Source organism: Nansenia antarctica, assembly GCF_963989245.1.
Source record: "Nansenia antarctica genome assembly, chromosome: 8".
In the NCBI taxonomy this organism is placed as follows: Eukaryota; Metazoa; Chordata; class Actinopteri; order Argentiniformes; family Microstomatidae; genus Nansenia; species Nansenia antarctica.
In genome coordinates, this window is record NC_137678.1 from 4,110,935 (window position 1) to 4,183,023 (window position 72,089).

The window sequence follows — 72,089 nt, forward strand, 5'->3', positions numbered from 1 at the left end:
TATTTTTCTCCCAGTTGTATATGGCCGAAATATGTTTATTATGTGGTCGAAATATGTTTATTCTGTGTCATTTGCCTAATTTATGTGCACCCTCATTTAATATGTTTCTCCTCTGTGCGTTTTGCTGCCACGCTTGTCCGCTTGTCTCCTCGTTTCACGAAGGGCGGGGCTCAGCTCCCTCCACACACACGCTCTGACGTGCTAATCTCAAACAAGCCATTCTTCTCTGCTGTAAGTGCAAATAAAGGCCAACAATAATAGTTTTAGTAATGGACGGACGTAGACCCCAAACCTCTGACAAGCAGGCTAACTTCCCACGTTTATTAAACGCACCCAACCCGAATCTGGCAATATGGACGATTTTAGACGCTTTTTAGGGGTGCTTGAGTATCCCTAAATTTCATCTCAGCACGACCTAAAAAATAATAATCATTATTATTATTATTATTATTATTATTTTCTGAAATCATTCTAGCCCAATTACAGTCATGATGTTACACACTCCGGTCCAGTAGCCTACATACACGCACCTCATTGGTCCGCAAGTAGTCTCGCGCTTCGCCCGGAGAATAATTGTTTAGCGAGAGAGAGAGAGAGAGGTCAGCAGATGAAAGTAAGCAAAGTAAGTAACCGTAGCAAATATAATTTCTGAATTTCTGACAGAAAACATTGGTTCAAATTGTTCGTTATTATTGTGACTTAACTAGAAAGTGTCTGATTGTAGTTCCATGGTGACTAGAAAGTGTCTAGTTCCATTGTGTGAATAGTGTTAACGAACTAGCAAGCTAGCTAGCTAGCTCAGAGGTGATTAGTAATAATAGATGGTAGTAGTAATAATACAATATGTGACGCGATCTGGTGGAATGATCAAGGAGGGGGCAAAGTCATTTTTCAGTTTTTTACATATGCTTAAACTACAGATTGTAAGCTTTCAAATGATGTGTCATACATAGACATCGGGAAAAAATGTAAGACAACATGAGTATTTGAAACTTGTTAACCCTGAAAACAAAATCCTGAGGAAACGGCCTTCAAAGATTTTGGACTTTTTCACACCTTAACACAGGCAGGTAATGGGCGGTAACAATAGCTGGTCAACCCCACCCCCAACCACTCCCCCTCTAGCTTGACAGCTATCAGCTGTCAATACTGGTCACTGGGTCAGACAGCTATAGTTATACAGCTATAACATTATTACCTAGCAAGGTATTACCTAAGCTAATTACCCAGCTTATTATTATTTATGGTTGTTGTAACTGTTATTGTTAGTCTTTTAATGATACAAAAAAGTATTCAATCAGAATCAGAATTTATTTTACAGTACACAAGAATAGGTAGGATAAAGATATCACTGTAAATATTGTGTCATACACAGAATATGGGCACACTTCACAAACACTTCACACCAATATTGCACGTCACGTCATGTCGACCAAAGCACATCTAATAAAAATAAAAAATATATGGGCACACAGTGCCAAACACTTCACACCAATATTGCACGTCACGTCAGGTCGACCAAAGCACATCTAATAATAAAAAAAATATATATAAATAACCACGGCAAATGTAAAAGTGTACCAAATCACAGTACTGCAATCAGAATGAACCATGTAAAAAGAGTAAGAGTAAAAAAGTGGCACGTTATTACAGTGATAAATTGCTCCTATCCGAGGCACAGAGTTACAGCTCAAATCTAGACTTTATAAAATAACATCAGGCATGACTAATATTAAGGAGGAAAAAGCAGAACAATAGTGCGGCAAGCTGTGCAAAGTACAATCAGTGTGCAATTCCTGCATTCCTCCTGTGTGTTTCTCCTGCAGCTACAAACGGACAGCCTTTTTCTGAGGTGCTGTGGAGTCTGGTGGGCAGGGGCATGTAGTGTCTTTCGCCTCATCAGTACAGAATTCTCTGATCTTGTAAAAAAGGTACTTCTGTCTGGCCACGTCAAGTCCGGGTGGGACTTGCACAGGAAGATCACCTCTGGGGGGCTTGACATCAGTGTGTTTCAGTAGCTGAAACTCGACTGGTTCTGCCCCGTCGTATTCCCTGGCTATAACCACGCCAGGTTTCCGAGCATCAAAGCTGCAACAGAATGAAGACAATGCATTAAATGATTGCCCACAGTAAATGATAATATGACCGCCATACTATGTTCATAAAATGAAATAGGTAAATACATGACAATGAATTACCTGAAGTGCTGGTAACTCTTAATCTGTGGGAGCTTTCGGAAGTAGCCACCCAGATGCTTTTGCCAGTCGTAGGTTTGAACCAGCACGGTGCCATTCTCGAGGCCTACAAACTGGGGGATGTTGACGTGTTGTGGGGGATGTTCGACTTTAACAATGTCATCCAAAGTGTCCACTCTGGTCTTCCTGAAGCACTGCTTGATAAGGCCAAAGCACCAGTCGGGGCCAAACTTGGTGTGGCCTGCAATCAGGAAGTGGAGGCCCAGTGTCTTGTGAAGGCCATGCATGGTCCGCCATGCACAGTACCACAGCATGAAGTTGTTCTTGTTTTGGCCACTGCAGTTGTCACAGTTCAGGTCCACGTATGTTTCTCCAACTCCATACTTCTCGAAGAAGTGATGCAGGTAATTGATGACTGCGTTGCTACCCTTACTCGATGCCATCCCTTCATCGATGAGGTAGTTCACCTGCTTAGGCATCCCTTCGCAGGAGACACCAAAGAGGCTGCACTTGCGTGGAGTCAGAAAGTACATGGGCCCTGGTTGATGAGGGTCAGTGGGGTAGTGGACCTAAGAAAGAGAGGCAAAAGAGGAAGAGAAGAAAAAGATTAGATGCAGTGAAAAGTAACATCACAGAGGTGTGTGTGTGGGTAAATGAAATTCAATCAACCAAATCAACAGTGTCATAGGATGAAGTTATTCTCACCTGTTGTGCAAAATCTAAACTGTAGTGCATTGTGATTTCCTTGCTTGCTGGTGTGGAGGGGCCAAGAGAGAGCTGCAATTCCTCACAGACCTTCGCACATGCAGCATTCATTTTCTGGTAGAAAGAACGCTCCTTTGCAACACGGTCTAGATGCTGCTCCTGCTTCTTCAGCTTGGCTGATTTCACCACATCCGGCAGATTGGCACTTCGGAACACTTGGTAGTTGTTCCTCTGGCACTCCCAGCACAGATCTGTCCGGGGTTTGGTGCTGGTTATTTCAGGGAGCAATTCCTTCCACAGATTTCGGAAGCCTTGCGTACTAACAACACGTTGCTCTGCAAAAGAAGATTTTATGAGTATGAGATTGGATTGCTCAGTCAATGCTACGTGTTGATTCATGTTCAATGCAATGGCAAAATGTGATGATGTAACAATCATGCTATTATCACATGAATGCCATTCCCATGTGCTTAACATAATTTATTCTATAGTCTCAATGAATGTGCCTTTTTTTAAACAAACCCCCCCATTGTATTGGCAATAGCAACTTCAGGCTCATGAATCTGAATTTGTTAATTGCACATTAGCATGGCTATCACAGTGTATACACAGGGCCTGGCTGTTAACACAGCCATCAGTCAAGTCATTTTAAAAAGTTGTTTTAGCATATTTAACACAATGTAACCTATTTTACATTGTTACATTTCTGTAATCTTGGATTGTAGTCCCACACACACATTTTACATACCAGTTATTTGCAGAGCATCACTGTAGAGACGCCAGACGGAGGTTTTGGTGACATTGGACGGCAGCAGTTTAGCACTGTAGTCCCTGTGTCCAGGGTGTCTGCCAGGTAGAATAATGGCGTGATCTTCAGCGTAGTTTTTGATGAATTTCACGACTCCCTCGATGTCATCTTTTGTGTGTTTTTTCGACATGTCTTTCTCTCGCGTGGCAGAGCACCGTGCTCCTGGTACCATTGGGAAATGGTATGGAGAGTTCGGCTGCTGATCCTGAGCAAAAAAACAACAGAACGTATAAATAATAGACTAATAGCTATAGATAATGTCTGCTAGCTAGCATGGCTAACGCCACGATACATACTAGGTCATTTTAACTACTAACAGTAACAGAACGTATAAATAACAGCACAGTAGAAATAGCTAATGTCTGCTAGCTAGCATGGCTAACGCCACGATACATACTAGGTCATTTTAACTACTAACAGTAACAGAACGTATAAATAACAGCACAGTAGAAATAGGTAATGTCTGCTAGCTAGCATGGCTAACGCCACGATACATACTAGGTCATTTTAACTACTAACAGTAACAGAACGTATACATTTTAAAGAGCTTACCCCAATACGAAGCAGAAGGTGTCACGGCAGACGTTCGTCCCCTGAATGGAGTATGATACCCTGGATAACTTGCGTTTTTTAGGCAGTTTTTTGAGACCTTGAGTCATAACGGAACGATTCATAGACGTCAAGAGAGCACCCATAACCAGCAAGTCTTTGTTCTCTGCATCCAAAGATGCTGTATTCAACCGCGTCTCGTAGATCAGTTCAGAAGACAGTCTTTTGCTGCAAGAGATTCTCGGTCGAGCATTGTCTGTGCGTGTAAGCTTGCATTTGCACTCAAATCGTTTGATTTTGTCCAATTCGGAGTCTTGCTCGGTAAACTCATTTTCAACATTCTCGTCAGACCAATCTTCGGCGAGATCAGCTATCTCAGATCGTGGTTGAAGCGAGTCTTCTTCTTCGCTATCGGAATCCGAGGAGGACAGAGGATCTGAATTGCCTCCGTGCATGTAGTCAGCAATGAACGAGGTCATCAATTCTCCATTGTCGATCCTTGTACCGGCAGCAGAAATTCTGTTGATCTCATCGGCGAGCATTTGCGATTCCATCTTGCATTCAAACACAATACAGCACAATACAGTAAACAGACCAACATTTGGCTTTTTATCCCTCCCCCTCGCCCAGCTATTGGCTACGTCGATTGAGCTCACAGCCATTCACACCGATTGTTGTTGTTAGCTGGGCTCACGTTCCCGCCCCCAAGTTCTCGGGAGCATTCAGGCGAAAAATAAGCTTATTTTGTTGATTAAGTACACGTATTTAACTATCGTAAAACTGCTCGAAAAAATAACGAGTGGGTAGTTCAAAACCTTAACTTGTGTCTGGTGACAAAAAAACGAAATCAGATTTTTTTGGTCAACATTTTTTAACGCAAATTTGAAGCCTTTGCACTTTGCGCCCACATCGCAGTTCGATGACGTTGCGTCACATATGTCTTATTCTGCTAGAATTGGGCTTTATGGTAATAAAATACAATAAAAAAGTGGATTGAAGCATTGGAACAAACCCTCACTCATTGGAAATGTTTTTCCATAGATGGACATAAGATTGTTTTTCAGGTGAGAGTCAAGTCAAAATGACATTATCTGACTGCATTGCCCACAGCAACCCAATATACAATTAGAATGATGTTATAAATTGATATGGATCAATTTATACCTCTTATTAGATTATACATATTCTGGTTGTTATGTTTGCCTTTCGGTGGACAGCAAAAGACGGAGAGAGGAGGATAGAGAGGAAGAGGAGGAGGAGCGAGAGCAGGATGGAGTCAGGAGACCAAAGAGACAGCAAGAACCAGGTGAGAAAGTGGACAGGTAGTCAAGACCACAAGTAGCCTTGAGAACCTATGGTTCTGGTGCAGCACCCTCAGCACCCCCCTTCATTACTTGTAATAGGATGTAATAAACGTTTGACACACATGGCAATACAAAAACATGAATCTTGAATTAGCAAAACATTTTTGCTATTTAAACATGTCAGCATGTCATCACTGACAGATGACAGGTAGATAATGAAAGGTAGTAAAAAAACTGAAAAATTATGTTGCCAGACTTGCAGACTTTTTAACCAGACCCTGTCACATATGTTTGTGTGTGATTGTCAGTGCAAAGAGGGAGAGAGGAGGATGGAGATGACACAGAGAGAGAGAGAGAGAGAGAGAGAGAGAGAGAGAGAGAGAGAGAGAGAGAGAGAGAGAGAGAGAGAGAGAGAGAGAGTGAGAGAGCAAGAGCAGGAAGAACCAGGTGAGAAAGTGGACAGATAGTGAAGTCAAGATTGTTATAGTGTCAAAACAGTAAAACAATTAATAAAAAATAAGTGATGGCTTTGTGGCTCAACAATAAAGTCTATAAATTATCATATTTGTTCTAGTCACATAATTGATATTATGATTTTACAGAGATAACTTGTTCTGTTACTAATCTGTTACACTAATTGTGGGGGGTGAGGAGAAATTAACATTTCACAGCGGGGGGGGGGTGGAGGTGGAGGATCCATGCCACCCTCCCAAGGCAGCAAACCTAGGGGAAACACTGGATCCCACGGTAGTTATTTGGATCAGATTTATCTCCACTTTTGTGGAGCGGCGTTATCAATCCTTGGTTCCAAATATTGGGGAAGATCCCAGAGCTAAGGACAATGTTGAAAAGTTTTAATATAGCCAATTGGAATTTGACGTCTGTGAATTTTAGCATTTCATTTAGGATGCCATCGACACCACAGGCCTTCTTGGTTTCGAGTGAATTTATTTTGTCCTGTACTTCCTTTAGTGTAATTGGAGAGTCTAGCGGGTTCTGGTAGTCTTTTATGGCTGACTCTAAACTTTGTAGTTTATCTTGTATGTGTCTTTGCTGTTTATTTTTCTCTATTGGACCAAAGAGATTGGAGAAGTGATTTACCCATATATCTCCATTTTGGATGGGTAGATCCTCATGTTTTTGTTTATTTAGAGTGTTCCATTTTTCCCAGAATTTGTTTGTTTTTATGGATTCCTCTATAGAGTGTAGCTGGTTTCTAACATGATGGTCCCTTTTTTTCTTTAATGTATTTTTATACAGTTTTAATGTTTCACCATAGTGAAGACGTGTGCTCTGGTTGTCTGGGTCTCTATGTTTCTGGTTTGATAGGTTCCTTAGTTCCTTTCTGAGGTTTTGACACTCGTTGTCGAACCATTTGTCATTGTTGTTATTTCTGGGGGGTTTTCTATTTGAGGCCTTTAGGTCAGATAAGGAGGCTGAAAGGTCAAATATATTATTAAGGTTTTCTACTGCCTTGTTTACACCTTCACTGTTGTATTGAAAGGTTTTTTTCAGGAACTGGTCTAATAGTGATTGAACTTGTTGTTGTCTAATAGCGTTTTGATATGTTTCAACACTACCTTCCTTCCATTTGTAGTATTTTTTAATAGTGTGTAGTTTGGTAGGTTTTACTACTTCATGATTGGGTGTTGAACTGTTCAGGTAGACTGTGGTTTTGCTGTGGTCTGACAGGGGTGTTAATGGGCTGATTGTGAACGCTCTGAGAGACACCAGGCTAAGGTCAGTGATGAAGTAATCTACTGTACTGTTACCCAGAGATGAGCTGTAGGTGTACCTACCATAGGAGTCTCCTCGAAGCCTGTACAGTCCCAGTGAACGACAGAGCTGTAGGAGTTGTGACCCATGTTTGTTTGTTGCCTTGTCGTAGCTGTGTCTGGGGGGGCATATTGGGGAGGGGATGTTACCACCTCCTGGTAGGTGTTTGTCACCCTGTGTGCTGAGAGTGTCAGGTTCTCGTCCTGTCCTGGCGTTGAGGTCTCCACAGACTACAATGTGACCACAGGACTGGAAATGGTTAATTTCCTCCCCTAGGATGGAGAACATGTCATCTTTAAAATATGGGGATTCAATTGGGGGGATGTATGTAGCACACAGGAGGATATTTTTCTCGGTTGAGGTAAGTTCCTTATTTATTTCTAGCCATATGTAGAAAGCTCCTGTTTTGGTGTGATGGAGTGAGAGAGTTCTAATTTGTGCCATATTAGGATACCTCCCGAGTCTCGTCCCTGTCTGATCCCAGGTAGCTTGGTGGATGGTACTACCAGCTCTCTATAGTTGGCGGGACAGCCAGTGGGACCATCTCCTCTATACCATGTCTCCTGTAGGATAAAATTAAAAAAACTCCTGTGTTTGAAATTTCTTTCGTGAAGTCTGGGTTTCTGCTCTTAATGCCAAAGGCAGTCGACCTCAGACCTTGAATGTTCCAGGATGAAATTGTTAAAGATTTGTATTCCATGTTGTTTTTGTTCTAATGGTTTTAGTCCCGGACCATGACTGCGTAGAGCTCACTGAGCATCTGGTGTATGCTCAGGTCGTAGGGTGGGGCTCTGCTAGGTGTAGGTTTTGGGCTTCCTCTGCTCACAGCCTGCGCATATGTGTGGTATGGGGATGGCAGTGGCGGGGTGGGCCTGGCCTGGGGTGCAGCAGGGTGTCTATTTGGTGCAGCCGGGAGACCTCTGGGTGTAGCAGGCTGTCCTCTAGATGTAGCAGGGTGTCCTCTAGATGTAGCAGGGTGTCCTCTAGATGTAGCAGGGTGTCCTCTAGATGCAGCAGGCTGTCCTCTAGATGTAGCAGGGTGTCCTCTAGATGTAGCAGGGTGTCCTCTAGATGTAGCAGGGTGTCCTCTAGATGTAGCAGGGTGTCCACTAGATGTAGCAGGGTGTCCTCTAGATGCAGCAGGGTGTCCTCTAGATGCAGCAGGGTGTCCTCTAGATGTAGCAGGGTGTCCTCTAGATGCACCAGGGTGTTCTCTGGATGCAGCAGGGTGTCCTCTAGATGTAGCAGGGTGTCCTCTAGATGCACCAGGGTGTTCTCTGGATGCAGCAGGGTGTCCTCTAGATGTAGCAGGGTGTCCTCTAGATGCACCAGGGTGTTCTCTGGATGCAGCAGTCTGTCCTCTGGATGCAGCAGGGTGTCCTCCGGATGCAGCAGGGTGTTCTCTGGATGCAGCAGGTCGTCTAGATGATGGTCTGTGTGAGGTGGTGGTCTGATGGTCTCTGTTGCTCCTGTAGGATGTGTTCGGTCTGCGGTCTAGTGTGACGTCCTTCAGGGTCTTTGCAAAAATGGGGACTGTTGCCTTGAAGATGTGCACTTGGTCATATAAACTGTACTCGTCCAGGGTGGGGTGGGCCGCCAAGTATACATTTTGCTTCATTGCACACTCTCTGGATATTTCAGCGTTTATGTTTTTGATGAAGGCTGGGTGGAAGTCCCACCTGGGTAGCAGGGTAGAGATGACTACCTTCCCGTTCCTCTTCTTGGTTGAAAATGGCTTGGGCCTCCATTATGACATCAGAGTTATCAGTTGCCTTTTTTGAACAAGCTAATGTTAAACTAGCACTTAGCTCTTTAGCTCCTCTTGGTTCAGATTTGTATCACGGCCCCACGAGAGTCCCTGGTCACCCCCAAAGGTCCCACCGTCTCAGAACCCGCCTCTGTAGCTAGTCAACCACGAGCAACCAGACGCTCTGCGATCTGATCAAAAAATCCAGGTGATGATGTCACCTGTCTCTCTCCGGTCTCTCTCTCTCTCTGCAGTGCGTATCTCTGGCCTGGAGGAGGAGGTGCGGCAGGTGAGACAGGTTCTGTCCAAGGCGGAGACGGAGAAGCGGCAACTCCAGGAGAAGCTGACTGACCTGGAGAAGGTAAACCACATGGATGATTTTTATTTTCCTTTCCGTTCAGCCTTTAGTCATTTAGCAGATGCCTTCGTCTTGACCAGTGGTTCTCAACCTTTTTTGGGCCAGCACCCCCCTGTCCATTATCCAGGTCTCTTACCGCCCCCCATCAAAAAAAAGTAGGCTTATTTTCTTCCCTGAATATTATCGTTGACTAATATTCTGTCTTATATCATTTAAAAAGCATGTCAATGAATGCCAAATAATAGATTTGATTTAACTGGGCAGTTGGAATATCATTATCATTAGTTTACTAGAGAGCAGAAAAGCGAATGTGAATGTGAATAAAAATGCTGTTTCTGAGTGTTGAACAAACTTAGACAAGATCAGAGAATACAAACAGACTGCTAGGAACACGTCCGGTGCAGAACAAACAGTAGGCTACAAAACTGTACATTACCACTAACATTGTTAGTTTTTTAAGTGTGCTGGTGTTGCATTTCGCCAAATTGCTGTTTTATGATGCTAATATTTATTCTTTTTTTATTGGACTTTGGGGCGGTGGTGTCACAATATGGCGGCAAACGCTAGGGGGCTATTTATTTTAATATTTATTAGTATTCTAAGGTATTATTTTCATAAACTGACCACTTAGTTCGAATTTCTCATATCAAAACATATCAAACCTTAACAAAGTTCCAAAGTTCAGAGCTCTGCGCTCTGGGAGCGCTCAGAGATGGGCGCTCTGACTGAAAACACGGTTTTGTCCGAGCGAACTGACCGTTCGTGCATTTACAAACGTACCCGTAATAACACTGCTGACAGCTGATCAATCGCAAGTAGAGTAGTGGTTTCCTATAGCAACAAAAGACGCTGCAGCTGTTCGGAGTGCTTATGTGTTCGTTTCCAGGACATCACAAGAGGACCAACATATCACAAAAAGCGATCGTATATTTTAGTTTGTGAACGTTAAGACGAACACATCGCAATGCTAACCTCAGAATGGCACTAGGGATAACATCCACAACAACACTTAACAGTAATACATTTATGTAATATACTGTGATGAACCTGCGAGGGGAGGGGACATTCGTAGCTGATTTCTCTAGGTTCGATTATTGGTAAGCGAGAGAGCCCTTTCCGGACTACGATCGCTTTTTTGAGATAGGTTGTTCCTGCTGTGATGTTCTGGTATGGTGGTATGGTATTAGCACTAATTGTAACTAAATTAAATAAGCTGTATTGAAAGGAAGCGAACAAAGTGAATGCGTAAGCGCGGAGGGTAGTGTGTATACGCGGGGAGGGAGTATTTGGCACGACAGGCTTACGTCACCGGCGGGGACATGGACTGTCAAAACTAAAATAAGAAATGTTCTCTCTGGCTTATAGCCAACAATTACAATGAGCCCACAAACTGAAACATATGTCACTCAAGCATAGCCTACAAGGAAAACACTCATAGAAGTTGGGCATTGAAAGTTGGCTTGTGCTAGCATTAGCTATGGTGCATCCATGGTCAACAATACGTTACAGATGGGATGAACCGGGTTTCTTTCTATTGTAGACTAGCATAGTATTGCAATTTCTGCACTGTACATGAACTGTCAAGATCCTTCTACAATGCAGCTTACCCAGACACATTGGAAACTATCAAAAGCTCTGCCTTTGCTAGCTGAGTTTTTAGCTTCATCTTCTTGATGACACTCACTTTTATTTTTTTGGGCGCTGCGCTACGTGTGTCTGCGTCACAGAGCCCGGCCAAGTTCAGAGCACTGCGCTCTGGGAGCGCTCAGAGATGGGTGCTCTGACTGAAAACACGGTTTGTCCGAGCGAAATGACCGTTCGTGCATTTACGAACGTACCCGTAATAACACTGCTGACAGCTGTTTTTCATGAGAAAAATACTTAATGCGCGAACGACCCCCAAGAACACCTCAACGTCCCCCTTTTAAAAATATATGTTCCAGCGCCCCCCGATGTTGTCTGAACGCCCCCGTTGAGAAACGATGGTCTAGACCAGGGGTCGGCAATAGGCGGCCCGCGGGCCATTGCTGGCCCATCACCAATAATATTTGGCCCAGCAGAATATTTGGAGAATCCACTTTCTTTTTTTTTTTTTTTTTTTTTTTTTACAATATCCGACCGACAGTCCCACATATAGCGCCTATAATGTCCGAATAGAGAATCTACCTCCACCTGAATAATGCTTATTGTACTTTTATCCATGTTGAGAGTGAATGACACAGGGACAGACAATCAGGCAGCGGGGTGCACCGAAGCGCACTGACGCTGAACCCCTCATAGTGAATCATAAGTAGGTGGACAACGTGTAGTGCTGAAATAGCCGTGTGTGGTTTGAAAAAAATAACACCAGCTCAGTAAATAATTCAAACGTAATGTTTACGTATATGTGACTGCAACACACATATGAACAGTAACAAAGCAAATTCAGTTTAATATTCTGTAAAACATTGACAACAAAATCGGTGAAAAAAAGAAAAGAAAGAAAAGTAATCCGCTTATGCGAGGGGTGGTGGTGCATAGGCCTATGCTCCTGAAACGACAGAGCAAACACGCTATTAGGGATAATAATTACAATGAGCCATTCATTCAAAATATACAAAATACAATTAGGTTATTAAATACAATAACGACAGGCTTGGTACTCACTTAATGTGAAAAGTGGCATCTCCCATCGGTCAGTATTTGCTTGATATCTGGTTATATGGACGTCACTTTAATCCGCAGGCAGTTCTCAAGTTTTTTTTTGCATCAATCGATTCCTCTCGTGCGTCTTTATCACATTCATTGAGGAAAGGGACGACTCGCATGTATAGAAAGGGAACATTGTGAGCACGGAAGATGTGAGTCTCACAACGGCTTTGCGTTGATGAAACCAGGTAGGATGAACATTATAGTTCGCTGTCCATTCCTCTTTAAATGCCCTGTTTTCACCGTCAACTTTCCTCTTTACACCTTTGGAGAGTGACATGATGTTTCTCTTGCTAGTTAGCAGGTTAAATGTTTAGCTAACTTCACCCGGCACGCAAACAACCAATCCAATAATAATGTGACCTTGTCTGGGAGGAGGGGGGAATCATTCAGAATGAAAGTATGTTAAATAATTATTAGAATAAGCTAGGCTGCGCTACATCGTCAGTCCACACATTTATTATTCAAAACTATGGAAAAGGGTGAAACTACGTTTCAACGTTGTTGAGAATCACAACACAAACTTGCTAGTCAAGCCAAAATACTGCAACGTAATGGATTGGACTGCTACCTAGTTAACTACAACACTACTTTACATTGTTACCTAGTTAACTACAACACTACTTTACATTGTTACCTAGTTAACTACAACACTACTTTACATTGTTACCTAGTTAACTACAACACTACTTTACATTGTTACCTAGTTAACTACAACACTACTTTACATTGTTACCTAGTTAACTAGAACACTACTTTACATTGTTACCTAGTTAACTACAACACTACTTTACATTGTTACCTAGTTAACTACAACACTACTTTACATTGTTACCTAGTTAACTACAACACTACTTTACATTGTTACCTAGTTAACTAGAACACTACTTTACATTGTTACCTAGTTAACTACAACACTACTTTACATTGTTACCTAGTTAACTACAACACTACTTTACATTGTTAGCAGGCTCACAAAACAAGCTGTGTTAGTTGACTAGCGATGTGTACATTTTTCGAAAGAAAAGTCAAAGCATTAGAATGTGTCACATTTTTTAACAATCAATTACTTATGAATGAATTAATGGAATGAATGAATGGTCTTTATTGTCATTGCTACAGTACAGGTACCAAACAACGAAATTTAGGAGGGGTGGCTCCCCTGGTGTTAGGAGAAAAAAAAAAAAAAAAAAAAAAAAAAGTTCGGGCCCGCCATCTAGTGGCTCAAAAAAAATTTGGCCCGAGGCCAAACCTAATTGCCGACCCCTGGTCTAGACGGACTGACTCAGTCATTGTTTACTCAAACGATGCTGAACAACACTTAATCAGCCATGAGGGGTCATTTGACCCCTGTGAGAAAAGGAAAATGTTCTATCTTTGCACTCAATCAAATTTTAGGACCCTCCTTTCATGACTTGTGTGCGTTCTACCACCCAGTATCCTTACATTTTCAAAATCACATCAGGATAAGCTAGTATGAAGCTATTTTGCCGTTTTTCTGTGTAGGAAGCAGGCTAATTTACAAGCGGCCAACTAGTGGTCGTTGTGTGTAAATAGTAGCTTGAGCATTGTAAAGAGGGGGTCATTTGACCACAGTGGCGGCTCTTTTAGTAGATAAAAAGGCACGTCTGTTCTAGTGTTAACCCCCTTTTGTACTCTTCTACCTTACTGTTGCATCTTGTCTCGCCCTCCTTTAAACATCATCTTATCCTCTCGCTCCTCCTTTCCCTCGCGTCGACACGTTTCGTTCCTCTTTTTTTCCCCGCTCGTACCCTCTCTCGTTCTTACCGTCTTTTGTTCCCGTCCTTCTTTCCCCCCCCCCCACCTTTCTTTTTGTTCACCCTCTCTCTTCTCTCTCTCCGTCGCCCCCTGCAGGAGAAGAACAACAAGGAGATCGACATGACCTACAAGCTGAAGGTGCTGCAGCAGGGCGTGGAGCAGGAGGAGGCGGCCCACAAGGCCACCAAGGCCCGGCTCGCTGACAAGAGCAAGATCTCCGAGTCCATCGAGGGCGCGAAGTCGGAGGTCATGAAGGGTATGCTCTGCCCTGCTTCCAACCCCTTTGATTTTTCCTTCTTCCCCTCTGGGTGGCCGTGGCGCAGGAGGTAGAGCTGCCATCTAATGATCGCAAGGTCGGCAGATCGGCGGTTTGAGCCCCGAAGTGTCCTTGGGCAAGACACTGAACCCCAAATTGCTCCTAGTGAGCGGGGGCTGGCGCCTTGCATGGCAGCTTGCCTACCTCGCCATTGGTGTGTGAATGTGTGTGTGAATGGGTGAATGAGAGGCCGTTGTAAAGCGCTTTGGATAAAGGCGCTATATAAGTGTAGTTACCCTTTACCCTCTCTCTCCAGCCCACTTGCCACTGCCCCATCTCTATGAGGACGTTAGTGGTAACTCTGCTCAGTCAGGCCCCCCCCCCCACATGCTTACATAACCTCTTCCACCGTAGGTTGAAGGAGCCGTCTCTTTAGGCTTTTGTTGTTGTTGCTGCTGTTGTCAGATCTTCTATATGTGGATTTAAATCTGTCATGACAATCTGTAAAATTGATAAATGCTACTAATTGACTTTCTAATAGCCAGCTCACCCCTCCCTCTCTCCCTCACCCCTCTCTCCCTCACCGCTCCCTCACCCTTCACCCCTCATCCCTCCCCTCCCTCTCTCCCTCACCCCTCCCCTCCCTCTCTCCCTCACCCCTCATCCCTCTCTCCCTCCCCTCCCTCTCTCCCTCCCCTCCCTCACCCCTCACCCCTCATCCCTCTCTCCCTCCCCTCCCTCACCCCTCATCCCTCTCTCCCTCCCCTCCCTCTCTCCCTCACCCCTCCTCCCTCACCGCTCCCTCACCCCTCACCCCTCATCCCTCTCTCCCTACCCTCCCTCTCTCCCTTACCCCCCTCTCTCCCTCCCCTCCCTCTCTCCCTCACCCCTCATCCCTCTCTCCCTCACCCCTCCTCTCTCCCTCCCTCCCTCCCCTCAGAGGTGGAGCAGAAGTTGCAGGAGGAGCGGGCGTCCAAGGCGCAGGTGGAGAACCGCATGCTGGAGCTGGAGAAACGCAGCAGCATGCTGGACTGCGACTACAAACAGGCCCTGCAGAAGCTGGAGGAACTCCGCCGCCACAAGGAGAGGCTCACTGAAGAGGTGTGTGTGTGTGTGTGTGTGTGTGTGTGTGTGTGTGTGTCTGTCTGTCTGTCTGTGTGTGGGGGTGTGTGTGTGTGTGTGTGTGTGTGTGTGGGGGGGGGGGGGTGTGTGTGGGGGTGTGTGTGTGTCTGTGTGTGTGTGTGTGTGTGTGTGTGGGGGGGTGTGTGTGTGGGGGTGTGTGTGTGTGTGTGTGTCTGTGTCTGTGTGTGTCTGTGTCTGTGTCTGTGTCTGTGTCTGTGTCTGTGTCTGTGTCTGTGTCTGTGTCTGTGTCTGTGTCTGTGTCTGTGTCTGTGAGTGTGCGTGTGTGTTAATACTAACTGGTACAGATGCAGCCACCTAATCTGCCATGATGGAACATTAACAACTACACAAGATTTGACGTTTTCATTTTGGTCCATAAAGAGCAGAGTAGCTATGAACCTTCTCACAGCTTTATGTGAACGATCTCCTCTGATCTCCTCTGATCACATTCATCTGTCTGGTCTGTCCTGAATGTACCAGATCATGGAAGCGCGAGGCAGAGATACAGTTATGGATTTGCCTACGGGCAGCTTTAGACGGCGTAGTCAAAAAAGAACTTAACTGAACTGCCAACTTTCACCTCTGTTGTCTTCATTTTATGAGAGAGCCTTATGTCTAAAAGCCATGGAAGAATCAGTCTGTTTTAACTTGTAAACTGTTTGGTTTTAATGTCCATTGGTAAAAGTGCATAGTCCTCCACAGACAGGTGAAGGAGGGAGGTTCTATAAAAGGTTTTGCTACCTAGCGGAATTTCCATAGCAGAAACAATAACAAGTGTTTGTTAGCGTTACCTTAGTGATCCACCTAACTTAAAAGCTATACAGTGTCATAAAAAGCGAGCCACTCCTACCCATCGATGATACCTCTGCAGAATGACTTTTGGACCATCCCTGTCATTCATTAAACATTTCCCCTTTCTCCAGGTGAAGAACCTGACCCTGAGGATCGAGCAGGAGATCCAGAAGCGAAGTCTGACCCAGAACGACCTGAAGGCCCAGAACCAGCAGCTCAACACCCTGCGGACCTCAGAGAAACAGCTGAAGCAGGAGGCCAACCACCTGTTGGACATGAAACGCAGTCTGGAGAAACAGAATCAGGAACTGCGCAAGTAAGTAGTGGGGTCATGAGTTCTAATCCCACCTGGGAACACCTATGACCTCCCCCGTGGCCTGTTTCACCAGACCCTGTCACATGTTCCCATCTCTGCCTGTACTGGGTAGAAATGAATCAGTTATTCAATTATTCGCTACGATTTGAATTCCAACCTCAGATGTCTGTGTTTCTATGTCTTATGTATTTCAACCCTTTGTGTTGAATGCTTTGTTGGGGATTACAGGACACACACACACACACACACACACACACACACACAGAGTTCTCCAGTCATGACTGATGGAACAGTGAAGAATGAAGGTTTCTCTGTGTTTGTGTGCAGAGAGAGGCAGGACTCTGACGGCCAGATGAAGGAGCTCCAGGACCAGCTGGAGACTGAGCAGTACTTCTCTGTACGTCTGCTCTCCTTACATCATCATGTTTGTCCTTTCAGGGGTTGTGTTTGATTCAGAAATGTGGAATTGTCTTCAATTCAAATCATGAACTGAAGTTCAAGTTTAATCCTTAATTAGTTTGTCAGCCACATGGCTTGCCAACCCACTTTGTTTTTTGGTATACAATTGGACCGAGACACTCTTGAATTCATAATCAGAGCTTTTGGATGCAAGGACATGGTACTGGAATTATAGTTTTAATCAAGACATTGGGTTTTTATTTTGTGTTATACTAAGGTTGTACTAGTTGTACTACCCTCATTAGGCATTTAAAAGTGATATTCTTTTGTCATGAATTGAAATTGAGCGGCAGAACAAATCCCAGAATGAGCCTTTAAATGATAACTTCACTTTAAACACTTTAAACATTGTAATGGCTCATATGAACAAGAACGTAAAGACAGCACAACGTCTATGTGGAGTCTGTGCTTCTGCATTCAGCCAGTAATGTTGTGTTAATGTGCTTTGTGTTACATTATTGAGAGTGTGTAAGTGTGTTGATAGTTGTCCTGGTCGTGGTGTTGCAGACACTGTATAAGACGCAGGTGATAGTTGTCCTGGTCGTGGTGTTGCAGACACTGTATAAGACGCAGGTGATAGTTGTCCTGGTTGTGGTGTTGCAGACGCTGTATAAGACGCAGGTGATAGTTGTCCTGGTTGTGGTGTTGTAGACACTGTATAAGACGCAGGTGATAGTTGTCCTGGTTGTGGTGTTGCAGACACTGTATAAGACGCAGGTGATAGTTGTCCTGGTTGTGGTGTTGTAGACACTGTATAAGACGCAGGTGATAGTTGTCCTGGTTGTGGTGTTGCAGACGCTGTATAAGACGCAGGTGATAGTTGTCCTGGTTGTGGTGTTGTAGACACTGTATAAGACGCAGGTGATAGTTGTCCTGGTTGTGGTGTTGCAGACGCTGTATAAGACGCAGGTGATAGTTGTCCTGGTCGTGGTGTTGCAGACACTGTATAAGACGCAGGTGATAGTTGTCCTGGTCGTGGTGTTGCAGACGCTGTATAAGACGCAGGTGATAGTTGTCCTGGTCGTGGTGTTGCAGACGCTGTATAAGACGCAGGTGATAGTTGTCCTGGTCGTGGTGTTGCAGACGCTGTATAAGACGCAGGTGATAGTTGTCCTGGTCGTGGTGTTGCAGACGCTGTATAAGACGCAGGTGATAGTTGTCCTGGTCGTGGTGTTGCAGACGCTGTATAAGACGCAGGTGATAGTTGTCCTGGTTGTGGTGTTGTAGACACTGTATAAGACGCAGGTGATAGTTGTCCTGGTCGTGGTGTTGCAGACGCTGTATAAGACGCAGGTGATAGTTGTCCTGGTTGTGGTGTTGTAGACACTGTATAAGACACAGGTGATAGTTGTCCTGGTTGTGGTGTTGCAGACGCTGTATAAGACGCAGGTGATAGTTGTCCTGGTTGTGGTGTTGTAGACACTGTATAAGACGCAGGTGATAGTTGTCCTGGTCGTGGTGTTGCAGACGCTGTATAAGACGCAGGTGATAGTTGTCCTGGTTGTGGTGTTGTAGACACTGTATAAGACACAGGTGATAGTTTTCCTGGTTGTGGTGTTGCAGACGCTGTATAAGACGCAGGTGCGCGAGCTGAAGGAGGAGTGTGAGGAGAAGAACAAGCTGTACAAGGACATGCAGCAGTCACTCCAGGAGCTGCAGGAGGAGAGGTGGGTCTGGGGTTGAGTTGTTGTTTGTTTTCTCTTTCTTTACGTCAGCTCGATGTAGCATGCGTACTGCAATGGACATAATGGAATAGTCCCCAAACTGCAAAACTTAAGATATGTATGTTATAGTATATGTGGGAAAACTAGCGTTAGGGTTATGTGCTAGGGTGCTAGGGTTAGGGTTAAGGTTAGACATGCCAGCATATACCAAGTCACCCTAGCACCTAACCCTAACCCTAGTTTTCCCACATGTACCGTAACATGTATATAGCTTAATCCCCCCCAATCCCCCCAACTGATCTGATTGGCCCATGTTGACCCACTTGACCCCCACAGGGACTCCCTGGCGGCCCAGCTGGAGATCACGCTGACCAAGGCGGACTCGGAGCAGCTGGCCCGGTCCATCGCGGAGGAGCAGTACTCTGACCTGGAGAAGGAGAAGATCATGAAGGAGCTGGAGCTGAAGGAGATGATGGCCCGACACAGGCAGGAGCTGGGCGACAAGGACGTCACCATCGGCTCGGTGAGTGGACAGGCGCTAGGGATGGGGGTGAGTGGACAGGGGATAGGGATAGGGGTGAGTGGACAGGGGCTAGGGATAGGGGTGAGTGGACAGGGGATAGGGGTGAGTGGACAGGGGCTAGGGATGGGGGTGAGTGGACAGGCGCTAGGGATGGGGGTGAGTGGACAGGGGATAGGGATAGGGGTGAGTGGACAGGGGATAGGGATAGGGGTGAGTGGACAGGGGCTAGGGATGGGGGTGAGTGGACAGGGGATAGGGATAGGGGTGAGTGGACAGGGGATAGGGATAGGGGTGAGTGGATAGGGGCTAGGGATAGGGGTGAGTGGACAGGCACTAGGGATGGGGGTGAGTGGACAGGGGATAGGGATAGGGGTGAGTGGACAGGGGATAGGGATAGGGGTGAGTGGACAGGGGCTAGGGATAGGGGTGAGTGGACAGGGGATAGGGGTGAGTGGACAGGGGATAGGGATAGGGGTGAGTGGACAGGGGATAGGGGTGAGTGGACAGGGGATAGGGGTGAGTGGACAGGGGCTAGGGATAGGGGTGAGTGGACAGGGGATAGGGATAGGGGTGAGTGGACAGGGGCTAGGGATAGGGGTGAGTGGACAGGGGATAGGGATAGGGGTGAGTGGACAGGGGATAGGGATAGGGGTGAGTGGACAGGGGATAGGGGTGAGTGGACAGGGGATAGGGATAGGGGTGAGTGGACAGGGGATAGGGATAGGGGTGAGTGGACAGGGGATAGGGATAGGGGTGAGTGGACAGGGGCTAGGGATAGGGGTGAGTGGACAGGGGATAGGGGTGAGTGGACAGGGGATAGGGGTGAGTGGACAGGGGATAGGGGTGAGTGGACAGGGGATAGGGATAGGGATAGGGGTGAGTGGACAGGGGATAGGGGTGAGTGGACAGGGGATAGGGGTGAGTGGACAGGGGCTGAGCTGCGTTCACACAGAGTTAGTTTAGATTTGGAGATCTAGAAGGCAAAACCTGATGAACAGAATGGAAAACGACATTTTCACATTTTGTATGTTTCAATGATAAGGCCCTTTATGAGTGTAAAGAGTATTTGGTGGATTATGTTCCTATGTAGTTGGAGGAATCCAACAGAACTCTGACTGGTGACGTGGCCAACCTCGCCAACGAGAAGGAGGAGCTGAACAACAGACTGAAGGACACGCATGAAGGTAAACTGTTCCTTATTTCAATTTATTTCCTTTTTTTGGTTTTAATCGCCCCGGATTTGGATAGCAAGAGAACATCTCCATAACTATGAACTGCAACGATGTGATTGCTCTCACAGTTAACTACAGTTCAATTAGTGACGCATTTCTTTCCAAAGTACTATTGTCATGTGTACTGGGATACAGGGGTACGGACTGGTTTTACTAGATGGACAATTGTGGTATTGAAAAGAAAGGCTTGACTTTACAACTGTACATGAGCAGGGCTGTTTACAACTGTACATGAGCAGGGCTGTCTGGTCTGTTGTGTTCAGAGCTGCAGACATCGAAGGACGACGAGCAGCAGATGAGCCAGATGAAGATCACGTTTGAGAAGCAGCTGCAGTCAGAGAGAACGCTGAAGACCCAGGTACGTCTCTGCTGGGAGGGTTAGACCCAGGTACGTCTCTGCTGGGAGGGTTAGACCCAGGTACGTCTGCTGGGTGTTTTAGACCCAGGTACGTCTGCTGGGTGTTTTAGACCCAGGTACGTCTGCTGGGTGTTTTAGACCCAGGTACGTCTGCTGGGTGTTTTAGACCCAGGTACGTCTGCTGGGAAGGTTAGACCCAGGTACGTCTCTGCTGGGAGGGTTAGACCCAGGTACGTCTGCTGGGAGGGTTAGACCCAGGTACGTCTGCTGGGAGGGTTAGACCCAGGTACGTCTGCTGGGAGGGTTAGACCCAGGTACGTCTGCTGGGAGGGAAGGATAGTTTAGACATGTTTCCCTGATTTAACCTGACTGTGTTGTAATATTAGTTAACTTATTAGTCAAAAGTTTTTTCTACATTACACTCAGTACTCTTAATTATAGGGTCATTACAAGTGTGTGTGTGTGTGTGTGTGTGTGTGTGTGTGTGTGTACGAACGTGTGTTTTAGGCTGTGAACAAGCTGGCAGAGATCATGAACAGGAAAGAGATGCGTGGCGGAGGCAGTCGTCGTGGTAACGACACGGATGTGCGACGGAAGGAGAAAGAGAACAGGAAGTTGCAGCTGGAGCTGCGGTCGGAGAAGGAGAAGCTTAACAGCACCATCATCAAGTACCAGAGGGAGATCAACGACATGCAGGCGGTCAGCACCACCACCTTACACCAACCCTAACCCTAACTCTAACCCTAACCACCACCTTACACTAACCCTAACCACCACCTTACAATCAGGGCTAAACTACACCCAAAACCTCAACCTAACCCTAACCACCACATTACACTAAGGGCTAAACTACAACTGTCAGAACCACCACCTCACACTAACTGTCACAACCACAACCTTACACTAAGGGCTAAACCACAACTGTCACAACCACAACCACCACCTCACACTAACTGTCACAACCACAACCTTACACTAACAGTAACACAACCACGACCACACACTAACCGTCAACCACAACCACTTCAATAACAGCATCGTCAAGTTCCGAGGGAGGTCGACGGTATGCAATGTGGTCATCAACACAACCAACGACACCTGACCCTAACCGTTTCAACAACAGCGGCCGTCGACGTGCCAGCGATCAATAACATGCCGACAAACAACGTCAACAGGGGCCGCAGACGGAAAAACTATGGATGACTAAAAGAATGTCCTTTTCGTCCGTCTTTCTGTCTGCAGCAAATTGCAGACGAGAGTCAGCTGCGCATAGAGCTGCAGATGGCCCTGGACAGCAAGGACAGCGACATCGAACAGCTGCGCGGCCTCCTCAACTCCGTCAGCGTCCACTCCTTAGAGGCGGCGAGCATCAGCAGCGGGCCTGACCTCGACATGGACGACGCCTACGCAGGTAATGTCTGTGGCCGTGGTAGCCTAGAGGTTAGAGAGGTAGCCTTAAGGTTAGAGAGGTAGTCTAGAGGTTAGAGAGGTAGTCTAGAGGTTAAAATTGTGTTGTCCCGGAAAATTTGATAGGCTTTCTAAAACATTTAATAATTGAAGTTTATTCTCAACTTTAAGTAGTTGGCTTGGAACTGTCTGTGGCTGTTCTAAATGTGGCTTTATCAATGTTGGTTGGCAAGCACATGGTTCATTGTTGCAAACAAACATTGATGTGCTAAAACGGTCATATCTCAGCGTAGGAACGTTGGATTTACTCAGGAAGTGGTAGAAGTTTGACTGGCGGTCAATGCAAATGTGTGATCTTCGCTACTTTAATAGATTATGCATATGCCAAGTGATCAGTATTTAGCCTGTATGGTATATATAGTATATGTATGTGTGTATATATATATATATATATATATATTTTTTTTTTTAATATGAAGATGTTATAGCTAGCTAGCTATGATTTATTATCAAAATAATGAACAGCAAGCTAGATCCAAAACTAGGGCCGGTGGAGGAGGGCAAGTGTCACATTGGACAGACTACCAAAACAGAAAAATAAAGTATCTTAACTACAGCAAGTGATAGATGTCAGAAATACATTATCTGGAGATTCAATAAGGTAGTTGTATGCAGGTTAGGGTTATATGACATCTCAGGGTTAGGGTCGTTCAGCCACATAGATGGAGGCAGACTGAAAGGACACACATCAACCTCTATTTCATGATTTTTAAAATATATAACGACGTAGATCATTGATCGGCAACGACACTATATAATTGTTTGCCTGACTGGCCATCTGATTTGGGCTCCTAATTGCTAAAAAGCAATACTGTTTTCTTATTTTAACGTATAAAAGTAGCAAAGACCATACATTTGCATTGACCGCAAGTCAAACCTCTAACAATTCTGCCACCCAAAAGGGGGCGTGATCGTTCTGATGACAGGGAGATGACGTATGACTGCTCTGATGAATTGGAATCACCACCATCACCTATACGTTTTAGGGAACCAAGTTTTTCAGCCCAGTGGTGTTCTAGGCTGGAAATTAGTTCTAGTTTAATACATCTACACTGAGCAATCAAAACACTGGTTAGACAGCGAACTATCTCTAAGCATTTAAGAGCTGATCGCACATCTAGACTAGACTGCACATCTAGACGGCACATCTTTTAAATCAAGTAAGTAGTCAGGTGTCCTCTGGGGGTGGGGGTGGGCCGGTGTGGTGGACGGGCGGGGGCGGAAAGTTTTAACGGTCTAGATATCATCACAAAACATGGTACCTGGAAAATCAAGAGGTGGTATGGAAAATTATTTCAAGGCAAGCGTGGCAACCCTGAGGTAGTCTAGAGGTTAGAGAGGTAGCCTAGAGGTTAGAGAGGCAGGTAGTCTAGAGGTTAGAGAGGCAGGTAGCCTAGAGGTTAGAGAGGCAGGTAGTCTAGAGGTTAGAGAGGCAGGTAGTCTAGAGGTTAGAGAGGCAGGTAGTCTAGAGGTTAGAGAGGCAGGTAGTCTAGAGGTTAGAGAGGCAGGTAGTCTAGAGGTTAGAGAGGCAGGTAGTCTAGAGGTTAGAGAGGCAGGTAGTCTAGAGGTTAGAGAGGCAGGTAGTCTAGAGGTTAGAGAGGCAGGTAGTCTAGAGGTTAGAGAGGCAGGTAGTCTAGAGGTTAGAGAGGCAGGTAGTCTAGAGGTTAGAGAGGCATGTAGTCTAGAGGTTAGAGGTCAGGTAGCCTAGAGGTTAGAGAGGCAGGTAGTCTAGAGGTTAGAGGTCAGGTAGCCTAGAGGTTAGAGAGGCAGGTAGTCTAGAGGTTAGAGAGGCAGGTAGCCTAGAGGTTAGAGAGGCAGGTAGTCTAGAGGTTAGAGAGGCAGGTAGTCTAGAGGTTAGAGAGGCAGGTAGCCTAGAGGTTAGAGAGGCAGGTAGTCTAGAGGTTAGAGGTCAGGTAGCCTAGAGGTTAGAGAGGCAGGTAGTCTAGAGGTTAGAGAGGCAGGTAGTCTAGAGGTTAGAGAGGCAGGTAGCCTAGAGGTTAGAGAGGCAGGTAGTCTAGAGGTTAGAGAGGCAGGTAGCCTAGAGGTTAGAGAGGCAGGTAGTCTAGAGGTTAGAGAGGCAGGTAGTCTAGAGGTTAGAGAGGCAGGTAGTCTAGAGGTTAGAGAGGCAGGTAGTCTAGAGGTTAGAGAGGCAGGTAGTCTAGAGGTTAGAGAGGCAGGTAGTCTAGAGGTTAGAGAGGCAGGTAGTCTAGAGGTTAGAGAGGCAGGTAGTCTAGAGGTTAGAGAGGCAGGTAGTCTAGAGGTTAGAGAGGCAGGGAGTCTAGAGGTTAGAGAGGCAGGTAGTCTAGAGGTTAGAGAGGCAGGTAGCCTAGAGGTTAGAGAGGCAGGTAGTCTAGAGGTTAGAGAGGCAGGTAGTCCCCTATCTGAACATGGCTCTTCCACAGCATTTACGGCTAATCTGTGCGTTTGTCACATCAGTAACAGGAGAACATGGGATTTCCACAGGAATTTAAAGATTGTCAAACCGTTACATAAAAATAACAGATATTTGAGGGCTATTTTCATTAGTGGTGTTGCTAACTCTGGATCATGCTGTCTAACTGTGGCTCATTTGGACAATTGCTATGGTTCATTCATTGATCTTTTCTTTAACCTCTCCCCAGCTCAAAGACAAGACAACCCCCCCCCCCCCATTCAGGTACTGCCCTGCATATTGTCCAATGTTACCCTGCTGTTTAAATGTGTTGCTCCTTTTCCTCCTAGAAACCAGGCTGGAGGGATGGCTGTCACTGCCTGTCAGGAACAACACCAAGAAGTTTGGATGGGAGAGAAAGGTACATAGAACATGTTTGACACAGTTCCATATTCACTAACACTTTGTTTTAGGAGTTCACATTTAACACACAAAATACTTGTAACTGACCGTTAGTTAACGTGCTGAGCCAAACCCCCCGGAGATCTGTGAGAAGATGTTCCTTCTGGAGAGGGTTCCCCCCTCACAACAACAGGTGGTGGTTTAGAAAGATCGCATCACAATGACACCCAGGGTACTGGGTGTCCCATGTACACTTGGAAGGAACCCACTAAATTAGGCCATGTCGACTTTGATTGTGATTAATTAGTATAATACCGTATTTAAGTCGAGTATAAGTCGAGTATAAGTCGCATCAGTCAAAAAATGCGACATTAAGAGGAAAAAAACATATAAGTCGCACTGGACTATAAGTCGCATTTATTTAGAAATATATTTCACAAAATCCAAGACCAAGAACAGACATTTAATCTGGAAAGGCAAGTTTATTAAACTACACAATAGCACAGAGAACAACAGGCTGAATAGAAGTCCGGTATGTTAACATAACAAGCCACATTAACAGTTATTCAGCTACACAATAGCATAAAGAACATACCTGGGAGGCTGAATATGCTAAATGAACATAACAAGCCAGCGAGTCCAACAAGCAAGTTACCAGTAAGCAAGTTCACCAAGCTACCGTTTGCTTAGCTTCAACAAGCTAATGTTTCATTTCTTCAGTGGTATAGGAGCAGCATATAGTTGTCACAAGCCCAGAGCGCCCTCTGTCGGCTGTAGACGGTAATGTTTACTCCTTGGTTCATGTCAGTCAGTATGAAATTATATACAGTATATTGATATATAAGCAGGGGTGCACATAACTGGTGCGCCAGTGCGCATGCGTCGCCAAAATGCATGCTGCGCGGCAGATCAGCTGCATGAGGGCGCTTTTGCGCACAAAAAGAAAAAAGAAAAAAGTTGATCACAAAAAAAACATCCTCTACCATGGTTGAAATTGAGGACAGTGATAATTTACAGCAGTCAAGAGAGCAGTGATGATGACGATTAAGCTTGTAGTATAAATAAATGCTTAGGCTGTAACTTTTTGTTGAAAAGTTGATTTCAGTGTTTACAGAACAGAGCAGTGCTTAAAGAGATCAGTTGATTTCATTGTGTTTAAAGGAGTCTGACAGACTTTCATGCTTAAAGAGCAGTCATTTGATTTTGCATTTGTTTCTTTTGTTTTGCACACAATCATTTGTTCGTTCATCTTTATTTATGAATAAATGTCGTTTTGCTAATATAAGTTATCCATGTATCCCTTTTTCATCCATCCTGTGGGACGGGTCGTGACTCGCGAGCTCGGGGAGCACCAAGCAGCATCCCTAGGTGCTCCTCTGAGCACTGGCCTCAAAAAGTTATGTGCACCCCTGTATATAAGTCGCAGGACCAGCCAAACTATGGAAAAAAGCGCGACTTATAGTCCGGAAAATACGGTATATATATTATTATAACTGATTAATTATTTTATCCATTTCATTTTCTGGAAAAAATGGCTTTAATGAAAATGCTGATTTAAACATCAGCCGTGTTTACCTGAAACCTATAAAGCTGTTTCAGGTCCGCTGCCACAGGCCTGGCGGGAGTTTCACATTTGCGGAAGCTATTTATTTTTTTCACTGTAGTCTGGGTGTCCTCCCCCACAAAAGAGTTAACATTTTAAAGCCCCTACACACATTCCATACAATTCTACACATGATGATAAATGGATGGGATGGAACGATGCATCGCCAGACAGTTTAATATCGCTACAAATTTGAGACGTTTCAAATCGGTGAAATTAAAAAAACAATCGCAATACTCTTTTAACCCTTAAAAATCTGTTAAAAGCACACATTCTCATTACCGTAATTCCTAAACTATATGTGCTATGGAAGAAATTCCGCCTTCTACCCATATAGGGTTTATTACTCAGAGTACGAAGCTCGAGGAGAGCTGCGGCGATTTGAAGAGAGAAGCGGCATTACGAGTGAGCATGTTCTAGTGGTGTTTTACAAGTGGTGCTTTTATACTTTTGGGTGTTTGTGTACATATGTGAAATGTCATGTGTAAAATGTCACAAAGATCATCTAGGGTTACCAAACCACCCAAAAGGCAAAACCCAGAGAGCCAGTATGGGGCGAGCACAGTGCGCTCTGCAGAAGGAGCGCTCCCTGGTCTGTGTCTGCAGCTAGTGAGAAACGTTATACCCTACCTCAGGAATAAAAAGGGATTCTTTAAGAAAATACAGTATTTTGTAGTTTTTGTCTGAGAAATACATTTATTAAAATCTTTTTCAGTCATAATTTGTCTGCAATCTAATTTTGTAAAAGAAATCGTAGCGGGAATTGTATCGAATCGTGAGTTGAGTGTATCGTTACATCGCTACTTGACAGTGTAAATGGCTTCTGTTGATGCGTAACTTGAGATCTGAAAATGTCTGAGAAACATATTTCTGAGTGAATTGTATTTTCTTGTCTTTTTACAGTATGTGGTAGTGAGCAGCAAGAAGATTCTTTTTTATAACAGTGAGCAAGACAAAGAGCTGTCCAACCCCTACATGGTGCTGGATATCGAGTGAGTAACGTGTTCTGTGTGGAAGCCCATTAAAAGTGTCTTCAAAGGACCTTGTAAAGATGTATTTTGATACGTTAACTTGAAGAGCATTACAGCAACAACCTGCAAAGTAGAGAAACAGCCACTCAATTTCAGTTTTGTTTATCTGAATGGAGATTCGGCCAATTCGCTAATTCTCTAGTTCACAAGCACACACACACACACACACACACACACACACACACACACACACACACACACAGCTGGGACAAACTCGTTCTGATTTACATCCATGTTGAACACTTTTGTGCAAAATATTTGTTTGGAATGTGGTTTGCATGGTGTAGCATAAGAAGCGACAGATTTGTTTGGGGACTTAACTGAAGCATTTACATAAAGGAGAACCAATTGAAAGAAGAAGAACCAATTGTGTGTACAGTTTAACTTTTTTAACTTAAGCAAATGGCTGGTGTACAGTGCGGGAAATAAGTATTCAACACATCAACAATTCATTAGAATCAAGTTATTCATTAGAATGTTTGTAATTTAGACCAGTCATTGGTTATTAACTCGGCTTAAGAAATTGCTACATTCCAATCCATAAAAAAAGCTATGTTCAACCCTAACCCACATTTGTAAACACATTTTATTTAAACGTTTTTATCTTCTTGCAGCAAACTGTTCCATGTGCGGCCTGTCACCCAGACAGACGTGTACCGCGCTGACGCCAAAGAGATCCCCAGGATATTCCAGGTCATTCCTGTCACCCTCACCCTCAGTCTGTCTCTCTGCATCTTATTTGTTATTTTTCATTGATAATGCATTATAGCTCATTTGATTAGTGCTAGAATGACAATAGCCTATATATATATAACGTATAGATTTGATTTTGCTCCTAGGAGAATAACTGCAAAACAAACTCTGCTGTTTACAGACTCTGTTTTACACCCAGTTCTATTTACTTTCACCACAACGTGATCTGTGTGGGAGGATTTGTGTGATCAGATCTACCTGGCTGATTTTTAGTTTTATAGGGGAAATCAGCCGATAATCGATCTGGTCCTGGATAGCAGATTAAAAGTTTTGAACAACTGGTCCCAGGTCCAAAATGTATACTTAGGATCCAGTTCATGTCTGGAACAACAGTCAGGGGTCTCGGTTATGTGTCATAATAAATACATTGCCCATATGTACCCGTCCACTGCTCTGTGTCAGGGGAGCAACACAGTAACTGCTCACGTTCATCAGGCCAGCAGACCTGTGAAGAACCACATGTTTCATGAGAGCAGCGCGTTTACCTAGTCGCCCCAGTAGTATTACTGTTCACATGAACCAGGCAAGCATCAGTTATTGTAGCCCGTCTATGGTTGGTGCTACATGCTACATCTCAGCCCACACAGCCACAGAACAGTGATGGTGACCCTCTCCCTCTGCAGATCCTCTAACCCTAACCCTCTAACCCTAACCCTCTAACCCTAACCCTCTCCCTCTCCAGATCCTCTAACCCTAACCCTCTCCCTCTCCAGATCCTCTACGCCAACGAAGGCGAGAGCAAAAAAGAGCCCGAGTTCCCAGTGGAGCCGCTGACCATCGGCGAGAAGTCGGGCTACATCTGCCACAAGGGTCACGAGTTCATTCCCACGCTCTACCACTTCCCCACCAACTGCGAGGCCTGCACCAAGCCCCTCTGGAACATGTTCAAGCCCCCGCCTGCCCTGGAGTGCCGGCGCTGCCATATCAAGTGTCATAAAGACCACATGGACAAGAAGGAGGAGATCATCGCGCCCTGCAGAGGTAAGTGGGGGGTGGTGGGGTTAGTTGGTGGGCAGAACTTTGGTTAGGCCAATGTCAATTACCTGAGCTGCACTTTTAAACAGAGAGCAGGGCAGGGGGGGGGGGGGGGGGGGAGGGGCATCACGAGCAGCTCAGATAAACATTTGGGGGGCGTGGAAACTTGCTGACAACTTCCCGTCCTCAGCGTTTACTTATTAATACCCCAGAATCTCAATCGAGAGATTGATGGGACCTACCCAGTCTCCAAATGATTATGTTCTGGGGAATAGTTTCTGCTGACCAAAGAAGACTTGTAGCCTGAATGTTGCTGGCAGATACCGCAGGCCGCCACTAGGCGAAGTCAAGAGCAGTGAAGGAAGTTTGGAAAGTGAGATCCTTCTGTCGGTAGAAATTACTAACCTGCGCCACTCCTCAAGGATGAAGGAGTATAAACGTTAGTCGACTGTAGCAGTTCGTCTCCTTTGGTTATAGTGAATGCGGTTATACTTAACAACCGCTTACAGTGATCAAAAGCCATTGGACTGAATCCAAGGCTGTATACCTCACTGTTGGGGGCCAATTTGTATTTCTTGCATCTTTGACAAGAGAAAGTAAATATGACTGAGAACAGGTCCAGGCAATGTTTAAGTTTGACTCTGTCTGGCTCCTTTTGCACGTCGCTCTTCTGTCATCTGATCATAATGATCAGAATACATTCCATTCATAAACTTGAACAGGGGTGCAAACTTGTCACCTTTTTGCTAAATTAGCTGTTTTTATCTCAAAATATGTAATCCATGTTAATTGTGTAGATCTGCAAAAAAAGAAATTGAGGGGGGGGGTGTCTAAGGGCCAATCCCGATTCCCTTTTCTACCCCTATGGCTCGTTTTCGATTGTGACTCGATTCGAAGCCAAGGCCTTCGAACAGAGCCACAAGCCATACCCCTTGAAATCTCCCCCTATGAATTGGGACGGCCCTTCACGGCGGCTACGTCATCAGCAGTGGTTTAAATAGACGCGGTACGGGTGACGCGTTATGTTGCCGGCGAATTCTCACATCTCGCAATGCCTTCTTCAGCTGTGTTTATTTCTGTTGCGTGTGCTATAAGCATCTTTTTTCGTTTGTTATCAACACACTGTAGTGCTTAGACGTTCCTTTTTTAGTCTCTTCCGTCAACGATGTCTTTTTTGTGGACATCGCAATAATGACAATGAATGACTCCAACCAAAACACAGAGTATTAACCAGATCTGTCAGCGCACGATGTTCCTCCAAAGATACCCGTGACTCAATCCTCAGCCACCACATACACACGAGTCCATCAGTAGTCATAAAGCGTTGTCCAAAAATCACGTTACCAAGCGTCTTTCTCAGAACAATTCGTCGTCAAGAATCCAAAAATCAATCCATCATAGTCGTGGTCAAAAACGTAGAAAGAGAATCTCTTGGGGACGCGGCCACATTTGCCCGTGAAGGAGAGATGACAAATAGGCGGAAACATTTCTCAGTAGAGTCGAACGGTGATAGATCATCATCCTTTACGCGTATCCTTAACTGTAGTTACATTTCGCGTGTCATATGCCATTAGACATGGAAATATGTCAATGCGCGGCTGTCATGCACAAATCAGCTTGTAACGTTAGACACACAGCACATCGGCATAATAACTTTTTGTTGTTGTTGTGCTTGTTATAAAGAAAAGGTCTATAATGCATTTAAATGAATGATACAACCCATTAATAATATTACCTAATAACAACTGCTCGGATTAGATTGCGAGTTGTTTTGGTATAATAAGTGCCGCAATATAGATAGCGTCATATACCACCAAAGGGGTAGGGGGGGGGGGGGGGGGTATTCGCGCCTATCATGCACATATCAGCCTGTGGATAGATAACTTTAGATAGATAACTTTACATTAAATATGTCTACCATCATCCGCTGTCAAACACCACAATTTATTTTTAAATAAACATGATTGTACATCTCTGTAATCGCGCACCGATGTATTTATATGGGGAAGGCTGTGCTTGACGATTCCATTGGACTGACGCCGGGCAGAGGAACAGGGTGACTGTCACCCTGTGATAAACGCGCAGATATGAGTGCTCCGGTGTACTGCTTTGATAGTCTAATGGAAGTGATCAGGTAGGCTACCAGTCCTCTACTGCTAAACCCGAGCGCGCTGGACTGTGGAACTTTCTATGTTAAGCATAGGCACCTCGGCATAACAGCGATTTTTTTTGTTATGCTTGTTGTAAAGAAAAGGTCTATAATGCATTGAAATGACATTAGTACATCAGACATTAGACATCAGACATGGAAATATGTCAATGCGCGGCTGTCATGCACAAATCAGCTTGTAACGTTAGACACACAGCACATCGGGATAATAACGTTTTGTTGTTGTTGTGCTTGTTATAAAGAAAAGGTCTATAATGCATTTAAATGAATGATACAACCCATTAATAATATTACATAATAACAACTGCTCGGATTAGATTGCGGGTGCCGCTATATGGAAATAGGTAAAAATGCGCATCATGTACAAGTCAGCCGAACGTTTGACAGATAACTTTACATATGTGTACCATCATCCGCTGTCAAACGCCACAGGTAATAATTGATTTATGATTGTACATCTCTGAAATGCTCGACTGTCATGCAGCGTTGCGTTACTGTAACATTAGACACAGCACCGACATAAAAGCGATTTTTTTTTTGGTTATGCTTGTAAATAAAAAGTCTATAATGCATTTGTAATGACATTAAACTAACATAATAACATGGTTATCATACTTTTTCAAATCTTTATTAATAAGTAATTACAGAGAAAGTAAAATGACATTTCCGCATTGAATAGAGCGACATAACATTTCTGTAGATGATTCGCAATGCATCCTGGAATCAAGGGGTAGCGTACCCCTATGGCTTCAAAGCTAGTCTGGTCCTGGAATCGCTCGAAACGAAGTCATAGTTAGCCCTCGAAATGAAGCCATGGCTCAATGAAATATGAATCGGGATAGCCCTACCCCTAAACGTGAACGCGCAAATCAAGCCATAGGGGTGAAAACGAAGGGGTAGGGGTGAATTGGGATTGGCCCTAAGTGTCATCCAAGTCACATGATGCGCGAGCTAACTAATCTCCCTGTCTGCTAAACTCTGCTGCTGTTGAAATAACGTTTAGTTTCAGGGAGCTAGGTACAATTCCAGACAGCATAGAGAACGCAGTCACGGTAAACTGTTTTCGAAGTAATTCGGTCAGGGCTGCCGCTACTTACACATGCGTCATTGTTAGACCACTGTTAGTGCTAGCGATATCTATTTAACACCATTAGTGCTAGCGCTATTCCCCCCCTAAGGTTAGCCGCAAAAAGAAAATGTGTCACCTTTTTGGGCCATCACCAGTTTGCACCCCTGTTGAATGTCTACACCTGCCATTTGATGCGTTCCCTACCCGCCTCCTTTACCCACATTGTAATCAGATAAAATACATTATTCAAGTATGCCTTGTTCTCACACAAGACTTGTATTAGTGACAACATCTCTGGTCACACTGCTTCAGTTCTATTAACACTAGAACAGCCACGGTGGGGTCATGGTGACCCTGTGAGTAAAACATTTTTTATACCTTTGCACTCGATCACATTTCAGGACCGTCCTTTCATTTCCTAGATATGTGTGCTTACATTTTCGAAATCACATCAGGATAAGCTAGTATAAAGCTATTTTCCAGTTTTTCTGTGTAGAAGGCAGGCTAATTTACAAGAAGTGCCCTCTAGTGGTCTTTGTGTGTAAGTAGCAGATTACCATTGTAAAGAGGGAGGCGGCTCTAATAGTAGGTAAAATCGGCACGGCTGTTCGAGTGTTAAGCTAACCTTGGAGTTTCACCTCATCCCATTTCCCCTCACATCATTCCTGTCATGGCGACCTGGTGGTGATCAGACACACTCAGGGCTTGCTACGTTTTAATGCCCACAGATGTCCACATAATTAGGAACAACAGCTTTTAGCTACTGTTAGCCATTGAACGTTTTGTTTGTTTAGAAAGATCTACACGTTTGCTGCTATAAGCAAACGCAGCATATGTATATTTTAACATTTTCAGTGTGGCCAAAGAGGACAGCGACATGCAAAAAAACGACATGCATTCCTTTAAAATTCACCATTCAACCACTTGAAATCGTACAGATTGTCCCTTTGGTCCTTCTCTCTCCCTGCAGTGAACTATGACGTGTCTACTGCCAAGAACCTGCTCCTGCTGGCCCTGACACAAGAAGAGCAGCAGAAGTGGGTCAGCCGGCTGGTCAAGAAGATCCCCAAGAAGCCGCCGGCGCCTGAGCACTTCTCACAGCGCTCCTCACCCCGGGCCTCCATGAAGCTCCAGCCCAGCCAGTCCCAGAGACGGCCCAGCAGACAGCTGCTGCCTCCCAACAAGACCAGGTCAGTTACAGAGACACGTGGAGGACAAGGGCCGGGGCTGAGCTACTCCAAATAACACTTTACCCACAATGCATTTCATCATCATAATAATAAGAATAATAATAATAATAATAATAATATCTTGGATTTATATAGCACCTTTCAAGGAACAAATGTACAGAAAGACAGTCAAAAACAGAACACAATGCCAAAAACTAAACTAGGGGCCAAAGGTGAACAGATGGGTTTTGAGGGCAGATTTGAAGGTGTCCCGGGTGGTGGGGGGGGGGGGGGGGGGGGCGTTGCGGATCACTGTGGGGAGAGAGTTCCAAAGGGTGGGTGCTGCCAGAAGGGTCTGTCCCCAAAGGTTCGTAGGTTGGTGCGGGGGGGTGGAGAGCAGACCCATGTCTGAGGACTGCAGGTACCAGGATGGGGTATATTGGCGGAGAAGGTCAGACAGATACTAGGAGGCGTGAGCATGGAGGGATTTGTAGGTGAGGAGGAGGATTTTGTAAAGGATGCGTGACTTGACCGGGACCAGCGGAGGTGGATGAGGGTGGGGTAATGTACTGCTCTACCCTGGCAGCTGAGTTCTGCACAAACTGGAGCCTGTCCAGGGCTTTGCTGGGTACCCCAAACAGGACTCCGTTGCAATAGTCCAGGCGGGAGGTGACGAAGGCGTGGACGAGGGTTTCGGCTACAGAGTTGGACGATCGGAGTCTGGCAATGTTTTTGAGGTGGAAGAAGGCAGATTTGGTGATGGATCTGATGTGTGACTGGAAGGAGAAGGTGCAGTCAAGGATGACACCTAGGTTGCGGACTTTGGGGGATGGGGAGATGGAGCAGCCGTCGACCTGGAGGAGAAAGTCACCAACCTTCCGGAGCAGCGCCTTGGGTGCCACAACCATGAGCTCTGTTTTCTTACTGTTGAGTTTGAGTAGGTTAGATGACATCCATGTTTTTATTTCAAGCAGGCAGTTGACAACATTGAGGGGGGAGCTGAGAGGATGGTGTTGTGCTGAGATACATTTGCGTGTCATCGGCATTGCAGTGGAAGTTTAGGCCCTGGTGGCGGATGATCTGGCCGAGGGGAAGCATGTAGATAGTGAAGAGGAGGGGTCCAAGCACAGAGACTTGAGGCATGCCTTGGTTGACTGGGGCTGGGGAGGAACTGGAGCCGTTGATGGTGACAAACTGTTTCCTGTAGGAAAGGTAGGACTGGAACCACATCTACTTAACATTTGAATTCATTTCGAGAGAAATGCTTCACTTCACATGAATTGAATTTGAATTGACCTCAACTCTGAAAGTCAGACCTCTTGGGACTGGTGAAAAAAGGTGTAATCTAAATTCAATGTAGTATTTGGTTATTCAGTATTCTGTGGATGGATATAGCATATCATGGTCTTTATTCCTCCATGCTCCATTCCAAATTAGATATTTGAACAATATCCCCATGCTACATGACAAGCTCCTTTTTTTCTCAGGTTATTGTCCATAGCATGGAGAACATGCTCAATGGTATGTCCCACATCGGATAATAGAGCCAGCATGGAGCCTATTCTTCCATGTGTCTAACCTGCTCCATGCTACGGTCAACATCAGAGACTCTCACTTCCTCCATGACACATGCTCCTCCTTTTTCACATTTAATTCCAAATGTGTTCATTAAAGATAAACTATGTCCTGTTCCCGTTAATGTTGAACGTGTCGGGCGTCACATGATTAGGGACCCGAGAAATGATTGTCTACTTGGATTTAACTTGGATTTAACTGGCTGATCTCTCATTCCCTCACCGTCTATTTGCAACCCTGAGAAACCTCTCCTTTAAGAGTGTGCTGCATTCCTCACTGGAGATACATAAAAAGTGTGAAAGACGGCGCGAGTTAGAAGTAGCGCAGCAATTGCGCACACGTGCGTGTGCATCACAAGGTCAATGTCTGTACTGAAAATAATAATAATAATAATAATAATGCTATACGTCTTTCATATCAGCCTCCTCCTGACCCCCCTGGGACCTCTGTCCCTCTGACCTCAGCCCCCCACCATGACATAGGACTCCCAACAGTGGACACAAATCACGACTTTCATGACCCTATTCTGTACCTGTGTGTGAGTGTCTACTGTGCATGTGTATGTGTGTGTGCATGTGCGCGTGTGTTTCACTTTGACTAGTCATTTTTTTATGTAAAAGAGAATGTTCATAATATGGTTTGTATTTACTGTGACGTTTTGCAATAAAACATTCAACACCCAGGGCTGGTTGTGAGGCGTGGTTCTGGATGGCTGTGAGTGCGCCTGTGTTTGTACGGATTTGTGGAAGTAGTCTGTTTCTTGGTTGTCTGTGGAGAGGCAGTCGCATGAGGCGGAACAGGCAATTTTGGTGTTCGAGAAGATCGACCTGAGCACATCTGCTATAGGCTAGGTGCACGATCTCCACTACTTCCTGAAAGACACCTTGCATGAACATATCCTGTCTCACTCTATTGGGTTAATTGATTAATCAGCTGTGCGGTAAACTGTTGGAACACACAGTGCACAGCTGATTAATCAATTAAACCAATAGAGTGAAAAAGGGTATGTTCATGCAAGGTGCCTTTCAGGAAGTAGTGGAGATTGTGCACCTAGCCTATTCTGCTTCAGTCGGTATGACTTAATGGCTAGTTGTCGATAATGAAAGGTGATTTGTAGCTCAGTGATCATGTTCTCTGACTCGTCTCCCAAGTCAGATGTGTGCCTCCCACCAATGACTCCTGGCTAACCTTCTGCTTAACATGCAGGAAATGTGTTATTCGGTTAAGTCGTGACGTCCAAAGTTGGCTGAGACGCTCTCTTCGAAATGCCAGTAATTATATTTATATAGCGCTTTTCCGAGGCTCAAAGACGCTGACAAATGGGGAAAAACGGGAAAGTGCTGCTGTGTCCCTTGTTTTATGAATAGATCCCAGTCTAAAAAACGATTGAACTGTCATTCTACCGCTGTAGTACACTGGTACTCTGGTGCAGGGAATTTCTGGTTTGGACCCGGAAATTGCAAAACGTCACGTTTGACGTCAGACTTAACAACCGAATTGTTAATCCTCCATTTCATTCTGAACCCCATCTAAATGCTGAATTAGCCTTCAAATATGTACCGTCTTGTCTTGGTGTAACTCTAAGAGGTAATGCGTTTAGTTGTCATACACTTTTATTACCCTTATGCAGGGCTTGACATTAAGACTTGTCCACTTGTCCGGGACAAGTATATTTTATGTTCGGACAAGTGGACTTCCTCCTGCAGTTGTCCGACGGACAAGTCAAAACAAAGAGAAAAATAAATAAATAAATGTATTAATAATATCCGCAAAAAAATAATGTCTGATCGAAAAAGTAATAAATGTATTAATGACCTATGTAGCTGCCTTGTCAATGTAGCTGCCATGTCAATGTATGCTGCCTTGTCAATATCTGCTGCCTTGTCAATCTGTGCTGCCTTGTCAATGTAGCTATCATGTCAATGTATGCTGCCTTGTCAATGTAGCTGCCCTGTCAATGTCTGCTGCCATGTCAATGTAGCTGCCTTGTCAATGTAGCTGCCTTGTCAATCTATGCTGCCTTGTCATTGTAGCTGCCTTGTCAATGTAGCTGCCATGTCAATGTAGCTGCCTTGTCAATGTAGCTGCCTTGTCAATGTAGCTGCCTTGTCAATGTCTGCTGCCTTGTCAATGTAGCTGCCTTGTCAATGTATGCTGCCTTGTCAATGTAGCTGCCATGTCAATGTAGCTGCCTTGTCAATGTATGCTGCCTTGTCAATGTCTGCTGCCTTGTCAATGTGGCTGCCTTGTCAATGTCTGCTGCCTTGTCAATGTATGCTGCCTTGTCAATGTATGCTGCCTTGTCAATGTCTGCTGCCATGTCAATGTATGCTGCCATGTCAATGTATGCTGCCTTGTCAATGTAGCTGCCATGTCAATGTAGCTGCCTTGTCAATGTAGCTGCCATGTCAATGTAGCTGCCTTGTCAATGTCTGCTGCCTTGTCAATGTGGCTGCCTTGTCAATGTCTGCTGCCTTGTCAATGTATGCTGCCTTGTCAATGTCTGCTGCCTTGTCAATGTAGCTGCCTTGTCAATGTATGCTGCCTTGTCAATGTAGCTGCCTTGTCAATGTAGCTGCCTTGTCAAACAATCTATGTCCACTGAGTAGGGGAGTGCGGACATGTTGTCATGCCTAGAGAATCTGGCATCATGCCTTTGAATCAAAACATTAATGCTGGCAGGATCACGTTCTCTGGCGTGCACGTAGATCCACAGTAATTGTTGGAATTGTAATGTAAGGTATTACTGGGTTGTAGTGTGTTAGTAGACAGACACACACACGCGCATCGTCATATTTGGACAAGTAACTTGAGCTCTCGGCCAAGTAAAAGATAAGTTCACTTGTCCGAAGGACAAGTACCTGAAAAAGCTTAATGTCAAGCCCTGCCTTATGACTGGTATTCTGACATGTAGGACTGTGTTATGCACTTTGGGACACTTATTTGACACTATGGAGAAACTAACTCTTCCCTCATCTCTGTCTGTTTTTTCCAGTTAACCTTACTGGGGAGGTGTGGTGCAGCTTCAAGGTGGTGGGTGCTTCCTCCTGTCACGCAATCAAAAAGGACTGATGATAAACAATGTTCCACTCAGCATATCCCAAAAAACGAATGCACACATAGGATCCTCCTTCACGCTTCTCCCAGAGGACTTCTCTCTCTATCCCGCTTCTGCCTTTTTAGAGTCGTAGTCTTTTTGTCCTGTGTCGAAATGTGAGTTATGCCAGTCATTCAACACTGCTAGTCCATCGACAGATGACGTGCCAACCAGCTCATGTACCTGTAGTCTGTGCTTATGTGATGCACCCTCTCCCCAGACTCCTTAAGGTGAAGGAGGGTGTCTAGGGTTTGATATTGGGCCTGGAGGCTCCTGAAGTTCCCTCGCCACAGAACACAGAGCTCTCATAATGGCAGGGGGGCGAGGAGGACTGAAGCACTTACCTTTTACACTTACCAGAAGAACCGGACTGGCAAAAGTGGAGAGGATTGAGCTCCTCTGCCATCCTGAATGCTTGTGGCCAAGGTGAATAGTTTTATTTTTGGTATTATACAGTGAATGATTACAATGCATCTGAAGTATCTAGTACAGAACACTACACCCACAAGAGAAGAATAGTACTGTACACTGGTATGTGTCACCAGGGGAAGTTGCTCATATAGGTCTGATAGCTCTTCACTCTGGCAATAACTTGTATTTACTTACCACACAGCATGATGGTTATTAGAGGGAAGTATGTTTACTACAGCCAGCTTGAATGCAAGAGGGGGAACCAATAGAACAGCTTGACTCCTTTATGGTATGAATTTACGTCTGGGCAAACCAATGATAGAACACAAGCATTGAATGACTTAAAACATGTTGAAGTAGATTTGGACCTTTTCATGCGTTTCGTTTTGCCCTTAAACGTATGGCGTAGCCTTCATGTTGAGGTGAAATATCATCTTACCCTGAATTATCCTCATAGGCCAGTCTTCTCCACTGTTCCGTTGGTAGCTAGCCTAACCCTAACCCCAGCGAAAGCTAACAGGAAAGCAGTGGCCTCTCCAATAGATGGGATTCCAAGGAATTTAGCTTTGTCTGAATTACCTGCTATAAATCTCATCAGAAATGTGATATTCAAACAATGTTTAGTAGCCACTATATACTAGACAACCCTGCACATGCTTTTTGACATTTGTTCCAGTTCTCAGCAAATAGATTATAGAGACTGTGCATACTATTGACAATAAAATAGTTACTTCAATAAATCATTTTTAAGCATAACATGCTACTAAACATAGTTTAGTTTCTCTGACAGCATTTTGGCTCAAATCAGACCATGCTAATGTTCGGTACCTTGGAATCCTGTCTATCTGAGAAACCGCTGTTGACTATTAGCTTTTGCTGGGAGTAGCACAGCAGAGAACGCAATACCAGAGATTATTTCACTACTGGTCTGTGAGGATATTCACCCAAACATGAAAATAGGCTGAACCATCCCTTTAAGGTAACTATGTAAGTGCTGTTGCCTTCATGCCTTTGGTAAATCCACCTGTAGTAAGAATGTGTATTTTTAAATATTATTCCTGGTAACAAGAGGGTAAAGTTTACAAATGTTTTTGTTAAAAAGAACGTTTTAAAAATCTGCAAATATCTCCCACAAGCTGAAGCAGTGAACGGTAACATGTAATGCTTTTTGAATGTCATGCTCTGATATTTTTGTAAAGAATTCCTCTTGGGCACGTGGTGTGTATCTAGCTCATATGTTACAGGTGGAGAGTAGTGGTGTGCTTTGTAGTGCCCTCCTTTATCCAAGAAGTTTCTGAAAAGCACGTTTTATACATATATAAATAAATATACACAGTATATATTTTCCATGATGACATACAGTGCACATTGTATTATTTATACTGCCTTGTCCACTTTGTATCTAAAGGCGCTTACATCCAGACCGCATGTTTGATATTGCTACAATAGAGCTCAGTGATAACCCATTAAACATTGAAAAGGTGTTTGGATCATTGTGTGGTGTCTTTTTACATGAGTGAGTTTGTAAACTTGTGGGGCCACTTGCAACGGCACTAGAATGTCAGTGTCTAAATGAAGGTAACTACTTTAGGCTAGTAAGGCATGGTGATTAGTTAAACCGTGTGTTGCTGTCTTTGCCTGATATCTAGTTAGCTTTGAGCTAGGAAAAAAAACATTGTGAATGTTGTAAATGACCCAAGGCCTACAGCTGATCCACCTGTCCGGACCCGATAAACAGCTCTGATCAGGAGTGTTTCATATATTTGTTGGTATGTCAATCCCAATTCATCCAAACCTGCACTACAATCTAGCAGGAGCCTATGCTAACGTGCACCAGTATGCAAAGTGATCGCCTATAGGCTTTAGGATTAGCCTTTTGAAAGAAATAGAAGCCGCACACTCAGGTTCCAGATGCAAAAGAAAATGTTTAATAGGACAATGGTTTCGGCCGTAGTAAATACATACAAACAGTGCAAGAAAGCCATTATATAGTCAGGTAGGCTAATTGAATAGATAGCACCTTGATAGAAGGTTGTTAAGGCCTCCACCACGTCAGGGGAGGGAGACCTTTTCAATACCTATGGAGCCTACCTAAAAGTGAACTATCTTGATTCTGACATCCTTGGACATCTGTTTAGAGGAACCCATGGTTTTTAACACCAGACACAACAGCCACCGCTGTTGGATACTTTAGAAGACTTGGAGTTACTTCAGAATATATAGTTCAACCCTGGAATTATATTCACCTGACTCATTGAAGCCCTAACGAGTAAATCACTTTGGTCTGGGCCTTAAGAGAGAAGGGTCCAGCTGCATCCGCAGGGTGTCGACACCCGGACTATTGAAGACCATATTTGGTTCGAGCGCGTCATCACATAAGTAACCGCGAGAAACCTCGAGATTTTAAAGGACTTTAGAGGACCGCGAGATTTTAAAGGACAATTGCAAATACAGCTCAGGTGAGAATTTCGAAATATGATTAATGAACATATAGTTATACACATAGGTGAAAGTGGGCCGGAACGGTCCGGTGCGGCGTTCCGGCAAGACTTTCTGTGCCGGAACGCCGTTGGGGGAAGAGATGCAGCTGCCTGTTAATCAAAATCCGATTGCTGCAGAGTGCAGAAGCAATCACGATTCACGATCCATAATTTCCAACAAGGAAACACATGGCTGACGTTATGTTTCGTTGCGTCTATTTTAATACCTTTGAAAAGGACATGTTAACCCGCTTTACAGTAGACCCGACGCGACGCGACGTGGTTGGGTGGGCAGCACTGGGCACTGAGACAGTCCGACCGGGATTACAGTCGCGCCGTATGGAAGCATATAGTGGACCTAATTCAAATGTTAATGCAATTTGAGATTGCATTTGTATGTTCCACTTTTGCATGCATTCTTTCAGACAATATTCAAATTCAAATGCAATTCTAATGATTTACATTTTCATTTTCATGTACCCGATGTGCACATTCGCTGTCAATATTAAAATGATAATGCAAAGCCATTTGACATTTAATTTTCAAAGTCATGCGCTGCTTTGTAGCTGACAAAATTCAAAAGTTCATTCTAATGTGAAAATTACTATGCAATCCCAAAATAGCATATTCATTTGCCACTTTTGCCTGCATTATTTGAGTCAATATTCAAATTGTAATGCAATAATGTGATACGCAATTGCATTTACATGTTCTAGTAAACACATCCGCTTTGTAGCTGACAAAATTCACATTTTCATTCTAATGTGAAAATGACTATGCAATCCCAAAATAGCATATTCATTTGCCATTTTGCCTGCGTTATTTGAGTCAATATTCAAATTGTAGTGCAATAATGTGATTAGCAATTGCATTTATATGTTCTAGGAAACACATCCGCTCATTAGAATTGCATTTGAATTTGAATATTGTCTGAAAGAATGCATGCAAAAGTGGAACATGCAAATGCAATCTCAAATTGCATTAACATTTGAATTTAGTCCACTATATGCTTCCGTAAGCAAGCCGTGTTGCCAGATTGGGCTACTTTTGGTCACACTGGACGGGTGGATTCGGCAGCTTTTAGACTGGTTGGGCTGGAAATTGTGAATTCCATCTGGCAACCCTGGTAGCAAAATATATGCATACGTATCTGGTAGCCTACTGGTACTTTCAAATCGCATCGTATTATTATTATTATTATTAATAATAATAATTACAATTTACAATACAAATACAACAATTGGGGGTCCCTCAAAGAAAATTTGGGCGCACTGCGCGCGCACAACATCAACCTCCAAGGCTTGATTCTGACCCAGGAAAAACCCTGGTATGTACTGTATAACATGATAGCCATCTATGCACTGTATATAAGATGATGACCAAGAGTCTTTCTGCTGCTGACCAAGGGGTTGAGTTCACTTGATGAGGCCCAATTTTGTTTTAGACTCTGTAGGCTACTGTATTTGTTTATTAAGACTTAAGATATATTATCTGAATTTCTCTTGTTTTATCAAATGTTCCAATTATTTTCATTTCTTGTGCTGGTTTAGAATTGCAGGAAACTAGCACAAATAATTGTGTGGGAGAGAGGGGCCGCCGCTACCAAAACGTGCACAGTTTTGGGTCGCTCCACCACCAAACACTCTCACTCCAAACTTTTGGTGAAACATGGCAGCCCTAAAGTGTTTCTAATTTCGACACCAACACCACGATGTGTGTGTTCAGGGATGCATGAAGCTGGGGGCAGGAGGAGAACAATATGAAACGATGAAGGTTGGGGTAGTAGCCTATAGTTCCTGTAAGAAACTCAAACCACTTTCACCCCTGGTTATACATATATGTATATGATTAATGAACGTTATAGTTTTCATATACATATTTCATATACGTATGTATTTATTATTTAGGTTGTTGGATGTGTTACGCATTTGGCTGTTTCGCACGTAGTTTTGTTCATAAATCAGGCTTGGCTAACTGGGTAATCCTATGTGGTTTAGCGTTATCAGATATGAGATTAGATTCAAGATTCAAGATTGCTTTATTGTCTGTCACAGAGTGACAGAAATTCTCCTTTGACAGGCTTTGTGCAGTTCATGAATACGGTATCCACATTAAAAACACACATAGGTCACATACAATAAAAACAGACAGATATAGCAGTGTTTATAAAATGTAGTGCCTATTTAAAAAGTCTAGTCATTTAAAAATAATACTAATAGTAAGAAAAACGGTATTATGATTTAAAAGCTAAAATGCTAAAATGTTGTGGTTTAAAAGAAAAACTGTGCTTCCTATTTTAAAATGTTCAGGGCGGTGGTTGCAGTGGGAATGAATGATTTTTTATCTGTGTTTTTCCGGGCCAGTGGAGTTCTATAACGGCGGCCTGATGGAAGTGGCTGAAATGATTGGTGGAGGGGGTGAGAGGGGTCCTGTGTGATTTGTGTGGCTTTCCTGATTAGTGACCGGTTGTAGATTTCAGACAGGGGAGTTTGAGGTGAGCCGATGATTTTACTTGCCTGATTGACTGTACGGGAGAGTTTGGTTTTGTGTTTGACAGTGAGGGAGTTGTACCAGGATGTGTTATTGAAGGTGATAATTCAACTTTATTGTCATTGCTGAGTACAAGTACCAACAACAAAATGCAGTTTGGCATATAACCAGAAGTGCAAATAGTGACAAAACAAAGATAATTATATACAGTTATGAGCTATGTACAGTTAATGTATTTCTATTCTATTTTTATTTATATCCCCCCTATTTATGTCTATTTATGTCTAATTCTTGTTTTTTTAATTATCTGTGGACTGTGTTTCCAATAAGAAAGCCATGGAAATGTATAAATGTGGACCACAGTATGACTTGAGGTAAGCTGGAGAGTGCTAATACAATTTCCATGACAGTTTGCAACCACTGATGCATGTGAGTTTCTTAAATTATTTATTAATCACTTCTTTATAACATTTTGTCTCAACAGTGAGAAGCAGCTGTTTGCCCATTACATGGTCGAAAATTTGAGCAAAGAAGAAAAAAGGAAGCTGAAAGACCATAGAGACAATGTTAAAAGAGCATTGGCGATAAAGTGCAAACAGCAATGATTTATCACTCATAAGATACACACCGGCTAGACCCCTAAGGTCTAGTGGCACTTTTCCTGGAGGCGCTGTGTACAGGTTTTTCGCCCCTGCTTGCCTGCCGCGCGCTGGGCTCCCTGGGCCGGCCTGCGTGCTTGGTCTGTTCTGCCGCTGGGGCACCTGACCCGGCTAGCCTCGTGCAGGGCTATGATAGTCTGAGCCTGGTGGGCTGGGCCGGGTGTGCCGGTGGTGGGGCGGGGCGGGCCGGGCGTGTGGGGTCCCTCGGGGGGGTTGTGGGGGCCGCAGCTTTGCACTGGTGGGCAAACTGGTAAGTAGTCGCTCTACGACTAGAGGGCTGCAGGGGAATTTTCCTGGATGCACAGTGCACAGGTTTTTTACCCTTGCGTCCTTTTGACCAAGCTTTTGGAACCTGGACACTGGACACAACACTGAACACTACACTACACTGGACACTGAACATCTGTCATTATGAATAAATAAACAAACAAATAAAACTTGAATTGATTTGATCCCTTGTACACTTTTTTGGGCATTTGTGTTGCAACACACCTGTACATTCTGCACTCTACCCTGTTAGGCCCTTATTTTACTCTAGACAGAAGGGTCTTAACACTTGTTATTAATTCCATTTGGTATACCTCATAAACTTTCTTGCATTTCTGGTGTTTGCATTTTACATATTCTAAATATATGCTATCTACATGTCGCACTGGATGGGGTTAGTGCTGTTGACTCATCAGAAAGTAAAGACTAATTCACAGAGTGTATGAAGATTTCAGTAAGGGTTTTGTGAAGGAGCCCTAGTGCTGTTGACTCATCAGAAATAGAATGTTTTATTTAGCTCATCAGTGGGCGCTCAGCACCATGGACACCTCCAGCCCAGCACCTTGCACCACGGTTCCTGCCCTGCTCCATGGATTACAACGATGATCGCCTGACCCTTGCCTGACTCCACCAAGTCCTTTGCCTGACCCCTCAAACCTGTTTGACTTAATAAAGTCCCACACCTGGGGTCATTGACATTCATTTATTTATATACAGTTAGGTCTGGGAGTATTTGGACAGTGACACAATTTCCATAATTTTGGCTCTGTATGCCACCACAAAGGATTTGAAATGAAACAATCAAGATGTAATTGAAGTGCATACTTTCAGCTTTAATTCAAGGGGTTGAACAAAAATATTGTATGAAACGTTTAGGAATTGCAACCATTTTTATACACAGTCCCCTATTTTCAGGAGCTCAAAAGTAATTGGACAAATTAACATAATCATAAATAAAATGTTCATTTTTAATACTTTGTCGAGAATCCTTTGCAGGCAATGACTGCCTGAAGTCTGGAACACATGGACATCACCAAATGCTGGGTTTCCTCCTTTGTGATGCTTTGTCAGGCCTTTACTGCAGCAGTCTTCAGTTGTTGTTTGTTCGTGGGTCTTTCTGCCTTTAGTTTTGTCTTCAGCAAGTGAAATGCATGCTTGATTGGGTTGAGATCAGGTGATTGACTGGCCATTGCTCTGGCCAATATTCCACTTCTTTGCCTTAAAAAGGTCCTGGGTTGCTTACACACTATGTTTTGGGTCATTGTCCATCTGTATTGTGAAGCACCATCCAATCAACTTTGCTGAATTTGTCTGAATCTGAGCAGACAGAATATCCCTAAACACTTCAGAATTCATCTGTCTGCTTCTGTCTTCTGTCACATCATCAATAAACACTAGTGACCCAGTGCCATTGGAAGCCATGCATGTCCATGTCATCACACTGCCTCCACGTTTTTTCACAGATGATGTGGTATGCGTCGGATCATGAGCCGTTCCAAGCCTTCTCCATACTTTTTTCTTCCCATCATTCTGGTACAGGTTGATCTTAGTTCCATCGGTGCAAAGAATGCTGTTCCAGAACAGGGCTGGCTTTTTTAGATGTTTTTTGTCAAAGCCTAATCTGGCCTTTCTATTCTTGAGGCTTATAAATGGCTTGCACCTTGTGGTGAACCCTCTGTATTTGCTTGTGTGAAGTCTTTCTTTTATGGTACACATGGATAATGATATGCCTACCTCCTGGAGACTGTTCTTCACTTGGCTGGATGTTGTGATGGGGTTTTTCTTTACCATGTAAAGGATCCTGTGATCATCCACCACTCTTGTCTTCCATGGACGTCCAGACCTTTTTGTGGTGCCGAGCTCACCAGTGCGTTATTTTTTTCTCAGAATGTACCGAACAGTTAATTTGGCCACTATTAATGTTCCCACTATCTCTCTGATGGATTTTTTTTTTTTTACAGCCTAAGGATGGCCTGTTTCACTTGCATTGAGAGCTCTGTTGACTGCATGTTGTGCGTATACAGCAACAGCTTCCAAATGCAAATGCCACACTTGGAATCAACTCAGACCTTTTACCTGCTTAATTGATAAAGAAATAATGAAGGAATAAATAGCCCACACTGGCCCATGAAACAGCTTTTGAGTCATTTGTCCAATTACTTTTGGTTATTATATATAAAAGAGCTATAATTCATAAACCCTTCCTTCAATTTGGATGTGAATACCCTTAACCTAAAGCAGAGAGTCTGCACTTTAAGCCCACTCCTATATTAGACAGTAAATTCTGTTGGAAATCTCATATAAGATACGTTCAAAGTATCAAGGAGTATTGCAGTATTGTGCAGGGCAAAACATATTCTGGAACAGAGGATGTTGTATACTCTATATTGTTGTCTTGTCTTACCCTATTTGAGTTACTGTGTGGAGATATGAATGAATGGTCTTTATTGTCATTGATATAGTACAGGTACCAAACAACGACATTTGGGAGGGGGGGCTCCCCTGGTGCTAGGAAAAAAAACTGAAAACAAGAAGGGAAAAGAGCTGGTTTACATAAATTTACATTTTACATGAATTTACATTTTACATAAATATGGGGAAATGCATTTAAAAGCACTTTAAACCCATTGATTACACTACAGAAAAAAGCTATGAGAATTGCACATAAGGTCGGATATCGTGATCACACAAATAACTTGTTCCTAATGTCAAATGCCTTAAAGCTCATGGACTTATTCAAATTTAAATTGGCACAGTTAATGTATAAAGCAAAGACTCAAGAACTCCCAGGTAACATTAACAAATTATTTATAGAGAGGGATAAGGGATATCATTTGAGAGGTAACCACAATTTTAACAAGGGTTATGCTCACATTATCAGGAGCAGGTGCATATCATTCTACGGAGTTACCATGGAATGGGCTAGAGGAAAATATGAAGGAAAGCAGAAATATTGCTCTATTTGAAAAAAGAAAAATGATTTTTGTTAAATACCAAAATTAGGAAAGGGAAGGTTGTTAATCTTCTGGAAACTAAGGTGTGGTTTTCTGTGTCTTTTTCTTCTGTATTACATTGTGGATACTGATGTTTTTATTTATTTATTTTGTGTTGTTTCAGTATTAAGAATGGAAAAGTATGTTTATTTCTTTATTTTGTGTTGTATCAATATTAAGAATGAAAAAGTATTAGAACGGATGATACTGAAATATATGTATTAATTAATTGGATTATATAATGTAAGCATAATTGTTAAGTATAAACAGGGGTAGGACAGGCTTCTTCCTACTCCTTTTCGAACAATTGATAGGATAGAGCTGTCCTCTCCACCTGTGGGAAAGAGAGAGGAAAGGGAGCAGTGTTTTCTGGCTGGTTGGTAAGTCTTGGTAAGATCAGCTGTTCAGGGTCAGCTGGATGCGTGTAATGCTATTGTTGCTAAGTAACCTCACACAGAATACTCGAGGAGGGGGGGGAGAGCAGAGCATACCACACTAAGGCTGATCACTGCTGGCAGCTTTAATAAGTACCCTGCGTTTATCTGCTGTTTTGATGGGTGCACTGTGTTATTATGGCCTATGGAGATGTAGGGCTGTGTGGCTCGGGGGCCCTCCCCTGTTTTATACCCCTATCAGGCACCTGGTGGGTAATACACAGAGAATTAAAGCTCTGGCCCAAACGTGTCATTACACAGCCCTATGGACGCCTTCCTTCCTCCCCCTTCATACTGTACTATACCTCTCCTCCACACGCCCCTCTCCTTTCTCACCTTGTTTTATTACCAGCATCCCAGCATACACCTCTCTCACCTGCCCCACCCCACCCCACCACCCAACAGATATACCTATCTCTGTTTATTACACACACACACACACGCACACGCACGCACACACTGAGAGAGAGAGATAGAAATCCTACTCTATTTGAGGTATCTCTCTTTATTTTGGTGAAAGGAGAATTTTCAAAGATTCTCAATCATGACTGATGACTCAATCATTTGACTCAATCATGAGCAGAATCAAGAACACACCTAATACCATGTACTGAATTCACAAGGTAGACATGACTGTTGAAGCTGTGCCATGTTGTACAACAGAGCATTTAGTATATCAGCCTTTTAATACAAGATGTGAACATGTTAGAATGCATTTGAGTAAACAATGTGTTATAAAATAACAGCATCCGCACACTCAAACACTGTGCAAAAACATTGTTTTATTGCGAGCTTTCGGTCATTGACCTTCTTCAGGCATAAAGCAGACAAGTGAATGTAGTGGTGTAAAGGGTTCAAACAACATCACTTGATTTAGCCAATGCACAACATCTGTGTCAAACATCCACCTAGTGGCAAGGCATCAAGGGTGAACAATGTGATGTCAGATGTATCAGATGTATCAGAATTCAGAATGTTGGCCTATCATTAGAATGTGTATGGTTTCCAACGGAATGCATCTTTTGAAAGGCAACTGGCAAAAGTAGAACATTCCAAATCATTTCCAATGTTTACTTTGCATGGTGAAGTCGACAAGGATGTTATTTTAGAAAACAATGGCGCAAAATCAACCACTTGGAGACAGATACCTCTTGAAACTGAAATCCCAGACTGATTCAGATACAGCAGGTATTTATGAAACTCAACTACAAAACCAGACAGTTGTTTGTGGTGTATATAAAGGTTCAGATGGTTATTCCTCAGGTTGAAACTGTACAGGTGTATATAAAGGTTCAGATGGTTATTCCTCAGGTTGAAACTGTACAGGTGTGTCTTTTGGTGATGGGGGATATGGTTCTAAATGCTTCAATCGTGAATTCAAAAGATTTTTGTTTTAATGTCAATTGAGCCTCTACTGTATAGATTTCAGTTGAATATAGAGTTGAACCTGTTTCCTGTCTTGTCCAGGACTAAACTCGCGGCCCGCCCAGGAGGTCCAGAGTGAGGCCACCTCCTGGCTGGTCCAGGACTGGTCCTGTCTGCTCTGGGTCCTGGTCGCGTTCTGCCTGGTCGCGTTCTGCCTGGTCCACTTCAGAACCAACAGGAGCCGTAGAGGGGATGAACACAACCAGGTAACTGATGGAGGAGAGGAGAGCAGGACGGAGAGAGAGAGAGAGAGAGGAGGGAGAGAGAGAGGGGGAGGAGGGAGAGAGAGGAGGAAGTTAGAGAGAGAGGAGGGAGAGGAGGGAGATAGAGAGAGAGGAGGGATAGGGAGAGAGAGAGAGAGGAGGGAGATAGAGAGAGAGGAGGGAGAGAGAGGGAGATAGAGAGAGAGGAGGGAGGGGGAGAGAGAGAGAGAGAGAGGAGGGAGAGAGAGAGAGAGTGAGAGGAGGGAGATAGAGAGAGAGGAGGGAGAGAGAGGGGGATAGATAGGGAGAGAGAGGAGGGCGAGAAAGAGGAAGGAGAGAAAGAGAGAGAGAGAGAGAGAGAGAGAGAGAGAGAGAGAGAGAGAGAGAGAGAGAGAGAGAGAGAGAGAGAGGGGTAAGACCCAGCAGAAACAATTCACTGACGACATTCAGAACGTCCAATTGACCTCTGACCCCCCCCCACCCCCCCTCCCCCAGCCTGGCCCCTCCCCCATGCCCTCCGACATGCACAACAGCTACGACGAGAGAGACTTCTCCGATGACTACGATGACTACTCCAACATGCACAACAGCTACGACGAGAGAGACTTCTCCGATGACTACTCTGACAGGTCTCTGTGACATCACCGGTGACATCATCATCAACAGACAGTAGTGTGCGTTTACGCTGGTATATTTTTGAAACACCACCAAACTTGCAGTTGATATGAAATAAAACTGTTTTCTTTGCTCATAATCATCACCTCGTGGGCTTGTCTTCTGCTGTGATCTGTTGGTGCTCTGGGTTGCTAGGCAACGGCAGACAGGATGTCAGAGGTTCTCATCTGGTATAAAACTTCTCATCTTTAAAAAAAGTTAAAGTTCCGGAAGAAACTTGGGGCTGGAAACTTGGGCTGGAGTGTTGGTAGTGTTGAACGTTTACAGACAGACGCACATACACACACATACACACACATACACACATACACACACATACACACATACACACATACACACACACATACACACATACACACACACACATACACACATACACACACACACACATACACACACACACACACACATACACACATACACACATACACACATACACACACACACATACACACACACACACACATACACACATACACACATACACACTTACACACACATACACACACACACACGTTCCTACTCTCCCTGTAAGTTCACACACACACACACACACACACACACACACACACATACACACGCTCCTACTCTCTCTGTTAGTTCCATGCTTGTAACACCACTAGTGGGGGCCTGGGGGAGGCATGGGGCGAGGGGGGGGGGGGGTGGGAGGTAGGAGGGAGGAGGGAGGGGACCCAGGGGTTGGAAGATCTTGCTGACCTGCATTGTACGACAGGATATACAGGCAGAATATACATTGGGGGAAAGTATTCAACGTTTGAAATCAATAATATCTTCATTGCAGCTATTCACATGCAATTTAGGCCAGACATTGGTATTAACTCAATAAAACTGACCAAATTGGAAAACTCCAATCCATAGAAAAACGTTATGTGCAATAAAGTGGTATGGCACAGGAACAAAGTATTGAACGCAGTAACTGAAATGTATTTAATACTCGGAGGAGAAGCCTTTGTTTCCAATGACAGCTTCAAGACGATTCCTGTATGGAAAACCACATCTCTCACAGTGATCAGATGGGATTTTGGCTCATTCTTTAACACAGACAGTCTTTAAATCCGGAAGATTTTGTGGGGACCGCTGGTGAATCTTGATCTTCGGTTCCTTCCACAAATGTTCTATTGGATTTAACTCTGGTGATGGTCTTCGTGCGTCCGGGTGAAGCGCGTGTCGGATGCAGCTGGATATACTTGAAAATTGCGGGGAAATTTGCTTACGCACCTTAGTGTACGAGAGCTTTATAAATGAGGCCCCAGCACTACTCATAGAGGTGGAGGTGTCGCCCTCTAGTGTTCAGAGACAGTTACTGATATTACCATCACTGCAAAGAGAGGCAGAAGACTGGACTGTTATGTATTCTTCCCTGGTTGTTATTACATGCTATATTAAAACACATGAACCCCCTAGACTAACAAGCTCTTCTGCAGGGTGCCATCATCATTGATTATTACTAAATGAAACAGATTGAAAGCATCTGCAATAATTGACCTTTATTAAAATATCTAAATATGATGAAAAGTGTTAAAAACATGATATGAAACAACAATACAGCATATCAAAATAGGAAAATAGGGAAACAACTTAGATTAAGCAACAATAATTCTGAATACAAGAAAAAGCAGAACATCATTGTTTATGCAAAAAAAATAATAATCTCCAAGCAAACTTTAAAACCCATGCCTACCTCTGTATAACCCTTACAAAAGAGAAAAAACACTTGAAATATTTTTGGGGGGGATTCAAACAACAAAATGCGATGGGGCTGGAGAAATGTAACCACTCTCAGATTCAGAGACGGAGCTATGGATGTAATAACCGACCATCCATGAGATCAACATGATCGTTTCAACCATGTTTTGAAATTATACAGTGTTTGTTAACAATGACATTGTTTATAACAAGTAAAACAATAATTTTCTAACCCAATTATTACAATTTTATTTTGGCTTCTGTTGAAGTCAATTCATGAGGCATTAAATTATTATTATTAAGTTATATTCCTCAATGACTATACTGTGTATATCATTAATTTTAGTTAATTAATTAATTAAGTTGAGTCCCACAATGGATGTACCAATCCCAGATTGCCTCTTTAAAGCTGAGCTAAAATATCTTCATGTCTTGTTGCTAGACGTACAGTTACTCCTGGGGATCCAAATCTGACATCATGATGACATCATTGCTTCCATTCTTTTCATCAGGCTGAGCTGTTCAACACAGAAATAAAATAACATGACCCCAACCACAGTCTGTTAGACCCCATCCCCCCCAACCACAGCCTGTTAGACCCCAGTCCCCCCAACCACAGTCTGTTAGACCCCAGCACCCTCAACCACAGCCTGTTAGACCCCAGCTCCCCCAACCACAGCCTGTTAGACCCCAGCCACCCCAACCACAGTCTGTTAGACCCCAGCCCCCCCAACCACAGCCTGTTAGACCCCAGCCCCCCCAACCACAGTCTGTTAGACCCCAGCCCCCTCAACCACAGTCTGTTAGACCCCAGCCCCCCCAACCACAGCCTGTTAGACCCCAGCCACCCCAACCACAGTCTGTTAGACCCCAGCCACCCCAACCACAGCCTGTTAGACCCCAGCCACCCCAACCACAGTCTGTTAGACCCCAGCCCCCCCCAACCACAGTCTGTTAGACCCCAGCCACCCCAACCACAGTCTGTTAGACCCCAGCCACCCCAACCACAGCCTGTTAGACCCCAGCCACCCCAACCACAGTCTGTTAGACCCCAGCCACCCCAACCACAGTCTGTTAGACCCCAGCCACCCCAACCACAGTCTGTTAGACCCCAGCCCCCCCAACCACAGCTTGTTAGACCCCAGCCCCCCCAGCCACAGTCTGTTAGACCCCAGCCACCCCAACCACAGTCTGTTAGACCCCAGCCACCCCAACCACAGTCTGTTAGACCCCAGCCACCCCAACCACAGTCTGTTAGACCCCAGCCACCCCAACCACAGTCTGTTAGACCCCAGCCACCCCAACCACAGTCTGTTAGACCCCAGCCACCCCAACCACAGTCTGTTAGACCCCAGCCACCCCAACCACAGTCTGTTAGACCCCAGCCCCCCCAACCACAGTCTGTTAGACCCCAGCCCCCCCAACCACAGTCTGTTAGACCCCAGCCACCCCAACCACAGCCTGTTAGACCCCAGCCACCCCAACCACAGTCTGTTAGACCCCAGCCACCCCAACCACAGTCTGTTAGACCCCAGCCACCCCAACCACAGTCTGTTAGACCCCAGCCACCCCAACCACAGTCTGTTAGACACCAGCCACCCCAACCACAGTCTGTTTGAACCGATGCCGTCCAAAAGACAAAGCCTCTTCCGGAGCCTCAGGGCCAAAACTCAGAGGCTAACCAACAGCTACTTCCCACAGGTGATCAAGCTCATGAAATATGCTTGATTATTATTAATAATTAATATAACAAATAAGTAATATTATTATTAATAACCCCAGGTCACTTTACAAGGGAATGGGACAAACAGAACAGAGCCAGAGAGACAAACACACAAAACAAGAAACAGGGAAACAGCTTCTACACTCACATATACACGCACATACACATGCACGCAAACGCACATGCACACACACACACACACACACACACACACACACACACACACACACACACACACAGACAGACAGATTCACACACACACACACACACACACATAATTGCCAGACATGACCTCCTGGTGACTGTGGCGTTGTTCCGCTGCAGCTGGTTGGCTGGCTGGCCGAGGCCGTGACCAATTACAGCTGCAGCCAGACTGTCACGTCCTGTTGTCATCACATGACTAGGAAGTGACCAGTGTCACCTGACTAAACGGTGTGTCAGCAAAGCCCGGAGGATCATCAATGACCCCAGCCACCCCAACCAGCCTGTTAGACCCCAGCCACCCCAACCACAGCCTGTTAGACCCCAGCCAACCCAACCACAGCCTGTTAGACCCCAACCACAGTCTGTTAGACCCCAGCCACCCCAACCACAGTCTGTTAGACCCCAGCCAACCCAACCATAGCCTGTTAGACCCCAACCACAGTCTGTTAGACCCCAGCCACCCCAACCACAGTCTGTTAGACCCCAGCCAACCCAACCACAGCCTGTTAGACCCCAACCACAGTCTGTTAGACCCCAGCCACCCCAACCACAGTCTGTTAGACCCCATCCCCCCCAACCACAGCCTGTTAGACCCCAGTCCCCACAACCACAGTCTGTTAGACCCCAGCCACCCCCAACCACAGTCTGTTAGACCCCAGCCCCCCCAACCACAGTCTGTTAGACCCCAGCCACCCCAACCACAGTCTGTTAGACCCCAGCCCCCCCAACCACAGTCTGTTAGACCCCAACCACCCCAACCACAGTCTGTTAGTCCCCAGCCACCCCAACCACAGCCTGTTAGACCCCAGCCACCCCAACCACAGTCTGTTAGACCCCAGCCACCCCAACCACAGTCTGTTAGACCCCAGCCACCCAAACCACAGACTGTTAGACCCCAGCCACCCCAACCACAGTCTGTTAGACCCCAGCCACCCCAACCACAGTCTGTTAGACCCCAGCCACCCCAACCACAGTCTGTTAGACCCCAGCCACCCCAACCACAGTCTGTTAGACCCCAGCCACCCCAAACACAGTATGTTAGACCCCAGCCACCCCAACCACAGTCTGTTAGACCCCAGCCACCCCAACCACAGCCTGTTAGACCCCAGCCACCCCAACCACAGTCTGTTAGACCCCAGCCCCCCCAACCACAGTCTGTCAGACCCCAGCCACCCCAACCACAGTCTGTTAGACCCCAGCCACCCCAACCACAGTCTGTTAGACCCCAGCCACCCCAACCACAGTCTGTTAGACCCCAGCCACCCCAACCACAGCCTGTTAGACCCCAACCACAGTCTGTTAGACCCCAGCCACCCCAACCACAGTCTGTTAGACCCCAGCCACGCCAACCACAGTCTGTTAGACCCCAGCAACCCCAACTACAGTCTGTTAAACCCCAGCCACCCCAACCACAGTCTGTTAGACCCCAGCCCCCCCAACCACAGTCTGTTAGACCCCAGCCCCCCCAACCACAGTCTGTTAGACCCCAGCCACCCCAACCACAGCCTGTTAGACCCCAGCCACCCCAACCACAGTCTGTTAGACCCCAGCCACCCCAACCACAGTCTGTTAGACCCCAGCCACCCCAACCACAGTCTGTTAGACCCCAGCCCCCCCAACCACAGTCTGTTAGACCCCAGCCACAGTCTGTTAGACCCCAGCCACCCCAACCACAGTCTGTTAGACCCCAGCCACCCCAACCACAGTCTGTTAGACCCCAGCCACAGCCTGTTAGACCCCAGCCCCCCCAACCACAGTCTGTTTGAACCAATGCCGTCCAAAAGACGAAGCCTCTTCCGGAGCCTCAGGGCCAAAACTCAGAGGCTAACAAACAGCTTCTTCCCCCAGGTGATCAGGCTCATGAACAAGCCCACTGTTATCAACTGACTATCTCCCCCTAGCTCACCCTGCCCTTGTGCATGGACTACAGCAACCCTAAGCTCAAGCCACCTTACCACTGTGAACTCGATTATCACTAGCGTGATAATACAGTCATAAATAATAAATATAAATAATAAGTCATATTATTATTAATAACCCAAGGTCACTTTACAAGGGAATGGGACAAACAGAACAGAGCCAGAGAGACAAACACACAAAACAAGAAACAGTGAAACAGCGACTACAGGTTGAATGCAATGGTGAACAGGTGGGTTTTAAGGGCAGTTTGGAATATGTCCAGGGTTGGAGAGTCACGGATAGCCTTGGGTAGAGAGTTCCAGATGTCTTGTGCTGCAATGCAATGTCAGGATCCGAAGCCTAATAATTTCACTCTGTTACACTTGTGTAATGTGATGTAATAAATAAACTTGAAACTTGTTCCTAATAAAGTGTCTGGTGAGTGTATATAGTGAGTGTAATATATATATATATATATATATATATATATATATATATATATATAATGAGTGTAATATTGTACTTACACAATGCAGATCAGCGGTATGGAAGCCAAGACCTCCCCCCGTCCCTCCCTCCCTCCCTCCCCCCCCCCCCCAGTGAGACACACATCAATGCCCTCTCTCTCCCTGGGTGAAGACAGCGTCAGCAGATCTACAGGCAGCCAGCAGCTCCATCTCAACATCTCTTCTTATCCACCTATTTTTTCTGGTTTTCTGCTCGAAATGACATGCCCACAGTGAATATAGAATATCTCCACAATCACAAGGGCCTTCATAATGATATTGTTATCAAATGAAAGCTAACACCTGTGGGGTGGCTGTAGAAGTGTCAGAATCAAAATCTATGTTACTGTGTCAGAGCAAATAGAGCTAGAACATTATAAAACATCTCAAATTCAGTCTCCGCCTAAAAAAACAACAGCTTTTACAGTGAATATCACCTTGGAAACCTGATAACCAAGCCCAAATCATCTAGGAATCAGTACTCCAGGGTCTTATTAGTACTTGTGCCAAAGTTGATGCTAGTAATGTGAGCAAATGCAACTTTGTACCTGTTTTAGTACAGGTATGTTTAGGCGGACACCTATATGTTTAGGCCATTTGGAGATATTTTGGCACCATCTTTGACCTTTGACCTTTCTCATGTATCAGTTTTTATTTATTTTTTTATTTTTTTTGGGTTGGCCGACCAATGGTATGGAAATTTGGCGTTGAAACCGGACATGACACATTCTCCAGTTGGAGAAAACTGGATGTGACTTAGGCCGTGTTTACCGTCTCGGGAAAAAAAATGTGGCATCGTATAGCATGCAAAATTGTGAAAAAAATGTGATATCGATGAAGAGAATTGATCGAGGTAAACTCTTTATATCACTTCGGATGCCCATCTGGGTCCGTGGATAAGAAGAGGTTGGAGCCCCGCCGATCAATCACCGATCAATACCTATCTGTGTCCTCAGTAGGCTGTGTGTGTGTGTGTGTGTGTCTCCTCCTCCTTTCCTCCTCTCATCTCTGCTCCTCCTACACACACACACACACACACACACACTCACACACACACACACACACACACACACACACACACACTCACGCACACTCACGCACACTCACACCATTGATTTAAACATATTTCCATTGTGGATATTCACATTCAATTTAGACCAGACATTGGTATCAACTCAATAAAACTACACAGATAAAGAAATTGTAACATTCCATGTGCAATGAAGTGGAATGACACAGGAAAAAAACACTAAACCAGCTTATGCCACTAATGACTTTTCCTACCTGTGCTAATTACAATTACAACAGGAACATCACTCCACCATCAACCGGACACCCACAGGACCTCCACGCAAGATTTCTGACCGGTCCGTTAGAAAGTTAACACTAGAACAGCCGTGCCTATTTTACCTACTAGTAGAGCCGCCTTGGGGGTCAAATAGACCCACTTTTTAGAATGTAAATCTGCTATTAAAACACAGAGATCACTAGAGGGCACTTCTTTTTTTAACCTACACAGAAAAACTGCAAAACAGCTTTATACTATCTTATCCTGAAGTGATTTTGAAAATGTAAGGATACTGGGTGGTAGAACGCACATATCTTGGAAAGTCATGAAAGGAGGGTCTTGAAATTTGATCAAATGGAAAGATAGAATTTTTTTTAACTCACAGGGGTCACCGTTCTCTTCTCGTGTTAATCAGAAGAGTAGCCCAAGAGCCAAGGACCACTCCAGCAGAGCTCCAGAAAGACCTGGAAGCAGCGGGTACAGTTGTCACAAAGAAAACAATAGGCAATGCTCACCTACAAATCCCTCCATGCCTGTGCCCCCCAGTACCTGACTGACCATCTCTGCCAACATAACCCATCCCAGAACCTGCGGTCCTCAGACATGGGTCTGCTCTCCACCCCCCGCACCAACCTACGAACCTTCGGGGACAGAGCCTTCAGTGTGGCAGCTCCCACCCTCTGGAACTCTCTGCCCACAGTGATCCGCAACGCCCCCTACCCTGGACGCCTTCAAGTCAGCCCTCAGAACCCACCTGTTCACCAAGGCCTTACGCCCCTAGTTTAGTTTTTTCGCTCTCGCTGTCTCTGTGTTTTCCGTTTTGTCTGTCTTTGTCTAGACCAGTGTTTTTCAACCTTTTTTGTGCCTCGGCACATTTCTTACCTTGAAAAAATCCCACGGCACACCGCCATCTCAAATGTTACAAAATGATACATAGTAGCCTATCATATACTTAACATTATAAGAACTTGTCGTTATACTCACTCAGTGCGAAGCCTGGCCCTGTATGTTGGCCATGTATGCGAGCCTTGCGCACAATTTGTCACTTGCGAGCAGCTTTGCGTCATCACACTTCTCAGCAGTTAAAAGGTTTTCAGCTCCTCCCGTAACTCAAATACGCGGGCCGGCACTTTTCCGCGGGACAATCATCGGACCGCCGTATGGAGCAATAACTTCTTCTCTTATGCTCCGCTCCCATCTCTTCACATAATGCTGCAAATAAGCGGCTTTTCAGAGGTCTTGTATTTACAAAGTTTACCATAGGAACAACAGCATTCAACACATCAGATATCTCCGCTGCTAAAGTCTCGGCAACATAGCTGCTGCTCCATCAGTGCAGACACTTACGCTCTGTTCCACCGAAGTCCTCCTTGTTCGACATACTCTGATGTGATCTGAAATATTTCTTCCCCTGTTGTTTTTTTTATGCAATGTCTTGCAAAAAAGACATTTTCTGTGATTGTGTCTCCATCCACAAAGCGTGCATTGGCCAAGAGTTGAGCCAAGACTCAAGTTGCAAAGCAAACTGCCCACTGCCACGTATCTTCTTCCAAACAACACTTTCGATGTCTGCAGACATGTCAGCAATGCGTCTGGCAATCGTCTTAATCGAGAGGGGAACTTTGGCAATTTCTTTAATGACACCAGAGCTAAGCATCGTGTTCACAATGGCTTTGCAGTCCAGTAATATTAATGTCTCTTAGGGTGTGTTCTCACTAGAACATTTGCTTCACTTGGAATCAGAGTTTTTGATAAAATTCGCTTTGCTCTGCGTCGTTTAGAGCTGTGAGAACGTGCATTCGCAAATTGCCTGTTTCTGTAGTCTGTGTCCTTGTTTTGGAGTGACGGGTGTTTTGTTTGCAGATTGTGTTTAAGCTTGCTAGGGACCATGGCACCGTTTGATAGCTGTCCACCACAAAGCACAATGGAGTCGGTGCAGCAGGATCTTTCTTCAAATATTTATCCATCTTTGTTGTGAGCAGTGTCACATAAAAATCAACAACGTCAGATTAAGCTATTAATCGCGCTACCGCCACCTACAGGCCTACCACCTATGCGCAACCATACGAGAGCTGTATGTTTATTTTTTATTTTATTTTTTTGCGTCTTCATTTTTCTGGACCAATTAAGTGGAATTTGATCATTTCCCACGGCACATCTGATGATCTCTCACGGCACACTAGTGGTTGAAAAACACTGGTCTAGACTTTCTTTCTGTAAAGTCTGCGACGCGTCCTTGGGTTTGTGAAAGGCTAGATATAATAAGATATTATTATTATTATTATTATTATTATTATTATTATTAATAATAATAATAATTCATTACTGAAGAAAAAGGAAAGTTGAAGGTTGTTTTCTTTGTTTTCTATAGAACAATTGGAAAAGCCTGTAGATTACTGGGAGAATGTAGTCTGGTCAGACGAGACAGACATTGACCTTCTCTGCAACAATACAATGCGCCATGTTTGGAGGAGAATGGATCTGCATATGATCCTATAACTACCATGCCTACAGTGAAGGTCGGAGGTGGAAACATCATGGTATGGGGCTGTTTCCTTCACATGGTACTGGTGGAATCCAAATTATCAAAGAGAAGATGAATGGAGCCATGTACCAGGAAATTCTTGGGAAGAATCTGTTGCCATCCTTCAGGATGATGAAGATGACAACGATCCAAAACATACTGCAGAGGACTCTCAAATGGTTCCACAGGAAGAAAATAGAGGTGTTGGACTGGCCTATAGTGAATCACCAGAGTTAAATCCAATAGAACATTTGTGGAAGGAACCGAAGATCAAGATTCACCAGCGGTCCCCACAAAATCTTACGGATTTAAAGACTGTCTGTGTTAAAGAATGAGCCAAAATCCCATCTGATCACTGTGAGAGATGTGGTTTTCCATACAGGAATCGTCTTGAAGCTGTCATTGGAAACAAAGGCTTCTCCTCCGAGTATTAAATACATTTCAGTTACTGCGTTCAATACTTTGTTCCTGTGCCACACCACTTTATTGCACATAACGTTTTTCTATGGATTGGAGTTTTCCAATTTGGTTAGCTGTGGAGTTTTATTGAGTTAATACCAATGTCTGGCCTAAATTGCATGTGAATAGCTGCAATGAAGATATTATTGATTTCAAACTTTGAATACTTTCCCCCAATGTATATTCTGCCTGTATATCCTGTCGTACAATGCAGGTCAGCAAGATCTTCCAACCCCTGGGTCCCCTCCCTCCTCCCTCCTACCTCCCCCCCCCCCTCGCCCCATGCCTCCCCCAGGCCCCCACTAGTGGTGTTACAAGCATGGAACTAACAGAGAGAGTAGGAGCGTGTGTATGTGTGTGTGTGTGTGTGTGTGTGTGTGTGTGTGTGTGTGTGTGTGTGTGTGTGTGAACTTACAGGGAGAGTAGGAACGTGTGTGTGTATGTGTGTGTAAGTGTGTATGTGTGTGTGTGTGTGTGTGTGTATGTGTGTATGTGTGTGTGTGTGTGTGTATGTGTGTGTGTGTGTGTGTGTATGTGTGTATGTGTGTGTGAGTATGTGTGTATGTGTGTATGTGTGTATGTGTGTGTGTGTATGTGTGTATGTGTGTGTGTGTATGTGTGTATGTGTGTATGTGTGTGTGTGTGTGTGTGTATGTGTGTATGTGTGTGTGTGTGTGTATGTGTGTATGTGTGTATGTGTGTGTATGTGTGTGTATGTGCGTCTGTCTGTAAACGTTCAACACTACCAACACTCCAGCCCAAGTTTCCAGCCCCAAGTTTCTTCCGGAACTTTAACTTTTTTTAAAGATGAGAAGTTTTATACCAGATGAGAACCTCTGACATCCTGTCTGCCGTTGCCTAGCAACCCAGAGCACCAACAGATCACAGCAGAAGACAAGCCCACGAGGTGATGATTATGAGCAAAGAAAACAGTTTAATTTCATATCAACTGCAAGTTTGGTGGTGTTTCAAAAATATACCAGCGTAAACGCACACTACTGTCTGTTGATGATGATGTCACCGGTGATGTCACAGAGACCTGTCAGAGTAGTCATCGGAGAAGTCTCTCTCGTCGTAGCTGCTGTGCATGTCGGAGTAGTCATCGTAGTCATCGGAGAAGTCTCTCTCGTCGTAGCTGCTGTGCATGTTGGAGGGCATGGGGGAGGGGCCAGGCTGGGGGAGGGGGGGTGGGGGGGGTCAGAGGTCAATTGGACGTTCTGAATGTCATCAGTGAATTGTTACTGCTGGGTCTTACCCCTCTCTCTCTCTCTCTCTCTCTCTCTCTCTCTCTCTCTCTCTCTCTCTCTCTCTCTCTCTTTCTCTCCTTCCTCTCTCTCGCCCTCCTCTCTCTCCCTATCTATCCCCCTCTCTCTCTATCTCCCTCCTCTCACTCTCTCTCTCCCTCCTCTCTCTCTCTCTCTCCCTATCCCTCCTCTCTCTCTATCTCCCTCCTCTCCCTCCTCTCTCTCTAACTTCCTCCTCTCTCTCCCTCCTCCCCCTCTCTCTCTCTCCCTCCTCTCTCTCTCTCTCTCCCTCCTCCTCTCCTCTCCTCCATCAGTTACCTGGTTGTGTTCATCCCCTCTACGGCTCCTGTTGGTTCGGAAGTGGACCAGGCAGAACGCGACCAGGCAGAACGCGACCAGGACCCAGAGCAGACAGGACCAGTCCTGGACCAGGCAGGAGGTGGCCTCACTCTGGACCTCCTGGGTGGGCCGCCCCGCCTGGGGGGGCATCTCCATACCCACCTGGGACCAGGAGGGAGACTCAGACAGCATCTCACGGATCATCTCTGATCTGTCTCTGTCTCTATACTGTTTTCTACCACATCTTTTCCTTCCCTTCGCCTCTCTATTAATTTGCTTGGACACAGAGCTCTGTGAACAGCCAGCCTCTTTAGCAATGACCTTTTGTGTCTTGCCCTCCTTGTGCAAGGTGTCAATGGTCGTCTTTTGGACAACTGTCAGGTCAGCAGTCTTCCCCATGATTGTGTAGCCTACAGAACTGGACTGAGGGACCATTTAAAGGCGTTTGCAGGTATTTTGAGTTAATTAGCTGATTAGAGTGTGGCACCAGGGGTCTTCAATATTTAACCTTTTCACAATATTCTAATTTTCTGAGATACTAAATTTGGGGTTTTCATTAGTTGTCAGTAATACTCATCAAAATTAAAAGCAAAAAAAACTTGAAATATATCAGTCTATGTGGAATGAATGTATACATTATACAAGTTTCACTTTTTGAATGGAATTACTGAAATAAATCTACTTTTTGATGATATTCTAATTATATGACAGAACGGACATTGTAGGAGGTAACTGCCTCCAGCAGAGGGCAGTAATGCAGCATCAAGGACGCACGCTGCCGTTAAAACCAAAAGAAGAAGAAGACGACGAGGTCTATTCCCGCGAGACCAGGGAACGAGAAGTCGATCTAAGATGGCGGAGTCAGTAAACACACACGTGCTGAAGACCTTACGAGTGATTATTAAGTTTACAACTGTGACAGAGGGCAAACATTAGTCACATCTAGTTACATCCATAGATAGTTACATCTCTGTATTTGGTTTCCTTTACTGCGTATGAAAACATCTCCACAGTGAACAAGGACTCTGAGTGTCGAAGGTCAGTAGAACTAGAATCCTTTGTCTCAGCTCGCTGCCTCACTGTCTAACATGTTACTACTGACCACTTCTGTCTGCAGAGATAGGCTATTCTGTCACTATACAATGTTGTTATATATATATAACACTATAGAATGTTGGCGGAACTTGTTATCAGTTTATGTCCGTGTCGCCTGGTCTGGACGAGCACACGGAGGTACTGATGGCGCTTCTCCACTATGGAAGGCCATCAACGCAAATAACGTCTAGAAATCCCGTGTCCACACGTAGCACCATTGTAGTAGATTTTGGCACACATGCACACATAAACCGTATAAACTGTATAGTTTGCCTTTTGCTATAAGGACCCTCCTGACTATGGGGGCTAGGGGAGGGGAGGGTAGGGTTTACGACCCTTTGTTAAAGCCATGTGGTCATCTCAAAATGGCTTCTTGTGTTCTGAGCCCAACCCCCTGACCTATAACCTGAAGTGACATCAGTCACATGAAGCAACAATACTATGTGCAGTATGACAACCCTTGTGTACATACGGTTCAGATATCGGAAAAGGATATTTATAGCATAGCATAGAGTACAGTGTTTTATTGTATAGTAGTATAGTATAGTAGATAGTGTACATAGCCTTTATTTATGTAAACCAGCTCTTTTCCCTTTTATCACACCTTGGGCTTTTGGGCTTTTCTACAGTAAAGGTGATGGGATATTATTTGAAACTGTATTTACACATCATTGTTTACAAATAGGGGAGTGGAGCCAGGGGTTGAGGCTCTCTTCACCTCAGCCAGCCCCTCACCACCAGCAGCAGCTGCTCTTGTAACTGTTCCTTTGTTTGATAAATAGTCTGAGAACTCATTGGCTGACTGCCAGTTTAGGACAGAATGCTTCAAAGCATAACAATCATATTATTATGATGTCATGTTGTTTGTTATATTGAAATATATGGGTTAGGGTTAGAGAGGTTTTAGGTTTTATTTCATTTCTAACATTTCCCCATGCCAGTTATCCGGTATGACATGTTGTGAGTAAAGAGTCTAATAGCTCTTGACCTTTGTAAGGCAGTGAGGGTGTCCAGCATGTCAGTAACACTAGGCTATGCTACACCCTCAAAACATTTTCATATCATTTAATAAACAGAGATTAATAGATTAAATAAATGTTTTTTTATAAACATTTTCCTTATTTTAACTTCATAAAGGGGTTTGGACATCACGTCACGTCATTGGGCCAGTTGCTTATGGTCCCTTGAAAAGGAGGGTGCCACGTATTAAAGAGCTGTAACATCTAAACCATTCCTCCAACTTGGATCTGGATACCCTCAAATTAAAGAGGGTGTTTGACAGTCTGCACTTTAAGGCCATATTCATTCTATAACTTGAATATGTTTTGGTAAACAACTAAAATGGCAACAGTTCTGTCAAAGAGTCCAAATGGACCTAACTGTAGCTTGGCTACTGTTTTCCAATTCTGGAAAAAGAAATGTTCAATGTTTTGATTAAATTTCCTCACTCTGTTTTAATATTTTGATCATCTGTGTTGGTAGGATTCCCTGCACTGTGAACTGTCCATCTGGGCAGAGAGATGGAGGCTTCTGCTTACTCAGTGTCAGAGAGCCAGAGGACACACCTTGGGTCCCCTGATGCAGAGGCAGAAGGACAGAACCACCGGAAGGACAATCTTATTAGGCTCCAGCCACCACCACCACCACCACCTCCCACCCACAGGGACCATCACTCTCCCAAAATTAAAGAAGAGTACGACACACCGTGGGACAGCTTTCTACGGGACTTTATCAAAAACCAAAAGGCCAAAGATGAGATGCTCAGCAGATCTGCGTCAGGGTGTCACCTCTCTGAAGCAGCGAATGACATGGATAGTGACAGTAATGACATGGATAGTGACAGTAACGGCAGTTCAGAGGTCAAGACTGGAGGTCAGGAGGTCAAGATCGAAGAGTGCTATGGTAGGAATTCCTCTCAGCAAAGGCCAACCACGGGCCGCGCTAGAGCTGACCAATCACATCCTGAGTCAGGTGGTCACAAGAGCAGCTCAGTGATTGGATTACAGGAGCAGCAGAGAAGGACAGCGGCAGGGCAAACCTCTGAGCAAAGGAAACATAGTTGTGGTCATGAGGACATGCGCCAGTGCTACGTCCAGTGTGGGAAGAAACTAAACACGGCGGATATTGTGAAAATACAGCAGCGAATTAGAAGACCAGACCAACACCGTTGTGCTACAACTGATCAGTAAGTCACACATGCTGCTAACGCTAACACGTGCTGCTATCCCCTAACACATGCTGCTAACCCCTAACACATGCTGCTAACCCCTAACACATGCTGCTAACCCCTAACACATGCTGCTAACACTAACACATGCTGCTAACCCTAAAACATGAAAGGGCAATTGGTAATTAAACAGTAGGTAATTAAAGAGTAGGTAGTTAAAGGGCAGTTGGTAACTAAACAGTAGGTAATTAAACAGTAGGTAATTAAACAGTTGGTAGTTAAAGGGCAGAACTATAAGCACGTCTAACAGATGAATGTCATGTATGATAAGGCAGCAAGCTGGCTTGGAAGGGAGCTGCCAGTCAAGCGTGCAAAGGCCACGCCCACACAGCCTCAGAACTGTCTGACCAGGAAGTAGAGCCTAACTAGAAGATTATTTTCATAGTTTATTATGTGTCAACATTTTTCCTGGACACAAAATACATTTGGAACCATTTAATGTTTACTTTCCAGACCCTTAAATTACAGCAAATGCAATCAGTAATATTATTATTGCATTTGCAGGACGTGTCCTGTCAGTCTAGATGGGAGTTCAGTGAACTGTTTGTCTGTCATGTCTAATCGACCTGCGTTGTTTCTGCCTCCAGTGTTTCCAGCCGCAGGTCCTCTTCAGCTCATGTAACCATGGTAACCATGTATGAACCAGAATGCACCGAGTCCCCCAGATCTGGCCGTGGTTCTCCAGCCCTGAAAAGCCCACATTGGGACAGAGGAAGAGGAAGAGGACAGAGGAAGAGTGGAGGACAAGAGGACAGAGGAAGAGTGGAGATGAAAGACAGTGAGATGGATGGTAAGTCTTTGTTATTGGTGAGTGTCATTGCACTGTTGTAAAACCAATGCTGCCAGTGCAGTGTAAGTCAGTCAGTACCTGCATCGTCTGACAGTCCTGCTCTCTCCCGCTGTGTGGGGTTGATATATCAGGGCTAGTTCCCCAATCTAACCCAGTCCTGGACTACAGGACAGCCACATGTAAACACTTTTATCCCCAATCTAACCCAGTCCTGGACTACAGGACAGTCACATGTAAACACTTTTATCCAAAGTGACTTACTACATTTGTCTAAAGTAAGTGAATCAGTTTACACAATTGGGGAATAAAACATAATAAAAACAGACAAGAGAGAAATATGATAGAAAATCCATTTTAGGAATAGCAACTGCACTCTACTGCTCTCTACTGCCCTCTACTGCTCTCTACTGCCCCCTACTGCTCTCTACTGCTCTCTACTGCCCCCTGCTGTTCTCTACTGCTCTCTACTGCCCCCTGCTGTTCTCTACTGCTCTCTACTGCACTCTACTGCACTCTACTGCACTCTACTGCTCTCTACTGCACTCTACTGCCCTCTACTGCCCTCTACTGCTCTCTACTGCTCTCTACTGCTCTCTACTGCCCTCTACTGCCCTCTACTGCTCTCTACTGCCCTCTACCGCCCTCTACCGCCCTCTACCGCCCTCTACCGCCCTCTGCTGCTCTCTACTGCCCTCTACTGCCCTCTACTGCCCTCTACTGCCCTCTACTGTCCTCTACTGCTCTCTACTGCCCTCTACTGCTCTCTACTGCCCTCTACTGCTCTCTACTGTCACAATTATTCAGAGCTTTGAACGAGATTATTAACACCCGAACAGCCATGGGTGGGGTCATTAACACTAGAACAGCCATGGGTGGGGTCATTAACACTAGAACAGCCACGGGTGGGGTCATTAACACTAGAACAGCCATGGGTTGGGTCATTAACACTAGAACAGCCATAGATGGGGTCATTAACACTAGAACAGCCATGGGTGGGGTCGTTAACACTAGAACAGCCATGGGTGGGGTCAATAACACTAGAACAGCCATGGGTGGGGTCATTAACACTAGAACAGCCACGGGTGGGGTCATTAACACTAGAAGTCACGGATGGGGTCATTAACACTAGAACAGCCATGGGTGTTGTCATTAACACTAGAACAGCCATTGGTGTTGTTATTAACACTAGAACAGCCATGGGTGTTGTCATTAACACTAGAACAGCCATGGGTGGGGTCATTAACACTAGAAGTCACAGATGGGGTCATTATGAATGAATGGTCTTTATTGTCATTGATATAGTACAGGTACCAAACAACGAAATTTTGGAGGGGGGGCTCCCATGGGTGGGGTCATTTAACCTAGTGAGTAAAAATAAATTCTACCTTTGAAGTCGATCAAATTTCAGGACCCTCCTTTCATGACTTTTCCGAGATAAGTGCGTTCTACCACCCAGTATCCTGACATATTCTAAATCTACTTCGTATAAAGCTATTTCAATCACAGGTTTTAGCCCAGTTACATACGCAGTAGTGATAGGATATTATATGTCAATGTACAGACAGTTATGAATGCTAAACTGTACAGTAGGTCTCGCTATAGCTATCGCAGCAAAGTACTTGCAGTAGCCTACATTTGATTATGTCTGTAATCCTCAACTGATTTTCATGGAACAACATGGAACAAATACAATTTTATTTATGATACAGTATATAATGTGTATTAAGTGTATTTATGATGCAGTATATAATGTATATCAATTTTCAAATATTAGCATATTTATTACTATTATTTTGTAATAATGATAATCAACCTCTTTTGCATCATATGTGCAGCCACTCCCCGTGATAATCTGACCGTAATCCTGTATGGTGGTACGATGCTTGTAGGAGGTGCAGAGGTTTATCTCTCTGAGAGACTTACTTAGATAGATAAACAAATGTTGATATTTAATTTCTCTCTATATTTTTTTTTCTTAATATCCTAATGCTGTATGTAAAGCACTTTGAATTGCCCTTGTTGTATAAAATGTGCTGTACAAATAAACTTGCCTATGTAACCCTGTATATGTTCCTATTCTTACAGACCAGCAGAGCTCCAACCCAGGTTCAGACAGCGAGCCCAGCTCCACCACACCAGGAAACCATCAACAACACAGGAGCTCGAGGCGGAAGAATCACCTTAAAACACACCCACAGACTTACACCGGAGAGAAGACCTACCGCTGCCCACTGTGTGGGAAGAGTTTTAGTGGAGGAGGAGCCCTGAAGAAGCATCACAGAATACACACCGGAGAGAAACCATACCACTGCTCCCAGTGTGGGAAGAGTTTTAGTGGAGGAGGAGCCCTGAAGATGCATCAGAGAATACACACCGGGGAGAAACCATACCACTGCTCCCAGTGTGGGAAGAGTTTCAGTCAAGCAGGAGACCTGAAGAAGCATCAGAGAATACACACCGGAGAGAAACCATACCACTGCTCCCAGTGTGGGAAGAGTTTCAGTAATGCAGGAGACCTGAAGATTCACCAGAGAATACACACCGGGGAGAAACCATACCACTGCTCCCAGTGTGGGAAGAGTTTTAGTGGAGCAGGAAGTCTAAAGATTCACCAGAGAATACACACCGGGGAGAAACCATACCACTGCTCCCAGTGTGGGAAGAGTTTCAGTCGAGCAGGAACCCTAAAGGATCATCAGAGAATACACACAGGAGAGAAACCATACCAGTGCTCCCAGTGTGGGAAGAGTTTTAGTGACGCAGGAAGTCTAAAGATTCACCATAGAATACACACCGGGGAGAAACCATACCAGTGCTCCCAGTGTGGGAAGAGTTTCAGTCAAGCAGGACAACTAACGGTTCATCAGAGAGCACACAGAGGAGAGAAACCATACCACTGTTCCCAGTGTGGGAAGAGTTTCAGTCAAGCAGGAGACCTGAAGATGCATCAGAGAATACACACCGGAGAGAAACCATACCACTGCTCCCAGTGTGGGAAGAGTTTCAGTCAAGCAGGAGACCTGAAGATGCATCAGAGAATACACACCGGGGAGAAACCATACCACTGCTCCCAGTGTGGGAAGAGTTTCAGTCGAGCAGGAGACCTGAAGATGCATCAGAGAATACACACCGGAGAGAAACCATACCAGTGCTCCCAGTGTGGGAAGAGTTTCAGTCAAGCAGGACAACTAACGGTTCATCAGAGAGCACACAGAGGAGAGAAACCATACCACTGCTCCCAGTGTGGGAAGAGTTTCAGTCAAGCAGGAGACCTGAAGATGCACCATAGAATACACACAGGAGAGAAACCATACCACTGCTCCCAGTGTGGGAAGAGTTTCAGTCAAGCAGGACACCTGAAGATGCACCATAGAATACACACAGGAGAGAAACCATACCACTGCTCCCAGTGTGGGAAGAGTTTCAATCGAGCAGATTCCCTAAAGAAGCATCAGAGAACACACACAGGAGAGAAACCATACCACTGCTCCCAGTGTGGGAAGAGTTTCAGTCAAGCAGGAGACCTGAAGATGCACCATAGAATACACACAGGAGAGAAACCATACCACTGCTCCCAGTGTGGGAAGAGTTTCAATCGAGCAGATTCCCTAAAGAAGCATCAGAGAACACACACAGGAGAGTAACCATACCAGTGCTCTGGAAACGATCGTAGCTGTACGTCGGGTATTACCTACTGGTTATGCAGAGTTATTACAGGCATGTGAACCGCACTGCCTATACTGTAATTCATGCGAAGTGAATGTGGCTCGTAATAAAATTAACGATTTTGTTATCAGCCGAGAAAACTAACTAACTAACAGACTGTGGTTGGGGTGGCTGGGGTCTAACAGACTGTGGTTGGGGTGGCTGGGGTCTAACAGACTGTGGTTGGGGTGGCTGGGGTCTAACAGACTGTGGTTGGGGTGGCTGGGGTCTAACAGGCTGTGGTTGGCGGGGGGCTGGGGTCTAACAGACTGTGGTTGGGGTGGCTGGGGTCTAACAGGCTGTGGTTGGGGGGGCTGGGGTCTAACAGACTGTGGTTGGGGTCATGTTATTTTATTTCTGTGTTGAACAGCTCAGCCTGATGAAAAGAATGGAAGCAATGATGTCATCATGATGTCAGATTTGGATCCCCAGGAGTAACTGTACGTCTAGCAACAAGACATGAAGATATTTTAGCTCAGCTTTAAAGAGGCAATCTGGGATTGGTACATCCATTGTGGGACTCAACTTAATTCATTAATTAACTAAAATTAATGATATACACAGTATAGTCATTGAGGAATATAACTTAGAATAATAATTTAATGCCTCATGAATTGACTTCAACAGAAGCCAAAATAAAATTTTAATAATTGGGTTAGAAAATTATTGTTTTACTTGTTATAAACAATGTCATTGTTAACAAACACTGTATACTTTCAAAACATGGTTGAAACGATCATGTTGATCTCATGGATGGTCGGTTATTACATCCATAGCTCCGTCTCTGAATCTGAGAGTGGTTACATTTCTCCAGCCCCATCGCATTTTGTTGTTTGAATCCCCCCCAAACAATATTTCAAGTGTTGTTTCTCTTTTGTAAGGGTTATAGAGAGGTATGCATGGGTTTTAAAGTTTGCTTGGAGATTATTTTATTTTTTTGCATAAACAATGATGTTCTGCTTTTTCTTGTATTCAGAAATATTGTTGCTTCATCTAAGTAGTTTCCCTATTTTCCTATTTTGATATGCTGTATTGTTGTTTCATATCATGTTTTTAACACTTTTCATCATATTGAGATATTTTAATAAAGGTCAATTATTGTAGATGCTTTCAATCTGTTTCATTTAGTAATAATCAATGATGATGGCACCCTGCAGAAGAGCTTGTTAGTCGAGGGGGTTCATGTGTTTTAATATAGCATGTAATAACAACCAGGGAAGAATACATAACAGTCCAGTCTTCTGCCTCTCTTTGCAGTGATGGTAATATCAGTAACTGTCTCTGAACACAAGAGGGCGACACCTCCTCCTCTATGAGTAGTGCTGGGGCCTTTATAAAGCTCTCGAACACTAAGGTGCGTAAGCAAATTTTCCCGCAATTTTCAAGTATATCCAGCTGCATCCGACACGCGCTTCACCCGGACGCACGAAGACCATCACCAGAGTTAAATCCAATAGAACATTTGTGGAAGGAACCGAAGATCAAGATTCACCAGCGGTCCCCACAAAATCTTCCGGATTTATAGACTGTCTGTGTTAAAGAATGAGCCAAAATCCCATCTGATCACTGTGAGAGATGTGGTTTTCCATACAGGAATCGTCTTGAAGCTGTCATTGGAAACAAAGGCTTCTCCTCCGAGTATTAAATACATTTCAGTTACTGCGTTCAATACTTTGTTCCTGTGCCATACCACTTTATTGCACATAACGTTTTTCTATGGATTGGAGTTTTCCAATTTGGTCAGTTTTATTGAGTTAATACCAATGTCTGGCCTAATGTCTGGCACGCACGCACAGACACACGCACGCACACGCGAACGCGCACACGCGCGCACACACACGCATACGCACGCGCACGCACGCACACACACACACACACACTTTGACTTAGCTCCGCCCACTTTGACTTAAGCTCCGCCCACTTTGACTTAAGCTCCGCCCACTTAGACACAAGCTCCGCCCACTTTGACTTAAGCTCCGCCCACTTTGACTTAAGCTCCGCCCACTTTGACTTACGGTCCGCCCACTTT

General features: G+C 44.6%; 1 protein-coding gene across 1 annotated transcript; it reads left to right on the forward strand.

Moving 5' to 3' along the window:
* Positions 1-3,836: 3,836 nt before the first annotated feature.
* On the forward strand, positions 3,837-50,314 carry LOC308163767 (rho-associated protein kinase 2-like; the record flags this gene model as incomplete). Its single annotated transcript, XM_080537955.1, has 20 exons — positions 3,837-3,873; positions 9,339-9,445; positions 14,006-14,165; positions 15,106-15,266; positions 16,211-16,395; positions 16,723-16,792; positions 18,418-18,521; positions 18,855-19,041; positions 20,132-20,225; positions 20,537-20,631; positions 21,139-21,330; positions 21,874-22,042; positions 24,820-24,890; positions 27,378-27,466; positions 28,120-28,198; positions 28,972-29,239; positions 33,443-33,662; positions 48,250-48,260; positions 49,515-49,678; positions 50,171-50,314. 20 exons carry the CDS (start codon positions 3,837-3,839, stop codon positions 50,312-50,314), a joined length of 2,607 nt encoding a protein of 868 aa, XP_080394081.1.
* Positions 50,315-72,089: the final 21,775 nt, after the last annotated feature.